Here is a 72,089-nt window from a genome sequence, read left to right as displayed (position 1 = left end):
TGCTCCATACTGTATAATGACCGCACATGATGCTCCATACTGTATAATGACCTCACATGATGCTCCATACTGTATAATGAACACACATGATGCTCCATACTGTATAACGGCCGCACATGATGCTCAATACTGTATAATGACCGCACATGATGCTCCATACTGTATAATGACCTCACATGATGCTCCATACTTTATAATGGCCCCACATGATGCTCCATATTGTATAATGGCCATGGCTCATATCCCCCCCTCCTCCTGTATGCATGGCTGATGGCTCATAATTCCCCCCCCCTGTATGCATGGCTGATGGCTCATAATTCCCCCCCTCCCTCCCTATGCATGGCTGATGGCTCATAATTCCCCCCTTCCCTCCCTCCCTATGCATGGCTGATGGCTCATAATTCCCCCCTTCCCTCCCTCCCTATGCATGGCTGATGGCTCATAATTCCCCCCTCCCTCCCTTTCTCCCTATGCATGGCTGATGGCTCATAATTCCCCCCCCATGCATGGCTGATGGCTCATAATTCCCCCCCCTCCCTCCCTATGCATGGCTGATGGCTCATGGCTCATAATTCCCCCTCCCTATCCCTCCCTCTGCATGGCTCATCTCTCCACCCCGCTCCTTCTCCCGGGCCATCTTGCATGGCGCGGGTGGCTTACCATCCTCCCCCCGCCCCCCGTCCCTCATACTCACCTGTCAGCTGCCTGTCCCACACGCCGCGCCGACATCCCTCCGGCTCCGGCTCTGTCCCGCCGCAGCGCCTTCTTCATGAGTGAGCGGTCATGTGGTATCGCTAATTAAGTTCATGAATATGCGCATATTCATGACCTTAATTAGCGGTACCACATGACCGCTTACTCAGGACGCGCTACAGACGCTGAGACCAGGCATTGCTGGAGCAGGTGAGTATCGTCTTCAAGGAGGGTGGGTGGGATTCAGAGGTGGGGGCATTCGTAGACTTGGAGGTGGGGGGACTCGGAGGTGGGGGGGACTCGGAGGCGGGGGGCGGGGCCGTCGGTCACGTTTTTGACCCAGGACTTATTAAAAAAAAAAAAAAACACCTTGCTCAGGTGCCGCCCCCCCGCAATGTCGCCGCCCTAGGCACGTGCCTTCGCGTGCCTAGTGGCAAATACGGCCCTGCATAGGGGCGGGGTTTTCGGGTGTTTGATTCACCCTTTCCTTACCCGCTGGCTGCAATATTGGATTGAAGTTCATTCTCTGTCCTCCGTAGTACGCCTTGCGCAGGCATGTACTATGGAGCACAGAGAATGAACTTCAATCCAATATTGCAGCCAGCATGCAGCCAGTGGGTAAGGAAAGGGTGAATCAAACACCCTAATACCCCGCCCCTATGGCTGAAGATTGTTCCCTCCAAATTCAGGTGACAGTGTCCCTTTAAAGCGAAATGCTCCTGAATACAGAAGCAGGATAAATGTGTACCTAATGACCTCTAATGGTGACAAATGGTACTACATTCTGAATTAACTTGCTGCACATTAATGGGCAGAGCATACAATGTACACAGAAACCTGCTAATCAGGGATGTGAGCAGGGTTATCTTTCTCAGCTCTGCTACATGTTACATCTAAAAACTCTGATTGTATCACAACTCCTGTACCCAGTAAGCTAAGTTATACATAATTGGAATCAGGGTATCTTTTTCTATAGTATGCTGCTCTCAAATGAGGTAGCAAAAACTTGCTGACAGATACCCTTTAAAGGGAATCTGTCAGCAGTCATTTTGCTATGTAATCCAAGGACAACATGAGGTAGGTATTAAAACAGAGAATTCAACGATGTGTCATATGTCAAACTGTGTGCTGTTGTTTATTTACACTGTAGGTTTTATCATTGGGTGATTATCACTGCTGTGACTTGTTGGCACAGGGGCAGTCCAACTCCCCTTCTGTGATAAGCCCCTCACTGTCAATAGACAATGTACAGGTCCTTCTCACAAAATTAGCATATAGTGTTAAATTTCATTATTTACCATAATGTAATGATTACAATTAAACTTTCATATATTATAGATTCATTATCCACCAACTGAAATTTGTCAGGTCTTTTATTGTTTTAATACTGATGATTTTGGCATACAACTCCTGATAACCCAAAAAACCTGTCTCAATAAATTAGCATATCAAGAAAAGGTTCTCTAAACGACCTATTACCCTAATCTTCTGAATCAACTAATTAACTCTAAACACATGCAAAAGATACCTGAGGCTTTTATAAACTCCCTGCCGGGTTCATTACTCAAAACCCCCATCATGGGTAAGACTAGCGACCTGACAGATGTCAAGAAGGCCATCATTGACAACCTCAAGCAAGAGGGTAAGACCCAGAAAGAAATTTCTCAACAAATAGGCTGTTCCCAGAGTGCTGTATCAAGGCACCTCAATGGTAAGTCTGTTGGAAGGAAACAATGTGGCAGAAAACGCTGTACAACGAGAAGAGGAGACCGGACCCTGAGGAAGATTGTGGAGAAGGACAGATTCCAGACCTTGGGGAACCTGAGGAAGCAGTGGACTGAGTCTGGTGTGGAAACATCCAGAGCCACCGTGCACAGGCGTGTGCAGGAAATGGGCTACAGGTGCCGCATTCCCCAGGTAAAGCCACTTTTGAACCATAAACAGCGGCAGAGGCGCCTGACCTGGGCTACAGAGAAGCAGCACTGGACTGTTGCTAAGTGGTCCCAAGTACTTTTTTCTGATGAAAGCAAATTTTGCATGTCATTCGGAAATCAAGGTGCCAGAGTCTGGAGGAAGACTGGGGAGAAGGAAATGCCAAAATGCCTGAAGTCCAGTGTCAAGTACCCACAGTCAGTGATGGTGTGGGGTGCCATGTCAGCTGCTGGTGTTGGTCCACTGTGTTTCATCAAGGGCAGGGTCAATGCAGCTAGCTATCAGGAGATTTTGGAGCACTTCATGCTTCCATCGGCTGAAATGCTTTATGGAGATGAAGATTTCATTTTTCAGCACGACCTGGCACCTGCTCACAGTGCCAAAACCACTGGTAAATGGTTTACTGACCATGGTATTACTGTGCTCAATTGGCCTGCCAACTCTCCTGACCTGAACCCCATAGAGAATCTGTGGGATATTGTGAAGAGAAAGTTGAGAGACGCAAGACCCAACACTCTGGATGAGCTTAAGGCCGCTATTGAAGCATCCTGGGCCTCCATAACATCTCAGCAGTGTCACAGGCTGATTGCCTCCATGCCACGCCGCATTGAAGCAGTCATTTCTGCCAAAGGATTCCCGACCAAGTATTGAGTGCATAACTGAACATTATTATTTGTTGGTTTTTTTGTTTGTTATTAAAAAACACTTTTATTTGATTGGATGGGTGAAATATGCTAATTTATTGAGACAGGTTTTTTGGGTTGTCAGGAGTTGTATGCCAAAATCATCAGTATTAAAACAATAAAAGTAAAAGACCTGACAAATTTCAGTTGGTGGATAATGAATCTATAATATATGAAAGTTTAATTGTAATCATTACATTATGGTAAATAATGAAATTTAACACTATATGCTAATTTTTTGAGAAGGACCTGTACATATAGAGCCTGATGGGGGTGGGTTTAACTTTCTCAGCTCTGCTGCATTCCACATCTAAAAACTCTAGTTGTATCAGAACTGCTGCACCCAGTAAACTAAGTGATACATTGTTGGATTCAGGGTCTCTGCTGACATCATTCTCATGAGGTAAAGAAAAACCTGTTAGCAGATTCCCGTTAAATCATGTGACAAAGGGAGACATCAAAATTGTAGTGCCCACACTGCCTTGGAATCTTCATCATTCAGGGACTATATATTTCTGGCAAAACAATCATATCTTTAGCAGGCTTTATATGCCATAGATATTCCACTGAGATTTGATTTTTCTGCTATTTCTTCGAATTTCATTATTCGTGTACAGACAAGAATGTCATTTTGTGTAATGAATAGTAACAGCTCGAGTGCACCTCTGCAAAATGTAGGTGTGTCACAATAACATTAAATGTTTTACTATAAAATGTATTATTGCAATTCAAATATTTAATTTTCAGTCAGGTGGACCAGAAGGTCCTGTAGTTGGCTTAGATGTTTGTGTTAATGGGTCGTAACCGAAAATATAGCCATGATATCTAGCACTTTAACCCATTTCCCTCATCGGGCGTAATAGTACACCGATGTCGGACTCCCTCCTTGATGTGATCTCCGGCGGTGAGCCCACATCTTTCCCAGCACATGTCAGCTGATCTATCAATAAAAAATGGATTAACCTGATCGCTAAATGGTGTAGCAAGAAAAAAATCAAAACGCCAGAATTATGTTTTTTGTTCGCTGTGACATTACATTAAAATGCAATAACGGGCGATCAAAAGATCATATTTGCACCAAAATGGTATCATTAAAAACGTCAGCTTGGCGTGCAAAAAATAAGCCCTCACCCAACCCGAGATCACAAAAAAAAATTTTTTTTAACAAAGTTTGGAAATTTTTTCACCACTTAGAGAGAAAAGGACCAAAACATCTTTGGTGTCTATGAATTCGTAATGACCTGGAGAATCATAACGGCAGGTCAGTTTTGGCATTTAGTGAACCTAGCAAAAAAGCAAAACAAAAAGCCACTGTGGGATTGTCCCTTTTTTTGAAATTTCACCGCACTTGGAATTTTTTGTCCCATTTTCCAGTACATGATATGCTAAAACCAATGGTGTTGTTCAAAAGTACAACTTGTCCCGCAAAAACCAAGCCGTCACATGGCCATATTGACGAAAAATTAAAAAGTTATGGCTGTGCTAAATTTTTTAAAGAAAAATTGAATCACAACAAATCACAAGTACTTCAAAGTACTTGTCCTCAAAAGACGTGTATTAATGTTAGGTCTCCTTGTCCTGTCAAGCTCTTTATCTCAAACACAGCCATGATAATGTCAAAATGACCTCCAGCTATATGGCTATGGGTAAATGGATGGTAGCTGTTTTTCATTGCTGCTCTGTGACACTTACTATCTATATATAATTGTCTAAGATGCATTTTCGTCTGTCTGTTTGTCTGTAACGGAAATCCCGCATCGCTGATTGGTTGTGCCCGGCCTGCCGCAACCAATCAGCAACAGGCTTTACTATTGATGCTGCCTATGCAGCATCAATTGTAAAAAGATATGTTAAAAAAAAAAAATCGTGCTATTCTCACCTTCCAGCGGCCCCCGAAGCGTTCCCCATCCTCGCGATACTCTCAGCAGCTCAGTTCCCAGTAATGCTTTGCGAAATGACCCCAGATGACGTAGGATCACACGAGACCGCTATGTCATCATGGGTTATTGCCGCAAAGCATCACTGGGAATGGACCTGGCGAGAGCATCACTAACTCCTGGGCCGAAAGGTGAGTATATTACTATTTTTTATTTTAATTATTTTTTTACACTGCTATATACTACATGGGCTGTGCTATATACTATGTGGGCTGTGTAATATACTCTGTGGCTGTGCTATATACTACGTGGCTGCTATATACTACGTGGCTGTGCTATACACTACGTGGGCTGAGCCTCTGCTATATACTACGTGCACTGTGCTATATACTATGTGGATTGTGCGATATACTACGTGGACTGTGCTATATTCTACGTGGGCTGTGTTATATACTATGTGGCTGCTATATAGGACGTGGCTGTGCTATACACTACATGGGCTGTGCCTGTGCTATATACTACGTGGCTGTGCTATGTACTATGTGGACTGTACTATATACTACGTGGATTGTGATATATACTACATGCACTGTGCTATATACTATGTGGGCCGTGTTATATACTACGTGGACTGTACTATATACTATGTGGGCTGTGTTATATACTACGTGAACTGTACTATATACTACGTGGCTGTGTTATATACTACATGGACTGTACTATATACTACACCATCTGTACTATATACTACGTGGATTGTGCTACATACTGCGTGTACTGTACTATATACTACGTGGGCTGTGTTCTATGCTACGTGGGCTGTGTTATATACTACATGGCTGTGCTATATGCAATGTGGCTGTGCTATATGCTACGTGGGCTGTGTTATATGCTACGTGGCTGTGCTATATACTATGTAGGCTGTTATATATTACGTGGCTGTGCTATATGCTACATGGCTGTGCTATATACTACGTGACTGTGCTTTATACTACATGGCTGTGTTATATACTATGTGGCTGTGCTATATACTACATGGGTTGTTATATGCTATGTGGCTGTGCTATATGCTATGTGTGTTACCTCGGCTCCTGTTCCTGGCGCTCCTCCTGCTGCCGCTGAGTCCAGGTCAGCTGATGTCCTTGCTGCGTCCTCCTCACTCCGGGGCTCGGTGCTTGCATCCCGGCGCGCGTCCTCCCTGCACTCAGCTGCACGCTCCTGTGGGTTGCGCAGGCGCAGTAGGCTCTGACCGCGCGCGCTCCTTCTGCTCTTCTATCCCTCCATGACCTGACCTGGAAGTACTTCCTGCCAATCAAAGTCTGGCCTCAGGTATTTCTGGCCCTCCTCCCTTTGTGGAGGCGCCTGATTATTGTGTTTTCCTGGAGCCGATCCCTGGTCCTGGCCTCCGTGGTACTAGTTTTCCCTGTGCTTGCCTTCTAACAGTCCCTGTATAGGGGTTGGTTCCACTCTGGAGTGCTCGCTCAGGGGAGGTTCGGTGCCACGGTCCAGTGGGTCCACTCTTTGTTCTCGTCGCCTTCGGCGTAACAGACTGCACTCGGACGACATCTGAGTGCAGCCTGATTCTAACAGTCCACTCTTTGTTCCCGTCGCCTTAGGCGTTACAGACTGTACTCGGACGACATCTGAGTGCAGCCTGATTCTAACAGTATAATCAGGCCATGGACCCCTCTGGGACCTCTGCCCAAAAGGAGTTGGTTTTCTTGCGTGAAAACCAGACTCGCATCATGTCTTTTATGAAGACAATGGATTCCCGCTTGTCTGCTTTACAAGCCGCGGATCCTGGGAATGCTACTCAGTTGGCAAGCCTCCAGCAAGAGCTGGTACAGCAGCGTGATACCCAGGCGCACATCCTGTCTTATATGGCGTCCGTGGATGATCGCTTACATTCCTTGCAATCGGCTTCTTCGCAAAGTTCTTCCCGACCTCCTGATACTGCCACAGCGCCTACTCCTCGTTTGGGTAAACCACCTCGCTACAGCGGCGATCCCAAACTGTGTCGGGGTTTCCTCAACCAGTGTCGTTTACACTTCGAGTTGTTGCCCCAACAGTACCCTACCGACCGGGCTAAGGTCGCCTTTATCGTGTCTCATTTGGAGGGTGAGGCCCTTTCCTGGGTGAATCTCCTCTGGGAACGAGACGACCCTATTATGACCAGTATAGTCACCTTTTTGGACACTTTCAGAAGGGTTTTTGATGAGCCCGGAAGGCTCGCTTCCACGACTGAGGCTCTTTTTAATCTTCATCAGGGTACCCTCTCTGTGGGGCAGTATGCCATACGCTTTCGTACCCTATCTTCTGAACTAGGGTGGAACAACAAGGCGTTGGTAGGTACCTTTTGGCGTGGTTTGTCGGGAAGGATTACAGATGAGCTTGCAGGACGGGATACTCCTACTTCCTTGGAGGAGCTCATTTCACTTGCTACACGCATTGATTTGCGCTTCCAAGAGCGCTCTAGAGAGGCTGCTAAGGAGAGGAGGCCTATGCGCCCTTCCTCTTTATCTGTTCAGTGTCCTCTCACTCTTCGGCCTTCGGTTTCTTCCGGTAGTGCTGCTCCTGAACCCATGCAGGTTGATCGGGTCAAGATGGCGGACCAACGCAGAAGAGAGAGGCTGGCACAAGGTCTTTGCTTGTACTGTGGTGGAGCATCTCATTTCCTGCGTTCATGTCCTGAGAGGCCGGGAAACGCCTCCACTTAGGACAGGTAAGAGAGGCCTCCCTAAGTGTGTTTGAACCCTCTCCACCTCTTACTCTTTCTGTTCTTATAATTCAGGGTCAGAGACGTGGCTTGGAACTAGCATATTTGGATTCGGGTGCGGCAGATAACTTTATCCGGCTTAAGGAGGTGAAGAAATACCAGATTCCGGTGGTCGCCCTGAGATGTCCACGAATGATTGCTTCCGTTGATGGCAAGCCTCTGCAGGAGACCATCTCTATGGTTACCGAGGAGGTAACTCTGCAAGTGGGAGCTCTGCACCAAGAAAAGATTGCTCTCTATGTTTTGCCCAATTTGTCTCATCCTCTTTTGCTCGGTCTTCCTTGGCTTCGGACTCACGAACCCGTCCTGGATTGGCGTTCTGGTGAGATTCTTCGGTGGGGACATCCGTGTCAAGAGAGGTGCTTGGCTTCTGTCCGACCAGTTACGGTCTCTCAATCCTCGTCTGGCCCCGTGGGCTTGCCTCCTGCCTATTGGTCCTTTTCTGACATTTTCGACAAGAAAGAAGCCGAGACTCTTCCGCCTAATCGGCCCTATGATTGTCCTGTCGAGTTACGTCCCGGAACCACACCGCCCAGAGGTCAGATCTATCCTTTATCCCCTGCTGAGACATCTGCCATGTCTGAGTACATCCAAGAAAATCTCGCTAAGGGTTTTATAAGGAAATCCTCCTCGCCTGCTGGTGCCGGCTTTTTCTTTGTGAAAAAGAAGGACGGCTCATTACGTCCCTGCATTGACTATCGAGGTTTGAATGACATCACAGTAAAAAATAAATACCCTTTGCCGTTAATTCCAGAGCTCTTTGATCGGTTGAGAGGGGCACGGATCTTCTCAAAGTTGGACCTACGTGGAGCCTACAATCTCGTTCGTATTCGCCCAGGGGATGAGTGGAAGACTGCCTTCAACACCCGGGATGGACATTACGAGTATCTTGTCATGCCCTTTGGTTTGTGTAACGCTCCCGCAGTCTTTCAAGAATTTGTAAATGACATCTTTCGGGATCTGCTTTACTCCTGCGTTGTGGTCTACCTTGATGATATCCTCATCTTCTCACCGGATCTGTCTTCCCACAGAAGAAGCGTTCGTCTGGTCCTGCAGCGGCTCCGGGAGAATCGCCTTTATGCTAAGATGGAAAAGTGTCTCTTCGAACGATCTTCTTTGCCCTTTTTGGGGTATATTGTCTCTGAGAATGGATTGGAGATGGATCCAGAGAAGTTGTCTGCTATCCTACAGTGGCCTCGTCCAGTTGGGGTGAAAGCTATCCAACGCTTCCTCGGTTTTGCTAACTACTACCGACAATTTATTCCGCATTTCTCGTCCATCATCAAGCCTATCTCCAACCTCACTCGGAAGGGATCCAGTTCTATTGTTTGGTCTTCAGAGGCCGAAGAGGCTTTCTCTAGTCTTAAACAGGCTTTCTCTACCGCACCAGTATTGCATCGGCCTGAGGCTAATAAGCCGTTCATCCTGGAAGTGGACGCCTCTTCCACTGGAGCTGGCGCAGTGTTATCCCAAAAGTCTTCTTCCGGTCGATTGGTTTCCTGCGGATTCTTTTCTAAAGCCTTCTCTCCTGCGGAGTGCAACTATTCTATTGGGGATAGAGAGTTGCTGGCCATCAAGATGGCCCTTGAAGAGTGGCGCCATTTGCTGGAGGGAGCTGTTCATCCGTTTATCATCTTCACTGACCACAAGAATCTGGCCTACATCCAGTCTGCCCGGAGGCTCAATCCCCGACAGGCCAGGTGGTCCTTGTTCTTCGCTCGCTTTGATTTCGAATTGCATTTTCGTCCTGGTCTCAAGAATGTCAAAGCAGATGCCTTATCCCGGTCTTTTCAACCTCAAGATGTGGAGGAGGATCTCTCTCACATCATTGATCCTCTCAAGGTCATCTCTGTGGCTCCCGTGAGGTTGATTACTCCACCGCCTGGCAAGACCTTTGTTCCTGAGACCAAGAGAACTCAAGTGTTGCGATGGGGCCACTCCTCCAAAATCTCTGGTCATGTCGGGGTTAAAAAGACTTTGGAGCTCATCTCTCGGTTTTACTGGTGGCCCTCTCTCTGCCAAGATGTGATTGACTTCTCTGCTTCTTGCTCCTCTTGCGCCAAGGTTAAAGTTCCCAGAAGATTACCTTCTGGATTTTTGCTTCTGTTACCTGTTCCTTCTACTCCTTGGCAACACATTGCCTTGAATTTCATCACGGATCTACCCTGCTCTTCCGGTTTCACTACCATCCTGGTAGTAGTAGACCGCTTCTCCAAGATGGCACACTTTGTTCCGTTACAGCAACTACCTTCAGCTCATGAACTGGCAAAAGTTTTTGTCCAGCATGTTTTCCGACTTCATGGTTTCCCGTCACACATGGTGTCAGATCGAGGTGTGCAGTTTACTTCTCGATTTTGGAGGGCTCTCTGCGGTCTCCTGGAGGTCATATTGGATTTCTCTTCCGCGTATCACCCTCAAACCAACGGGCAAGTGGAACGTGTCAATCAGGTGTTGGCGACCTATCTTCGCCATTTCTCTAATGCACATCACGATAATTGGTCAAGTCTTCTTCCATGGGCTGAGTTTGCCTACAATAACCACCCTGGCGAGTCTTCAGGCAAGTCTCCTTTCTTTGTGGTCTATGGCATGCATCCCAGGGTTCCATTGCCCATCTCTGCCTCCGCCGGGGTTCCAGCAGCTGACTCCGTGACTGTGGATTTCTCCAAGATCTGGCTGGAGGCTAAGGAAGCCCTGAAGAGGTCAGGTGAACGCATGAAGAGACATGCTGACATGCGTCTGGAGGCCCCATCTTTTCTTCCTGGTGAAAAGGTTTGGCTGTCTTCAAAATATATTAGATTGAAGATTCCTTCTTACAAGCTTGGACCTCGTTATATCGGTCCTTTTGAAATCCTCCGGCGCATTAACAATGTTGCTTACAAGCTCAGGTTACCTGTCTCACTCCGTATTCCTAATGTCTTCCACGTCTCTCTCCTAAAACCGGTCATTCTTAATCGTTTTCATTCCGTTCCGAGTCCTTCTCCTCCTCCAATCTCTGCAGATAACGTTTTTGAGGAGGAGGATATCTTAGCATCCAAAAGAGTCAGGGGCAAGACATTCTTTTTGGTTGATTGGAAGGGTTTTGGTCCTGAGGAGAGGTCTTGGGAACCCAGGGAGAACATTAATGCTCCTCGCATTCTTAAGAAGTTTTTGTCAAAGAGTAGTAGGAGGGGGTGTAAGAGAGGGGGTACTGTTACCTCGGCTCCTGTTCCTGGCGCTCCTCCTGCTGCCGCCGAGTCCAGGTCAGCTGATGTCCTTGCTGCGTCCTCCTCACTCCGGGGCTCGGTGCTTGCATCCCGGTGCGCGTCCTCCCTGCACTCAGCTGCGCGTTCCTGTGGGTTGCGCAGGCGCAGTAGGCTCTGACCGCGCGCGCTCCTTCTGCTCTTCTATCCCTCCATGACCTGACCTGGAAGTACTTCCTGCCAATCAAAGTCTGGCCTCAGGTATTTCTGGCCCTCCTCCCTTTGTGGAGGCGCCTGATTATTGTGTTTTCCTGCTTTAGTTAGGCCGCATAGTTTTCTGTGCTTTACCAGTCCTGTGCATTCCCAGTCTTGTGCCTTTCCAGCCCTGTGTTGTTTAACCTCTTGTTCTCCTGTTTTCTCTTTCAGTTCCTGCTCCTGTGTTCCGCAGTTCATGTGTTTTCCCTTTCCTCAGTCCGTTCCTCAGCTCCTTTACTTCTCACCCAGGTTTTCCTCTGTCACCTTCTTCCCTTTCTGTTTTTCCCCGTTTTTCTCCCTGTTTCCTTTTCCTCGAGCCGATCCCTGGTCCTGGCCTCCGTGGTACTAGTTTTCCCTGTGCTTGCCTTCTAACAGTCCCTGTATAGGGGTTGGTTCCACTCTGGAGTGCTCGCTCAGGGGAGGTTCGGTGCCACGGTCCAGTGGGTCCACTCTTTGTTCTCGTCGCCTTCGGCGTAACAGACTGCACTCGGACGACATCTGAGTGCAGCCTGATTCTAACAGTCCACTCTTTGTTCCCGTCGCCTTCGGCGTTACAGACTGCACTCGGACGACATCTGAGTGCAGCCTGATTCTAACAATGTGGTTGTGTTATATGCTACATGACTGTGCTATATACTACGTGGCTGTGTTATATACTATGTGGCTGTGCTATATGCCATGTGGGCGGTGTTATATGCTACGTGGCTGTGCTATATACTATGTGGCTGTATTATATATTGCATGGCTGTGCGATATAGTACGTGGGCTGTTATATGCTACGTGGCTGTGCTACATGCTATGTGGCTGTTATATACTACGTGGCTGTGCTATATGCTACGTGGGCTGTTTTATATGCTATGTGGCTGTGCTATATGCTACGTGGGCTGTTATATGCTACGTTTACATTTACTGAACAAGTTCTGTCATACATATTCTAGAATACCCAATGTGTTAGAATCGGGCCACCATCTAGTCTGTAATATTTATTGAGTGTTTAACCCCTTCCTGACAGGGATATTTTCCAATTTTTTGTTTTTGTTTTTTTCCTCCCCTTTTTCCAGAAGCTATAACTTTTTTATTTTTCCGTCCACATAGCCGTGTGAGGGCTTGTTTTGTAGGGCAAGTTGTACTTTTGAAGGACACCATTCATTTTATCAAGTGATGAACTAAAATTAGGAAAGTTATTCTGACATTTCAAATTTGTTTCTCATGACGACGTTTACTGACAGGATTTATTTATTTTATATATTGATAGATCAGAATTTTAAGAACCCATACATATCAAATATGTGTATTTTTATGCTTTCTCATTAATGGGGCAAAAGCGGAGTGATTTGAACTATTGTGGGGTTTTTTCAGATTTAAAAAAAAATCTCTTTTTTTTTAATGTATTTATAAGTCCCCTTAGGGGACTTGAAGCTGCAATGGTCTGATAGCTTATACCATACACAGCTGTACATTAGCACTGCTCTGTATAGTGAAAATCAGGAACTCATATGAACGTCAGCTGAAGTCTGGCTTTCACAAGAGTAATGACAGGCATGTGGGTCTTGAGCAGACCGCTGGATGCCATAGCAACCCATTAACGCCCCACGATCATGTCATGAGATTGATGATTGGCAAGTGAAATGATGCGCCCCCCTGACAGCATATGTTAAATTCTACTGTCAGAGATTGATAGCGAAATTTAACGGGATAACAGTTTCAGGTGGAGCAGAGCTCCACCTGCAGCTGTTAAGGGCACATGATGGCTCATTAAATCAGCCATCATCTGCTGGGAAAGAAGTGGATAGGGACATGACATATAACCAGGCATTCCCTACCTGTTTAGCTGTACTACAGTTAGGTCCATATATATTTGGACAGAGACAACATTTTTCTAATTTTGGTTATAGATATTACCACAATGAATTTTAGACAAAATAATTCAGATACAGTTGAAGTTCAGTCTTTCAGCTTTCATTTGAGGGTATCCACATTAAAATTGGATGAAGGGTTTAGGTGTTTCAGCTCCTTAACATGTGCCACCATGTTTTTAAAGGGACCAAAAGTAATTGGACAGATTCAATAATTTTAACTAAAATGTTCATTTTTAGTACTTGGTTGAAAACCCTTTGTTGGGAATGACTGCCTGAAGTCTTGAACTCATGGACATCACCAGACGCTGTGTTTCCTCCTTTTTGATGCTCTGCCAGGCCTTCACTACTGTGGTTTTCAGTTGTTGTTTGTTTGTGGGCCTTTCTGTCTGAAGTTTAGTCTTTAACAAGTGAAATGCATGTTCAATTGGGTTGAGATCAGGTGACTGACTTGGCCATTCAAGAATATTCCACTTCTTTGCTTTAACAAACTCCTGGGTTGCTTTGGCTTTATGTTTTGGGTCATTGTCCATCTGTAGTATGAAACGACGACCAATCCGTTTTGCTGCATTTGGCTGGATCTGAGCACGCAGTATGGCTCTGAATACTTCAGAATTCATTCAGCTGCTTCTGTCCTGTGTCACATCATCAATAAACACAAGTGACCCAGTGCCACTGGCAGCCATGCATGCCCAAGCCATCACACTGCCGCAGCCATGTTTTACAGATGAAGTGGTATGCTTTGGATCATGAGCTGTACCACGCCTTCGCCATACTTTTCTCTTTCCACCATTCTGGTAGAGGTTGATCTTGGTTTCATCTGTCCAAAGAATGTTCTTCCAGAACTGTGCTGGCTTTTTTAGATGTTTTTTTTAGCTAAGTCCAGTCTAGCCTTTTTATTCTTGATGCTTATGAGTGGCTTGCCCGTGCAGGGAACCCTCTGTATTTACTTTCATGCAGTCTTCTCTTTATGGTAGATTTGGATATATTGATACACCTACCTCCTGGAGAGTGTTGGTCACTTGGTTGGCTGTTGTGAAGGGGTTTCTCTTCACTATGGAGATCATTCTGCGATCATCCACCACTGTTGTCTTCCGTGGGCGCCCAGGTCTTTTTGCATTAATGAGTTCACCAGTGCTTTCTTTCTTTCTCAGGATGTACCAAACTGTAGATTTTGCCACTCATAATATTGTAGCAATTTCTTGGATGTTTTTTTTTCTGTTTTCGCAGCTTAAGGATGGCTTGTTTCACCTGCATGGAGAGCTCCTTTGACCGCATGTTTACTTCACAGCAAAACCTTCCAAATGCAAGCACCACACCTCAAATCAACTCCAGGCCTTTTATCTGCTTAATTGAGAATGATATAATGAAGGGATTGCCCACACCTGTCCATGAAATAGCCTTGGAGTCAATTGTCCAATTACTTATGGTCCCTTTAAAAACAGGGTGGCACATGTTAAGGAGCTGAAAATCCTAAACCCTTCATCCAATTTTAATGTGGATACCCTCAAATGAAAGCCGAGAGTCTGAACTTCAACTGCATCTGAATTGTTTTGTTTAAAATTCATTGTGGTAATGTCTGTAACCGAAATTAGAAAAATGTTGTCTTTGTCCAAATATATATGGACCTAACTGTATATGCTTGACTCCCACCTTGACTCCCACCTTCCAAAAGCTGATCATGCCGCAGACCTCAGCTTCGATACCCTCATCTGAATCCAAGCAAATCAACCAGGGGAAACTGGCCAAGCATCATCAGAAGGTCCATTGTGCCGAGGGGAAGTGCTTCTATTGTGAAGTTCCGAACATATAATTTGTTCCTGTTCTGAAAATAAAGGAAACTTCCAAACCTAGGGTCTATAGGAGAGGCTACCCTGGACAAGGACTATTTCTCTCTGCCACTGACTCTGTTGGTGTCCATTTCCTGTGTTTCCTGTGACAACATCCATTTCATTGAATCGCCTATCTGGACTCTGATTCCTCAGGAAATTTCATGCGACAGACTATTGTGGAGCAGAAACAGATCACCATCGGGCATCTACAGAGTCCTTTTGTGGTATCATCCATGGATGGGAAACTTCTTTCCAACGCCTACCTTTTTGTTTCCGAGCCTGTAGACCTTCAGGTAGGAATGTTGTACTTGGAGAAGGTCTCTCTTTATGGCTACGTTCACATTAGCGTTACGCTAATGTGCGTCGCTGTTGCGTCGGCGACGCAGCGGCGACGCGCCCCTATGTTTAACATAGGGGACGCGTGCGTTTTTTTGTTTGCATTTCTCGACATGTGCGTCGTTTTCGACGCTAGCGTCGGACGCACGAAAATGCAACAAGTTGCATTTTTCGTGCGTCCTTTTTTCGTCAAAAAACGACGCACGCGTCGCAAAACGCAGCGTTTTTGCGCGCATTTTTGGTGCGTCGCGCGTTGCGCTAATGTGAACGTAGCCTATCTACTTTCAGGTCTATCCCATCCTCTGCTCCTGGGCCTGCCATGGCTGCATACACACAAGCCTGTCTTGGATTGGAGAACCAGAGAAATACTTTTTGAGGTCAGGCCTGTCATGAGAGATGTCTTGTCCCCATTTGCCTTGCTCGAGATCCGGCTATTCTATTAAACTTACCTGGCTTGCCTCCCCACTTATTGGAGCTGCGGAGACATTTTTGATAAAAACGAGGCAGAGACGCTGCCACAACACAGGCGGAATGAATTCCCTATAGACCTCCTCACTTGCTCTTCTCCTCCATGAGGCCATATGTACCCTCTGTCCCAGGCTGAGATCTGAGCCATGTTCGAATATATCAAAGAGAACCTAGCCAAGGGATTTATCTGGAAGTCATACACCTCAACTGGAGCAGGATTCTACTTTGCAAAGAAGAAGGATTGCTCACTTTGTCCCTGTATTGACTATAGGGGTCTCAAACATGTAACTATCAAGAATAAATAACCTCTGCCTCTCATATGAGATTTGTTTGATCTACTAAAAGGCTTCAGAGTCTTTACTAAACTTGACCTGCTTGAGGCATATATCCTGATCTGAATACAACAGAGGGAAGACTGCCTTTAACACCCGGGATGACTTTTTTGAGTATGCCATTAGGGATCTGTAATGCACCTGCAGTCTTCCAAGAACTGGTGTATGATATCTTCTGTGAACTTCTCTACTCTGGTGTGGTAGTTTACCTGGATGACATATTGATGTTCTCTCCTGATCTGCCCACACACATGTGGGATGTCCACCCGATTCTGGAGAGATTGAGGAAGGACCATTTGCACGCCAAGTTTGAGAAGTGCATCTTTGAGCAAACCTGTCTTCTATTCCTAGGGTACATAATCTCTGAGACTGGACTGAAAATGGATCCTAAGGAGGTATCCACCGTCCTGAAGTGGCCCTGTCCTGACAGTTTGAAAGCAATCCATCGGTTTCCCAGATTCGCTAATTACTATTGCATGTTCATTCTGCATTTCTCCTCTTGGATTGCCCCAACCTCTACCCTGACCCATGAGAGAGCAAACCCTAGGGTGTGGACTACGGAGGTGGAAAGCACTTTTGTTTCCTTAAAACAGGCCTTCTCCTCCACTCCAGTGCTGCACCGACCTGACAATAATAAGCAATTATTTTTAGAGGTCGATGCTTCTCCCTCTGGGGTCGGAGCAGTCCTCACCCAAAAGTCTCCATCCGGATGTATGGAGGCCTGTGGTTTCTTCTCTTAAGTCTTTGGCTGCAAAATGCAACTACTCGATTGGCTACCAATAAATGTTGGCAATTAAATTGGCTCTTGAGGAGTGCTGCTTTTGGCTTGAAGTAGCGATGCATCCAGTAATTATTTACACTAATCACAAGAACTTAGACTATCTGCAGTTCCCACAGTGGCAAAATTTGTGTCAAGCCAGATGGTCTCTGTTTTTTGCCTGTTTTGATTTATACTACATTTCAGGCTGGCAGGCAAGAACGTTTCCAGATCCTTTCTGTCTTCTGGCAAGGAGGAAGAGCCACAACGTATCATTGAGTCCTTAAAAATGGTCAATTTTGCTCCAGTTGATTTGTCCCAGATTCCATACGGAAAGACCTTTGTCACTGAGCCAGACAGGAAGTCTGTAGCTTCTCTAAGATGGCCCGTTTTACTCCGCTGTCCAGTCTCCCATCTGCTCCTGTGCTTGCTGAGAAGTTGATCTAACATATCTTCTGCCGCCATGGGTTACCTCTCCATATAGTCTCATTTCGGGTGAGCTACTAGGAAACCAGTAAATGTCACCTTGGACTTCTCTTTATCTTACCATCCACAAACCAATGGCCAGGTAGAGCAGGTCAATCAGATCCTAACCAGCCTCCTACGGCATTTCATCAATGCCCACCAAAGTGACAGGGTCAGTCTCCTGCCTTGGGCAGAATTCAACCATGTGAGTGAATCCTCAGCTAAATCTCTGTTTTTCATTGTATATGGGCAACATCCCAATATTCCGTTCCCTCTGTCTACTACCACCGACATTCCTGAGGCTGAAGCTCTCATCAAGGGCTTCTCTAGAATCTGGGAGGACACCAAGACCACATTAATGAAATCTTCTGAACGGATGAAGAGACATGAGGATAAGATACGTCTGGACCCTTCTCTGTGTCATCCTAGGGATAAAGTTTGGCTTTATTAGAAGTTTGTCCTTCTCAAGATACTTTCATATAAGTTGGGCCCTCGTTTTATAGGTCAGTTCGAGGTTCTCAAACAGATTAATGCTGTGGCGTACCGGCTCAAACTTCTGGCTTCTTTAAGGATCCCCAATTTGTTCCATGTGTATCTCCTTAAGCTTATCATCTTCAGCTCCTTCTTCAAGGACCCAGGTACCACTCATGCTCCAGTCAGCTCTGAAGATGTTTTTGAGGTAGAGAATATTCTGGAACACAAAAAGGGTAAGAGGAAAAAACTTTTTCCTTGTGAATTGGAAGGGGTTTGTCTCTGAGGAGAGGTCGAGAGAGCCCAAGGAGAACATTTATGCCCTCCTAATCCTGTAGAGATATCTTGTGGGATTAAAGAAGAGGGGGCATAAAAAGAGGGTACTTTAGAGTCGGCATCTCTGCATGCTTCCCATCTTTCCTAACCTTGGCAGTGACGCCTACTCACTTATCATCCCTGCTCTTGTCCTTCATGTACTCCTCCTCCTGCTGCTTCCTGAAGTCTACACATGCCTGACATATGCCCGGGCACTGCGCTGAGGGTATCTGCATTCCCGGTCTCTTAAAGAGACAGTGTGCACCTTCCAAAGCTGTCCCCAGGCATTGGCTAGGAGACACTTTGTTAGGACTGGCAGAACGCACCAAATAATAATTAGAGATGATACAAGGTGCGTTCGCAGTCCGTGGTCCACCGTGCAGCTAAGACACCTGCTGCTTGGTAATGACGGACTATATAGTGGTATAATGTGAGTACACACATGGGTTAGCTTCACACGGTATGAAGGAAGCGAACCCTGTTGCATCACAGGGCTGCGATACCGCACAGAGAGTGCAAGCAAGGCGTCACAGAACTCTGCCCCAAGACTCAGGGTAAGAGTCCCTCTAGATCTCTTGCGCTCGACTCTGCTACAGGGAATTAACTAAACTAAATATTTACTGCACCGGAGTGCATGCAGCGCCGCTCTGGCGGATGAAACTAACCACCCTAACTAGGGCCAGGATAGCGCACTATCTGCACACGGCGCTGCTCTGGCAGTCGCTGCTAACTAGATTCAGTATCTTGTGCTAATTTGCAGGATAGCACTGTCGGGCGCTAGGTAGCTCTACCATTCGCGAGCAGGCAACAACACTAGGGATGGGAATGATTCGGAGCTTTCATTCATCGACAGGCATTCATCCACACACACAAGTTAACAAGTTTACACCAGCATATGGCCAAGTGGCCATGCGAACCTTTTATAGTAGTAGCGCTCCGGGACCTTCCTGATGGTCCAATAGGAGCCGCAATAGGACCTGAGCATGTGACCCCCGGCCTCCAATGGGAGGTCATCCCGTGGGCATGCTCAGTGTGTACAGTGTGTACAGGACCTGTAGAAGCGCTGGTAGAGCGCGAAACAGCTGTTGTCTTCCCCTGCTCACTTCCACTATGTCCGCACTCCCCCGAGCCGTGAACACGTCATGATGGATTTTTTACCTTCAATAAAGGTTTGATCTACGCAATCTGGTGAGTGCTGCCGCAGTTCTTCTTTTTTCATATTTATACTTCTGTTCTCTGTCTTCACTAATCCCCATGGAATTTAATGTATGTGGCAATGGCAGGGGAGATCTGGTATTGTATTATCGTCACTAAAAATAGTGGCCTTCCATGTTACTTTACAGATTGGTTCTCTCTCTGTTTTGGCTCGTAGATTGGGGTAAATAAAAGCCCTTCATTTAAGGTAATATTACACTTGAACACTTGGATAAGTTGTTTTTTGGAGTCAACCCTATAAAGACCACTCTAAGTGATCAATTTTTAATGATGATAGACTAAGGAAAAGTTTAACTGACTGTTACAATAAACTTCGGAATTTTCAAATGAATTGATATCCTTGGCTGTACACTATGCATGTTAGAAACAAGGCAATGAAAAAAGAGAAACAACCAAAAGTAAATCTAACCCATTTGACAGAACTAGAGATCAAACTTGAAACAGAACCAGAACCAGAATCAGAGTTGAAGTACTATAGCTAATTAAATGTGCAGCACAAAGTATATCGAGCAAATAGATAAAGCTAAGGAAGTGAATAACTAAGCATGCAATAAATAGCGAAGGAAATAATTATTTGATCCCTTGCTGATTTTGTAAGTTTGCCCACTGACAAAGACATGAACAGTCTATAATTTTAAGGGTAGGTTAATTTTAACACTGAGAGACAGAATATCAAAAAATAAAATCCAGAAAATCACATTGTATAAATGATATTCATTTATTTGCATTTTGCAGTGAGAAATAAGTATTTGATCCCTCTGGCAAACAAGACTTACCATATTTTCCGGCGTATAAGATGACTTTTTAACCCCTGAAAATCTTCTGAAAAGTCGGGGGTCTTCTTATACGCTGGGTACGGTGTGTGCAGGGAGCGGTCTTGGATGGTTCCCAGGGTCTGGAGGAGAGGAGACTCTCCTTCAGGCCCTGGGATCCATATTCATGTAAAAAAAGTCACGCGACCGCGACATCATCTCCAGTCCTTCACGCAATGCATCCTTGGGAACGGAGGCCGCTGCTTGCACCGCTGAGAGTCGGGGGCCGTCGGAAGGTAAGTATAGCCATATTTTTTATTTTTATTCATTTTTTTATATGAATATGGATCCCAGTCTCCTCTCCTCCAGACCCTGGGAACCATGCGGACCGCACACACCGTATAAGACGACACCTGGCGTATAAGATGACCCCCGTCTTATACGGCGAGTATATCCCAAACTCCATATTTTATATGGAAAAGTTGGGGGTCGTCTTATATGTCCAGTCGTCTTATACACGGTAATACTTGGTGGTAAAACCCTTGTTGGCAAGCACAGCAGTCAGATGTTTTTGCAGTTGATGATGAGGTTTGTGCATGTCAGCAGGAATTTTTGTCCACTCCTCTTTGCAGATCATCTCTAAATCATTAAGATTTTGAGGCTGTCGCTTGGCAACCCAGAGCTTCAACTCCCTCCATAAGTTTTCTATGGGATTAAGGTGTGGAGACTGGCTAGGCCACGCCATGACCTTAATTGCCTTGTCTGTATGTTTTGGGTCATTGTCTTGGTGGAAGACCTAGCCACGACCCATTTTTAAAGTCCTGGTGGAGGAAAGGAGGTTGTCACTCAGAATTTTACAGTGTATGGCTCCATCCATTCTCTCATTGATGCAGTGAAGTAGTCCTGTGCACTTAGCAAAGAAACACCCTCAAAACATAATGTTTCCACCTCCATGCTTGACAGTGGGGATGGTGTTCCTTGGGTCATAAGCAGCATTTTTCTTCCTTCAAACACAACTAGTTGAGTTAATGCCAAAAACCTCATCTGTCCACAGCACCTTCTCCAAATCACTCACATAATTATCCAGGTTTTCATTGGCAAACTTCAGACGGGCCTGCACATGTGCCTTCTTGAGCAGGGGGACCTTGAGAACTGCAGGACTTTAAACCTTTACGGTGTAATGTGTTATCAGTGGTTTTCTTGGTCACTGTGTTCCAGCTGTCTTGAAATCATTAATTAACGGCGTGTACCACGGAGGACAGAGAATGAACTTCAATCCAATATTTCGGCCAGCATGCAGCCAGCGGGTAAGGAAAGGGTGAATCAAACACACGAAAACTCGACCCATATGACCCAAAACCGGTCCCGCCAAATTCAGGTGACAGGTTCCCTTTAATAATCTGGGAAAGGGGACATTATCCTTAAATGTTCCCAGGCTATTAATCATAGCTCACAGCTATTTGCTTAAACTTTACTGGTTAGTTTAGAGGGACCCCAGAAAAAATGACCCAGGGCACCCTATAAATTCTAACCAGCAAAGGATAAACAGACATCTGTGAGGAACTGATATTAATAGCCAAGGTAGGGGCCATGGATATTGGCCTCCCTCTCAGGCTAATAACATCAGCTCTCAGCAGCCTCAAAAATCGTGCATCAATAAGATTTGCCAAATCTGGCACTTAGCTTCACTTTTCCCACTTGCCCTGGTGCAGTGGCAAGTAGGGTAATAGGGTTGGGGTTGAGGTCAGCTGTTTTATGGCTGCTGACATCTTATAAATGCCTCTCCATTACTTACCACTGGGCTTGATGTCAGCTGTCAATACAAAGCTGAAATCAACCCCAATACTATTACCCGACTTGCCACCGCACCAGGGCAAGTGGGAAGAGCAAAGCAAAGCACAAGATTTGGCGCATTTTATGGATGTGCCATTTCTAGGGCAGCTGAGGACTGATGTTGGTAGCCTGGGAGGGGGGAGGCAATATCTGTGGCCCCTTTCCTATGCTATTAATATCAGCCCAAAGCTGTCTGCTTAGCATTTGCTTGTTAGATATTGTAGGAGGACTCTACGTCATTTTTTCTGGGATCCCTGTAAAATAACCAGTAAAGACTAAACAAACAACTGTGAGATGTTATTAATAGCTTGGGGACCTTTTACAATATTGTCCCTTTTCCAAAATTAATAACATCAGTCCCCAGATGAGGGGTTTCCCTCTTTTTTTTAATCAAAATTATGCGAGAGCTGACTCCAATTATTTTATTTAATTCTTAATTTTATACAAGATGTACACATCAGGTGATGAATGCAAGTTCCATAATTGTTGCCTGGTCACGTTGAGCTAAGGGAGACCAGGTGGCAATGATTTAGAATTGTCCTCAGTACCTAGTGTCTAGGAACAGTGCAGACTGTACCTATTTTTCCCAGGTGCCGATACTTGTCACACTGAGTGATGACACATGAATGGGGCAGAAACTGGTAAATTTGAATTTCAAAAGATTCAATCATTTCTACTTTCTATCCTTTATGTTCCTTCCAATATCATCATACTAGTGTTGACACCAATAAGCCTTTTAGGCCTGTTGAAGTGAAAGTGACCAAAATGCATAATGTTTCACTGTATCTGCAGTCTCGGTAAAGCTGAACTGTTTGAAATGTATTGGTCTGTTTTAAAGATGACTGAATCTTTTGAAATTTGAATTCATCAGGTTTAGCACATTTTTCCTAAAAATGTGCAATTAATTACAGGTACTCAACATTCAGCGACCCCCTTTTAATCTTTTTAATGCAAATATTGCCTTAGTAACAAGAGATTGGGGAACCTGAACAGTAAAGTTAAGGCTCTGTACTGAACACTTTACTGTTAGAGTTCAGCACCCCGAAGACTGGGTGTTTCTTGAGCTGTCATCTGCATGACAGAGCGAGAAACATCGGCGGCTCTGATCGGCAGTAAGATTAACAAAACCAGTCAAAGCACAGCAGTTCTCACAATGTCATCAGCTGATGGGACTGGCATCAGCTGATGGGACTACTACTCCCATCAGCCTACGTGTGCTGCCACTAATAACAGCAAGAGCAGTCAGCTGATGTGAGTATTCATCAGCCGGCGCCTGCTCTCTAAATAATTTTTAAAAAAGTGTGGTTTCCCCTATATTTTTCATAACCAGCCAGGCAAAACTGACAGCTGTGGGTTGTAACCCTCATATGTCTGCTTTAGCAAAGCTGGTTATCAAGAATAGAGGGGTCCCCAAACAGTTTTTTTTTTAAATCATTTATATAAATAATTTAGAAAAATACGGTATGGGGTCCCCCCCCAATTTTAGAAAACCAGCTGCAAGCTGGTATTCTCAGGATGGTAAGGGGCCACGGATATTGGGCCCTCCAGCCTAAAAATAGCATCCCGCAGCAGCCCAAGAAAAGGCGCATCTACTAGATGCACAAATTATGGTTCTTTGCCCAGCTCTTCCCACTTGCTCTGTGGTGGTGGCAAGTGTGTTTATATTTGTGGGGTTGATGTAGCTTTTGTATTGTCAGGTGACATCAAGTCCACGGCTCAGTAATGGAGAGGCGTCTATAAGACACCTCTCCATTACTAATCCTATAGTTATTATTATTATTTATTATAGCGCCATTTAGTCCATGGCGCTTTACATGTGAAAAGGGGTATACATAATGAAAAACAAGTACAGTAATCTCAAACAATACAAGTCATGACTGGTACAGGAGGAGAGAGGACCCTGCCCGTGAGGGCTCACAATCTACAAGGGATGGGTGAGGATGCAATAGGCAAGGGCAGAGCTGGTCATGCAGTGGTTTGGTGGATCGGTGGTTACTGAAGGTTGTAGGCTTGTCGGAAGAGTTGAGTCTTCAGGTTCCTTTTGAAGGTTTCCACAGTAGGCAAGAGTCTGATATGTTGAGGTTGAGAGTTCCAGAGTAGGGGGATTTGCGGTAGAGAGCTTGCAATTGTGGGAAGAGGAGATAAGAGGGGAGTAAAGAATGAGATCTTGTGGGGATCAGAGGTTGTATGGAGGTAAGTCCCGGAGACAAGGTCACAGATGTATGGAGGAGACAGGCTGTGGATGGCTTTGTATGCCATGGTTAGGGTTTTGAACTGGAGTCTCTGGGTAATAGGGAGCCAGTTAAGGGATTGACAGAGAGGAGAGGCTGGGGAATAGCGGGACAGGTGGATTAGTTGGGCAGCAGATTTGAGGATAGATTGGAGGGGTGAGAGGGTTAGAGGTGAGGCCACAAAGTAGGTTGCAGCAGTCAAGGCAGGAGATTATGAGAGCATGCACTAGAGTTTTTGCATTTCTAGGTTGAGGAATGTAAGGATCTGGGAAATATTTTTGAGCTGAAGTCAGCAGGAAGTGGAAAGGGCTTGGATATGTGGTTTGAAGGAGAGATCAGAATCACGGATTACCCTGAGGCAGCAAGCTTGTGGGACTGGGGAGAATGAGCAGCCATTTAGTTTAATGGATAGTTCTGTTGGGGGAGTCGAGTAAGATGGGGAAAGATAATGAATTCTGTTTTGTCCATGTTAAATTTTAGAAATCTAGTGGAGAAGAAGGATGAAATAGCGGACAGACATTCTGGAATTTTGGTTAGTAGGGAGGTGATATCTGGTCCAGAGGGGTAGATCTGTGTGTCATCAGCATTGAGGTGATTCTGCAAGCTGTGAGATTCTAAGAGTTGTTCCAGGCCAAAGGTGTAAATCAAGTAGAGTAGGGGCCCAAGGACTGAACCTTGTGGGACTCTGACAGATAGGGGGCAAGGTGAGGTGGTCGTGAGTGAGTGGGAGACACTGAATGTCTGGTTTGTTAGGTATGATGAGATCCAAGATAGGGCCAAGTCAGTGATGCCAAGAGATGAGAGGGTCTGTAGTAATAGGTAGTGGTCCACTGTATCAAAGGCAGAGGACAGGTCCAAGAGAAGGAGGGCAGAATAGTGTCACTTGGCTTTGGCAGTCAGTAGGTCATTGGTGACTTTTGTTAGGGCAGTTTCAGTGGAGTGACGTGGTCAGAAGCCAGATTGTAAGCAGTCAAAGAAGGAGCAGAACGAGAGGTGGGAGGACAGTTCGAAATGGACATGTTGTTCCAGTAGTTTTGAGGCATGGGGAAGAAGTGATATGGGGCGATAGCTAGATATAGAGGATGGGTCAATCGAGTGATTTTTAAGGATGGGTGTGATTGAGGCATGTTTGAAGCATGAGGGGAAAACACCAGTTTTTAGTGATAGGTTGAAGAGATGGGTTAGGGTTTGGATGAAGACTGTGGTGAGGTTTGGGATGAAGTGGGATGGGATCGGGTCAAGTGCACAGGTGGTGAGATGTGATCTCGAGAGTAGGGCAGAAAGTTCGTCTTCTGTAATGGTGGAGAAGCTAGTTTTGGAGGAGGAGGGCTGAGTAGTTAGGAGGAGAAACTTTGGGGTTGGTAGGCCAAAGCTTTCTCTGGCGTTATCACTGTTCTGTTTGAAAAATGAGGCACAGTCTTCAGCTGAGATAAGTGGAGAGGGAGGTGGTGCTGGGGGATGGAGGAAAGAATTGAAGGTGTTAAATAGCTGTTTAGGGTTGTGAGTCAGGGATGATATGAGAGATGCGAAGTAGGTTTGATTTGCTGTGATGAGTGTGGCCTTGAAAGTAGTGAGAGACTATTTGAATGCGATGAAGTCCTCATTCCAGTGTGATCTTTCCCATCTCTGCTCAGCAACCCTGGAAGCCTGCCTCAGTTCTTTGGTCAGTCTAGTGTGCCAGAGTTGTCTGTTGATTTTGTGAGCTTTTGTATGTGCGATAGGGGCGACCAATTCAAGAGCTACATCTATTGTGGTGTTATATAAAGCAGCAGCGGCATCCACATTGTGTAGGAAACTTATGTCTGTAAGAGGGAGAAAATTTTCAGAGAGTGAGTGTAGATCGAGGTGTTTGCGATTTCTGGAAGGATGGGGATTGTGGACCTGGAGAGGAAAGGGAAGAGAATGTGAGTAGGTTGTGGTCAGAAAGTGGTTGAGATGAGTTAGAGAGGTTAGATAGGGAGCAGAGGCAGGTGAAAATGAGGTCCAGTGTGTGACCATCTTTGTGAGTGGCTGCAAAAGACCATTGAGCAAGTCCAAAGGTGGAAGTGAGAGATATAAGTTTAGTGACAACTGTGTGGAATGTGTTAATAGGTATGTTGAAGTTACCCATGATGATAGTGGGAATGTCAGCAGAGAGGAAATTAAGTGGTCGAAGAAGATGGTGGCTGACTCTGGGGGGGCGGTAAATGACAGCCAGTTGGAGGCTGGTGGGGGAGTAAATGCGCACAGAGTGCACCTCAAAGGAAGGGAGGGTAACAGAGGGTGGAAGTGGGATGTGGGTGAAGGAGCAGTTATCTGACAGGAGAAAACCAAGAACTTTCCCATGATTGCTGCTGGGGCGGGGTGTGTGGGAATGGTGGAATCCACCATACAAAAGTGCAGCTGGAGAGGCTGTGTCAGAGGGGGTAAGACAGTTTTCTGTGATAGCAAGGAAGGAAAGTTTGTTAGTAATAAAAAGATCATGGATGTAGGAAAGTTTGTTGCAGACAGAGCGAGCGTTTCATAGAGCTCCTGGGACTGGGGAAGCGGTGACTGGGCGAATGGGTATAAGGTTAGAAAGGTTATGGAAATTTGTGATATTTTGCTGATGGGAGGTAGAAATGACTGTGGGGATGTGGTGAGGAGGACCAGGATTTGGAGAAATATCACCGGCAGTGAGGAGGACCAGAGAAAGTGATAGCAGGTGGGAGCAGGAGAGGGCATGAGAGGACTGTCTGTATTTGGAGACAGAGGATTGTATGTTGAGGAAAAGTTCTGAGGAGGTGTTGAGATGGATGGAGAGGATAGAGTAAGAGAAAATCAGTTCTTTACTAGAGGGGTTAGCAGAAAGTGAAGAATTATAGGGATAAAAGTGAAAACAAACAGAAAAATTATTTACAGTGATTTTTCAGTTACCTCCAGTTCCCTTCTGGTTCAATTCTGGATTAATTCTTTCATTGCTCCACACACTTGTATGATACACTTATATGATGCACTGGGCAGACTGACGTCTTGGCAGACTAATGCTATTCAATATATGTGCTAGAAAGTGTATTCAGGTGTGAAGCAGAGAGGAGTGGTCTGTGCTGATCTTGGTCACGTAATTAAGAGAGCCAGATGCATAAGATCAAGGCAGGGTAAACAAGGTCATAAATAATATTAGGGGTATTGCAGGGGTTAGTTGAAAACCAAGTGGTTTCAAGGAGCAGAGGAATGGGAAAGTCAGGTGAAAAAGCTGGGTCACATACCAAGTGGTTGCAAGGAGAAGAGGTATGGGAAAGTCAGTGTGGAAAAGCTGGGTCATGTACCTGTAGAAAAATAGATACATGGACATGTTGATTAAAGTGCGATGGTGGCAGATGGCAGGGTATAGCCTGTATACATCATATTAAATTCTGGATTCATTCTTTCATTGCTCCACACACTTGTATGATACACTTATATGATGCACTGGGCAGACTGTCAGTAGTTGCATTATAAATAAACACAAAGCCAGAAAAAAAGTCCTTTATTTGAAATAAAAAAAATACACTTGTACTTTATTTAAAAACTAGCTGAAGAGCCCGGCGTTGCCTGGGCATAGTAAATATCTGTGGTTAGTTATAGCACCTCACTTCTCTTATTTTCCCATCACGCCTCTCATTTTCCCCCTCACTCCTCTCATTCCCACCCTAACACTTGTCATTTCGACCTCACATCTGTCATTTTCCGATCACTCTACTATTTTCCCTCACTCCTTTCATTTTGCACTCACACCTTTTCATTTTCACCGCACACCCCTCATTTTCACCTCACACCTCTCATTTTCCCCTCAGTATATACATGTTTTTCATCTCCCTTATATATAGTATACACCTGTATGTCATCTCCTGTATATAGTATATACCTGTATGTCATCTCCCCTGTAAATAGTATATACCTGCTGTATGTCATCTCCTCCTGTATATTGTATATACCTATGTGTCATCTCCTCCTGTATATAGTATATACCTGTATGTCATCTCTTCTGTATATACTATATACCTGTATGTCATCTCCTCCTGTATATAGTATATACCTGTATGTCATCTCCCCTGTATATAGTATATACCTGCTCTATGTCATCTCCTCCTCTATATACCTATGTGTCATCTCCTCTTTTATATAGTATATACCTGTATGTCATCTCCTCCTGTATATAGTATATACGTGTGTCATCTCCTCCTGTATATAGCATATACCTGTAAGTCGTCTCCTCCTGTATATAGTATATACCTGTGTGTCATCTGCTCCTGTATATAGTATATACCTGTGTGTCATCTCCTCCTGTATATAGTATATACCTGTGTGTGTCATCTCCCCTGTATATAGTATATACCTGTGTGTCATCTGCTCCTGTATATAGTATATATGTGTGTCATCTCCTCCTGTATATAGTATATACCTGTATGTCATCTCCTCCTGTATATAGTATATACCTGTGTCATCTCCCCTGTATATAGTATATATGTGTGTGTCATCTCCCCTGTATATAGTATATACTTGTGTGTCATCTCCTCCTGTATATAGTATATATCTTTGTGTCATCTCCTCCTGTATTAGACCTCGTTCACACGTTATTTGCTCAGTATTTTTACCTCAGTATTTGTAAGCTAAATTAGCAGCCTGATAAATCCCCAGCCAACAGGAAGCCCTCCCCCCTGGCAGTATATATTAGCTCACACATACACATAATAGACAGGTCATGTGACTTCCTATATCGTACAGTTGTTGCTCTTGTAGTTTGTCTGCTTATTAATCAGATTTTTATTTTTGAAGGATAATACCAGACTTGTGTGTATTTTAGGGCGAGTTTCATGTGTCAAGTTGTGTGTGTTGAGTTGCGTGTGGCGACATGCATGTAGTGACTTTTGTGAGATGAGTTTTGGGTGGCGACATGCGTGTAGCAACTTTTTGTGTCGAGTTGCATGTGACAGGTTAGTGTAGCAAGTTGTGTGCTGCAAGTTGTGACCGTCCAGGTTGAAAAGCACTGAAGAATAAGCTGCTGCAAGCTCAGTCTCAGTGACTAGCGGTGACGTCATCGAGGTTACCACAGGTCACTGAGGCTGCGTTCCCAGACGGGCCTCTTAACTGTGGTGACCTCAATGAGATCACCACTCACACAGTGAGAAAAACTTTTTACCTCCGGTCACAGCTGCCGGCTAACGCTGTCATTTGACTGACAGGAAGCTGCGACTCTCTGACCGGCAGTAATAATGTTATTGCCTATCAAAGGCAGTGTTTGCTGTGCTGTCATGCAGATGACAACATGACAAACACTGGATGTTCAGGCCCCCAATTCAAGTGAATGAGGTCCGGGTCCTGGTTCAGGTATTGTTTTGGTACCCGAACCAAACTTTTTTTTAACTGTTCGGCATAACCCGCCAGACCTGAACATCCCGGGGTTCACCCATCACTATCAGTAATGTCAAAGTGATCTCACCAAAGAAATGGATGGTAGTGCGGTAGTAACCAAAAGCCCATTTAATGACACAGTGCACTGACTGACTTTTATTGTTTTATAAATTGAGAAAATGATCCAAAAATTATCAGTCTTAAACTGGAGTCACACATAATGATATCGTTAACGATATCGTTGCAACGTCACGCTTTTGGTGACGTAGCAACGATCCCGCTAACGATCTCGTTATGTGTGACAGCGACCAACGATCAGGCCCCTGCTGGGAGATCGTTGGTCATTGGGGAATGATCAGGACCATTTTTTGGTCGCTGATCACCCGCTGTCATCGCTGGATTGGCGTGTGTGACGCCGATCTAGCGATGTGTTCACTTGTAACCAGGGTAAATATCAGGCTACTAAGCGCAGGGCCGCGCTTAGTAACCCGATATTTACCCTGGTTACCATTGTTAAAGTTAAAAAAAACAGTACATACTCACATTCTGATGTCTGTCACGTCCCCCGGCGTCCACAGGGTTAAAACTGCTTTCGGCAGGAGCGCTGCTAATGTGTCAGTGCCGGCCGTAAAGCAGAGCACAGCGGCGACGTCACCGCTGTTACTGCCGGCGCTGACACAGTCAGTGCAGGGAAGCTCTCGGCAGCAGCGCATGCATTAGCGGCGCTCTTGCGGAAAGCAGTTTTAACCCTGTGGACGCCAGCGGGGGGCGTGACAGACATCAGAATGTAAGTATGTAGTGTTTTTTTTTTTTTTACTTTTACAATGGTAACCAGGGTAAATATCAGGTTACTAAGCGCGGCCCTGCACTTAGTAACCCGATGTTTACCCTGGTTACCCGGGTGCTGCAAGGGGACTTCGGCATTGTTGAAGACAGTTTCAACGATGCCGAAGTCTTTCCCCTGATCGTTGGTCGCTGGAGAGAGCTGTCTGTGTGACAGCTCTCCAGCGACCACACAACGACTTACCAACGATCACGGCCAGGTCGTATTGCTGGTCGTGATCGTTGGTAAGTCGTTTAGTGTGACTAAAGCTTTAGTCATTAGTGATCATTCTTTGTAGAATACTGACTCAGTTGGATAGTGTCACTGTCAAACGTTACATCATCATTCTGTGACTGAGACAAGTGATGTGCCATATAGTTCATATTGCCCTCTGCTTCCTCACAACTAATATGCTTGCTGGAAGGAAAGGATGCCCAAAAGGGTGGTGCCAGTGGTGGCAGTGCTTCTGCAGATGCTAGCGGTGCCCTCATTCTTTCCACTTTTTCTTTTATTATGAATTTTGCACATTATAATTAAGTTTTGATAACCTTTTTAACCACAATTATTCAACCTTTCTCAAAAGGATGTAGTGAGAAATGCAAGGTAGGTGTATGGCCTACAAGCCACTACCTGCAATAGCGTAAGATAATAGTGTGGGGCAGGCAGGGATTTAAACATTGAATAATCTCTTTTGACAAAAAAAAACACTATCTGACAATGATTTCAGATTTCTTTTTACCATTGAGCTGACTTAATTCTGCTTTTTAGAACATTAAGAAAAAAAAAGGTGTAATTGTAATACAAATACAGCAGGACAGAGGCCAGCTACTCCATATTGCTGACCAATCACACTGAATGTGTCACTGTTGCTGCTAGCAGCTCATCCACCACTACACTCTTCTTGATTGCTGTAGTTGTACAAAATAATACTGTCTGCAGTATTTGATATTTTCTCTTTCTATCTCTATTGATGATCTGTGAACACTGACATTTTCTCATTATTATAAATCACCCTAAAATTGCTATTGCATTAACTGTCTAGGCTTTTATACAGGCTATGATAGCCCCTATTCAATAGCTGCACTACACTACAGTCATGGCCAAAAGTATTAACACCCCTGCAATTCTGTCAGATAATACTCAGTTTCTTCCTGAAAATGATTGCAAACACAAATTATTTGGTATTATTATCTTCATTTAATTTGTCTTAAATGAAAAAAACACAAAAAGAATTGTCCTAAAGCCAAATTGGATATAATTCCACACCAAACATAAAAAAGGGGGTGGACAAAAGTATTGGCACCGTTCGAAAAATCATGTGATGCTTCCCTAATTTGTGTAATTAACAGCACCTGTAACTTACCTGTGGCACCTAACAGGTGTTGGCAATAACTAAATCACACTTGCAGGCAGTTGACATGGATTAAAGTTGACTCAACCTTTGTCCTGTGTCCTTGTGTGTACCACATTGAGCATGGAGAAAAGAAAGAAGACCAAAGAACTGTCTGAGAACTTGAGAAACCAAATTGTGAGGAAGCATGAGCAATCTCAAGGCTACAAGTCCATCTCCAAAGACCTGAATGTTCCTGTGTCTACCGTGCGCAGTGTCATCAAGAAGTTTAAAGCCCATGGCACTGTGGCTAACCTCCCTAGATGTGGATGGAAAAGAAAAATTGACAAGAGATTTCAATGCAAGATTGTGCGGATGTTGGATAAAGAACCTCGACTAACATCCAAACAAGTTCAAGCTGCCCTGCAGTCTGAGGGTACAACAGTGTCAACCCGTACTATCCATCAGCATCTGAATGAAAAGGGACTGTATGGTAGGAGACCCAGGAAGACCCCACTTCTTACCCCGAGACATAAAAAAGCCTGGCTGGAGTTTTCCAAAACTAACCTGAAAAAGCCTTAAACGTTTTGGAAGAATGTTCTCTGGTCAGATGAGACAAAAGTAGAGCTTTTTGGGCAAAGGCATCAACATAGAGTTTACAGGAGAAAAAAAAAGGCATTCAAAGAAAAGAACACGGTCCCTACAGTCAAACATGGCAGAGGTTCCTTGATGTTTTGGGGTTGCTTTGCTGCCTCTGGCACTGGACTGCTTGACCGTGTGCATGGCATTATGAAGTCTGAAGACTACCAACAAATTTTGCAGCATAATGTAGGGCCCAGTGTGAGAAAGCTGGGTCTCTCTCAGAGGTCATGGGTCTTCCAGCAGGACAATGACCCAAAATACACTTCAAAAAGCACTAGACAATGGTTTGAGAGAAAGCAGACTTCTAAGGTAGCCAGCAATGAGTTCAGACCTGAATCCCATAAAACACCTGTGGAGAGATCTAAAAATGGCAGTTTGGAGAAGGCACCCTTCAAATATCATGGACCTGGAGCAGTTTGCCAAAGAAGAATGGTCTAAAATTCCAGCAGAGCATTGTAAGAAACTCATTGATGGTTACTGGAAGCGGTTGGTTGCAGTTATTTTGGCTAAAGGTTGTGCAACCAAGTATTAGGCTGAGGGTGCCAATACTTTTGTCTGGCCGATTTTTTGAGTTTTGTGTGAAATGATCAATGTTTTGCTTTTTGCTTCATTCTCTTTTGTGTTTTTTCATTTAAGACAAATTAAATGAAGATAATAATACCAAAGAATGTGTGATTGCAATCATTTTCAGGAAGAAACTGAGTATTATCTGACAGAATTGCAGGGGTGTCAATACTTTTGGCCATGACTGTATATGATGTAATAGCTACAAGTGGTTATGGTCGCTCCTCAGATCATATCAGCCTTCTGTAACTGATGAAATCATGAAATGTTTTACAATGTTTAAAAAGTGGGCATATTTTGGTGATTTGCATGAATCAAATCACAAATTGTTTGAATCTGCCTGAACCAGAGAATTTCATAGAATTCATCTTGAATTCGAGTCACATCGATTCGATCATCTCTTATCTGTTATTATCTTCGCTCTAGGAAGTCACCTGAGAACTCCATGTTACAAAAATAGTTATTAAAAAAAACCTTATACTGTAGTGCAACGAGCCGCTGTGAATTGTCAGTTCTAGTTAGTTTTAATTTATTTATAAAGAATGCAAAGTGTGAATGATTCAAAACACAGATTTAATACTGAATGCTCTTTTCTTCTCTCCAATACTTAATATCTAGGTTCCTTGAAGTACTTCTCATAATCTACTATATAATTGTCTAAGGGTCACTTCCGTCTGTCTTTCTGTCTGTCTTTCTGTCTGTCTTTCTGTCTGTCATGAATATTCATTGGTCGCGGCCTCTGTCTGTCATGGAAATCCAAGTCGCTGATTGGTCACGGCAAAACAGCCACGACTAATCAGCGACGAGCACAGTCCGGAAGAAAATGGCCGCTCCTTACTCCCCGCAGTCAGCGCCCGGCGCCCGCATACTCCCCTCCAGTCACCGCTCACACAGGGTTAATGCCGGCGGCAACGGACCGCGTTATGCCGTGGGTAACACACTCTGTAACCGCTGCTATTAACCCTGTGTGTCCCCAACTTTTTACTATTGATGCTGCCTATGCGGCATCAATAGTAAAAAGATCTAATGGTAAAAATAATAAAAAAACAAAAAGACTGCTATTCTCACCTGCCTTTCCCTTTCCTCGCGACGCCCCGGTGACCGCTCCATGCATTGCGATCTTGCGAGACCGCTACATCATCATCTCGCGAGAGTGAGACAAGGAAAAACAAGAGGCCGGCGGGAAGGTGTCGCGAATCCCCACGGGAGCCAATGCTGTGAGCCTGGTAAGTGGGAAGGTAACGTGGGAGGAGGAGGAGCAGAGCGGCCAAGGTGAGGCACCTCAGTCCCCACGGCGAGCATGGTGCCCAGTGCTGCCGGCGCTGTACGGCCTGACTGCTGCTGCTGACAGGTGCCGGTCTGTGCGAGACCCCAGCCCAGGAGTTGGCGGGACATGTACCTGTACGAGGGGATGGCGGCACCATGGTGGAAGAACTGTTCTGTAAAGTTGTCTCTATTATTACACTACGTGGCCTGTGTTATACACTACCTGGCCTGTGTTATACACTACTTGGCCTGTGTTATACACTACATGGCCTGTGTTATATACTGCATGCGTGGGCTGTTATATACTACGTGGCTGTGTTATATGCTATGTGGGCTGTTATGCACTCCGTTGGCTGTGCTATATACTACGTGGCTGTGCTATATACTCCGTGGGCTGTGTTATATACTCAGTGGGCTGTGCTATACACTCCATGGGCTGTGCTATATACTCCATGGGCTGTGCTATATACTACGTGGCTGTGTTATATACTGCATGGGCTGTGCTATATACTATGTGGCTGTGCTATATACTTCATGGGCTGTGCTATATACTCCGTGGGCTGTGCTATATACTACGTGGCTGTGCTATATACTACGTGGCTGTGCAGTATACTACGTGGCTGTGCTATTTACTACGTGACTGTGCTATTTACTATGTGGGCTGTTTTATACTACGTGGCTGTGCTATATACTACGTGGCCGGCCGCGAACAATCAGCGACAGGCACAGTCCGGCGCGGGATTTGAACAACGCTTCGCTAATTGGTCGCGGCCGGCCGAATCCTGTGTATTCAATGTATTATTCTAGAATCTTCATAAATAAACTACATACATATTCTAGAATACCCGATGCGTTAGAATCGGGCTATGATCTAGTAAAAAAATGATCATGATTAGATGAATAGGGTGTCTTTTTTCTCCGTCCATCTTGGTGTGTACTCCATCCCTCCACCCTTAGGCTGTTTTAGGAATAGTAAACAGTGTATGATGGATAGGTGTTAGGGTAGGTACAATAGACAAAACAAACTAATAGTTATGCACCTGTGCCACTTCAAGCTTGACCTTTCAGGCATAGAATTGATAGATGAACGGATAACATATGCATTTAGTGAGCTAGCCAGACAAAAATTGTACTGGTAAAATATACCATTTAACTACTTTCTTAAAGAGTAACTAAACTTTTAAGATATTTTTATATGTATTAGACCAGGGGTCCCCAACTCCAGTCCTCAAGGCCCACCAACAGGTCATGTTTTCAGGATTTCCTTTGCATTGCACAGGTGATGCAATTATTACCTGGGCAAGACTAAGGAAATCCTGAAAACATGATATGTTGGTGGGCCTTGAGGACTGGAGTTGGGGACCAATGTATTAGACCTTTTAATTCTGAGCAGACTGGTAGTGTCTGGGTCTTGAGATTCCCGAATCCCAACAATTGCTCAAAATACTTAAAAGAAGTGCTCAGTTTGATAGATAGAAGTGTATTGTAATGGCAAATTAATTGGTATTTACTTCACCTGTCGTTTCAATAATAGCAGTGGTGTTCCCCTCCGTACACTGTTGCATCTTGCCATTTCCAGAGCTGGTAACTGCTAAGTGTAGGGGTGTCAATTCTTAGACCTTTTCAGATATGATATTGATGGCTTATCTCAAGGATAAATCATCAATATCATAGTAGTGGACAAAGCTTTTAAGGCTGCTCGGTGAACACAGTATATGTAGTAAGTCTTAGGGTGGTTTCACATTTGCGTCTCTGTACGCAGTGTATCATTCACACAGATCCGCATGCGTCATGGCTACCTATCTTTAACATGGCGTATGCAGGGACATGCGTTTGTATGTGCAGCGCCCCAGGGTCCTGGTCATTGCAGTAATATAATTCTCCTCTAGGGGGGAGTGATGTAGCGTTTGGAGGCAAAGAAGGACAACCAAATCCAGGTAACACAAACATACAACACATTTCGCACTCCAGGCCACCAGGGGGAGCTATGCTATTGATTAAGGCACTCTTCACACTTAGGTAAAACTGGTTGCCTGGAGAGGAAATTAGGCAGTTGCTTGCTGAGCTTGGCTCAGTTAGTTGGTCCCTGACAGGGGTGGGATCCTGTCAGAGGCTGAGACAGAAAGACATGGAACTGCGCCTGTCCTGAGTGTGGCAGCTTCCCAGAAAGAGACACGGAAAGAGAACTGTATTGTAGAGAGGGTGAAGAAGTCGTAGCAAAGGAGTGGATATCAGAGGAATTCTGCCCTGCACAGACTGCCTCCTTCTGAGGCGCAAGATCCTGGTAGCCAGAACACCGAGGGAGCAACAGTTCTTTATGCCTTGCTCCAGAGACCAGCTAATTTCACGTTACCTGTCTGCCCCTACACCCAGGAGGCAAGGTGGCACCGCTTAGAGGCCGGGGCATGATAGAGTCCCTGTAAAAAGCCTCAAGCCACCGGACATATGGGTTTGTCCTATTCTATCTGGGGGACAGAGAGAGAGACATAACATCTGTAACATCTTCAATGGTTGTGAGGACCTTATGAGAAGCTTAGCAGTAAGGTACAACAACACGCGGCGCTAGAGGAAGGCTACTGATTTCTACCTGGATAAGGGGACTCTGGACTTGCCTCCAAACCGGCCGGACTCTGCCTGCCCCATGGTCTGTGCTCTGGACTGTGGATGCTGAAGCCTTCCATAAAAGGTAAAGAGACTGCAACCTTGTGTCCTTGTTTTTCACTGCGCCTCTCACCATCCACCATCTACACACTGGGAAGCCCTGGGGACATACTTCACCTGTGGGAAGGTAGGTATACCATCTAGCTGCCATAACATTACCCCAGCGGACACATTAAAGCAGCGTCGGTCACCCTGACCGAATACCACAGGTGGCATCACAAACATATCCCTTAAAAGACCTTTCCCTTTTTACAATGGACATCCCAAGGGCCACGGACCGGGTCAGCCACCGTGACATCCCCCCGAGAACCGAAGGACCCGGTACCATGTACCCCCTAGCCCTTGGAGGTGCTCCATATGCGCTCGCATGCATCTGAGTATGCATGCGTCATTTATCGGGGTGCGGCAGGTTCCGTCGAATGCAATATGTTGCATTTTTTAAGGCATCAATTATGCCCAGTCATCCGCATGCAGATGACTGTGGGTGGAGTGCATCAAAGCAATGCATTACTGTCTATGGGAACGCAAGCGTACGCAAGGACATGCGTTCGATACGCATTCGCACTTCTTAATGAAAAGGTCCAGGAAGTCATGTCGAGGGGTTCAAGAGAGGCCTGGATGTCTTCCTGGAGCAGAACAATATTGTATCATACAATTATTAGGGTCTGTAGAAGGACGTAGATCTGGGGATTTATTATGATGGAATATAGGCTGAACTGGATGGACAAATGTCTTTTTTCGGCCTTACTAACTATGTTACTATGTTACTATGTTACTATGTCACCACCTGCAAAATCCCTGTTTTTTTAATGGGGGTCTGGAGTCAGGTAGTGCATTACTCTCAAGACTCTTGATGAAAGCAGAAAGCAGAAGACTCTTCACTTAAGCCCAAGACTCATCACTAGGGTTGAGCGACTTTTACTTTTATAGGATCGGGTCAGGTTTCACGAAACCCGACTTTTTCAAAAGTCGGGTCGAGTGAAATCGGCCGATCCTATAAAAAAGTCGGGGTTGGGGTCGGCCGAAACACGAAACCCAATGCAGTGCATTGGGTTTCCAATGGTTCCCAGGGTCTGAAGGAGCGGAAACTCTCCTTCAGGCCCTGGGATCCATATTTAAGTGTAAAATAAAGAATTAAAATAAAAAATATTGCTATACTCACCCTCTGACGCGCCCTGGTACTAACCGGCAGCCTTGCTTCCTTAGAATCAGCGCGTGAATGACCTTAGATGATGTCGCGGCTTGTGATTGGTCGCGTGAGCGGTCACATGGGCGGTCGCGCGACCATTCACAAGCAGCGACGTCATGTAAGGTCATTCACGCGCTGATTCTAAGGAAGCAAGGCTGCCGGTTAGTACCAGGGCGCGTCAGAGGGTGAGTATAGCAATATTTTTTATTTTAATTCTTTATTTTACACTTAAATATGGATTCCGATACCGATTTCCGATATTGCAAACATATCGGAACTCGGTATCGGAATTCCGATACCAGATTCAGAAGATCGCCGACCTCATGGCCGACCCCACACAGGGGTCGGGTCGGGTTTCATGAAACCCGACTTTGCCAAAAGTCAGCGACTTCTGAAAATGGCCGACCCGTTTCGCTCAACCCTACTCATCACTGAAGTCCAAGACTCAGCACTGAAGCCTAAGACTCATCACTGAAGCCCAAGACTCATCACTGAAGCCCAAGACTCCGCATGACTCTCTGCACAAGACTGGTTGTCTCCTGGTTCTGCCATTTATCTTGGTGCTGGCATCTCTCCTGGTCCTGCTGGCCTGGAGAGGACAATGGCTATGTAAGTATAGAACCTTTGAAAATGTCTGTGTTTCTTAATTTTTCTTTCTGTTCCTTTAAACTGGTTGTGCTTCCACCTGTTATTGGACTGTCATCTCTACTGGTGCTGCCATCGATCTCTGGTACTGGCATCTCTCCTGGTGCTGCTGGCCTGGTGAGGTCAACACTGGCTATGTGAGTATAGAACCTTTGAAAATGTCTGTCTCTCTCACTGGTTTTTCTGTTCCTTGTAGACTGGTCGACTCTGCTGGTGCCTCGGTTGTCTCCTGATGCTGTGGTTGTCTCCTGGTGCTGCCATCTGTCTCTGGCCTGTGCTGACTGCTGTGCTGTTGGACTACTGACTGTAATGTAAGTATTGGTGTCAATTTTTTTTTTTGCCAACATATTGTTTGGCTCTTAACAACTTGAATTTTTCTTCTCTGTTCTTTTCTCTAGTGCTTCACTTCACTGCTGCCAGCTATTGCAAGATGTCCTCTACTGAAGCTTCCGAAGGTGGACATGACGCTGACTATAATCACATTTGATTACTGATTAGTATATATTGACTGGTAATACCATACATGTGGTAAATCATGTATTTTCTTTACAGGTACCTTCCAGTGGGGATGGGCAGGAGGAGTCAAGTGAAAATGAAGCTTCCCAGGGTCATCGAGCACATGTGTCTCAGGAGGAAAGACGGGGTGTAAGTATTCTTTTCAGCAGAGTTGTAATAGAATTTGTTTTCAATGTTAGAGCTGAGTGACTTTTACTTTTTTAGGATCGAGTCCGGTTTCACGAAACCCGACTTTATCAAAAGTCGGGTCAGGTAAAATCAGCCGATTATTGCGAAAAGTCGGGGGCCGACTGAAACACGAAACCCAATGGAAGTCAATGGGGAATCAAAGTCAGCAGTGAGTGGAGGACAGGAAAACACCTACAGTGCCCATTTTAATGCCAAAAACATAAATTCGTATTACTGAAGCAAGCAGGGGGGGCCCACTAGTTGGCACTGGCACAGGGCCCCTCATAGTACGGCGGTGTGTTTGATGGCGGGTGGCGCCTCCCACTGCCAGAGACACTTTTGCGTACTGTGAGGGGCCCTGTGCCAGTGCCAACGTGTGTGCCCCCCACCTGATGAAGGATACTGCACTTTCATCTGCACCTTCCTCTTTGTCCCTGTGTAAGGTGGTATAGTATGCGGGAAGGGGAATCTGACTTTCAGCAGGGTCAGATTCTGGCTGTGTAGAGTGCAAGGGGAATGTAGTGGTCTGGGTCAATGTACCAGCAGACTCATCTAGCAGTGGCTGGGCAATGGGCAGAATTAGGAGGAAACACAGATATAGGCCCAAATAATAAAGTAGGCTAAATGCAGTTCAAAATTGGTAACAGGACTAAACAGGCGGCATAGCTTTGTTCAGTGGAGGACAACTGCAATGAGTGGCGCAGACACAGTTTGTAGGCCCACAATAAAAAAGTAGGCTAAATGCAGTTCAAAATTGGTAACAGGACTAAACAGGCGGCCTAGCTTTGTTCAGTGGAGGACAACTGTAATGAGTGGCGCAGACACAGTTTGTAGGCCCAAATACAAAAGTAGGCTAAAAGCAGTTCAAAATTGGTAACAGGACTAAACAGGCTGCATAGCTTTGTTCAGTGGAGGATAACTGTAATAAGTGGCGCAGACACAGTTTGTAGGCCCCCAATAAAAAAGTAGGCTAAATGCAGTTCAAAATTGGTGACAGGACTAAACAGGCGGCATAGCCTTGTTCAGTGGAGGACAACTGTAATGAGTGGCGCAGACACAGTTTGTAGGCCCACAATAAAAAACTAGGCTAAATGCATTTCAAAATTGGTAACAGGACTAAACAGGCGGCATTGCTTTGTTCAGTGGAGGACAACTGTAATGAGTGGCGCAGACACAGTTTGTCGGCCCACAATAAAAAAGTAGGCTAAATGCAGTTCAAAATTGGTAACAGGACTAAACAGGCGGCATTGCTTTGTTCAGTGGAGGACAACTGTAATGAGTGGCGCAGACACAGTTTGTAGGCCCACAATAAAAAAGTAGGCTAAATGCAGTTCAAAATTGGTAACAGGACTAAACAGGCGGCATAGCTTTGTTCGGTGGATGACAACTGTAATGAGTGGCACAGACACGGTTAGTAGGCCCAAATACAAAAGTAGGCTAAAAGCAGTTCAAAATTCGTAACAGGACTAAACAGGCGGCATAGCTTTGTTCAGTGGAGGACAACTGTAATGAGTGGTACAGACACAGTTTGTAGGCCCACAATAAAAAAGTAGGCTAAATGCAGTTCAAAATTGGTAACAGGACTAAACAGGCGGCATAGCTTTTTTAAGTGGAGGACAATTGTAATGAGTGGTGCAGACACAGTAAGTAGGCCCAAAATGAAAAAGTAGCCTAAATGCAGTTCAAAATTGGTAACAGGACTTAACAGGCGGCATAGCTTTGTTAAGTGGAGGACAATTGTAATGAGTGGCGCAGACACAGGTTGTAGGCCCAAAATAAAAAACTAGGCTAAATGCAGTTCAAAATTGGTAACAGGACTAAACAGGTGGCATTGCTTTGTACAGTGGAGGACAATTGTAACAAGTGGTGCAGACACAGTTAGTAGGCCCAAAATAAAAAAGTAGGCGAAAAGCAGTTCAAAATTGGTAACAGGACTAAACAGGCGGCATAGCTTGGTACTGGGGTGGGCTCCAGTATATTTTAACTATCATCTATCATTTCATCAAATTTGTATTGGCAGTGCCATTGAAGGATTTAACAGAACAGACTACACAGTAGTGGAGCAGGGAGAGGTAAGTATTGCAAGTGGTAGAGCACTGTTCAAGCTGGGGGGGACACTCTCTCGTGGGCGGCGGTACTGGCACAGGGCCCCTCATGTTATGACAGTGTGTCTGACGTTGGTTGTGCACCACCACCATCAGAGACACTTCATTGTACTATGAGGGACCTTGTGCCAGTGCCGTCGCCCAAGAGTGGGCACACCAACCTGTCCAGGCAAACGGCACTCGCATGGGTGATTGCACCAGGTGGTGACCACGGCCCTGTGGGGGGAGTCAGCCCATTTAGGGAGGTATAACAATGGCCTATGGTGGACATTCAGCAGCTGCAAATGCAGGAATTGAAGAAGTCAGTAAGAGGAGGCCAAAAGCAAGACATTTTTCAGGCAAGCTACGTGTCAGCAGGAGAAGGTGGGGCAAAATAATTTGAAATCCATGATTGGTTCATTTTAATGAAGGTTAGACCATCAACATTCTTGGTAGCCAGACGTGTCCTTTTTTCGGTCAGTATTGAACCAGCAGCACTGAAGACTCTTTCTGATAGCACACTAGAAGCAGGGCAAGCGAGCTCCTGTAATGCATATTCCATATTCTGCCAATTCAGGCCAGGTGTCTATTTTAGATGCCCAGTAATCAAAGGGGAATGACCTGTGAAGGAGAACATCGATAAGGGAGGAAAAGTAGTTCTTAACCATACTGGACAAATGCTATCTCCTGTCACTTTGAATCGATGCAGCACTACCTGTCGTGTCAGCGGTCATTGCGAAATCACTCCACAACCTGGTCATAAAACCCCTCTGTCCAACTCCACTTCAGATTTGTGCACCAGAGAGGTTTGGTGATGGTATTCTCGATGATGGCCTACATAGAGTGTTTCCTACCAATAACCTTATGATTCCCTAACTGCTTTAGCCTTGTTTACTGCTGGTGGTGTCCTAACCAGTGGGCTTACAGTGAGGGAAGCAATGTAGCGTTGCTTACCACCTTCATTCTGAGCAGGTGCACCAACGGTACGGGACATTTGGTAGTTAGTCCAGGCTTGCAAGTCCATGCTGATTAAATGTCTAAGCATGCACGTTGTATTTAAATTTTGAAGATTCTTCCCTCTGCTAAAGGTCTTTGAGCATTTCTTTCAGATAACTTTTGACTGATCATTCGGATCTTGGTTAAAAAATTGCCACACTGCACTCTTCCTACTATGGAATACATTTTCAGGCATTGCACGCTGTCCTAAAGCTGTTTTTGTTTTTGACAAACGTTTTTGACCTGATACGGGCCTGCCAGATGACAGCTGTTGCGATGTAGTGGCTGCTGCGGATCATCCTCCTCTGCTTCAGAGCTACTGGCAGTGGCACCCTCTTCCCCAATGGCTGCCAATCTGGGTCAACAACTGGGTCATCTATCACCTCCTCTTCAATGTCATGTGCACCTTCCTCTGTGTCACCGTGTAAGGTGCTATAGCGTTCGGGACGGGGCACCATAGTCTCATCAGGGTCAAATTCTGGCTCCGTACACTGCGAGGGCAATGTAGTGATCTGAGTCAATGGAACAGCATTATAATCTAGTTGTGGCTGTGCATCAGTGCACTCCATGTCCGATTCATCTTGTAATGGGCAGTTAACAATTTCCCGTTCTAACCCAGGCACTGTATGTGTAAAGAGCTCCATGGAGTTTCCTGTAGTGAAGCCTGACGCATCCTTCACTTTTGGTTTGGGTAAAGGACACAAGGAAACGTCTTGTACCTAACCGGGAGCATCCACTGACGACTCGCTGCTTTTATATTTGGAACTTTCTGAAGAGGAGGCGAAAGAGCTTGAGGCTGAGTCAGCAATGAAAGCCAAAACTTTTTCCTGCTGCCCCGGCTTTAAAAGCCGTTTTCCTACTCCCAGAAAAGGGAGCCTTCGAGGCCTTGTGTAGCCAGACGATGACGCTGGCTCAACACCTCCAGCCTTTGGTGCTATTGTGCTTTTGCCACTACCACCAGATGCACCACCACCACCACCACCATCAGTACCAGCTGGCAACCACCGCCCACGGCCTCTTCCACGAGACTTCCTAATTTTTTGGAAAATCTAACCAAAATAACAACCGTTATATGGTACTGTAAAACAAGGTAGAAGGTGTATATAAACTTGTTGAGAATTTGAATCTCCCTTTTTTTGGGGGGGAGACTGACCCAAAATTCAGGCCCAGTGTATAAAACAACGCAATGTAAGTGCCAGAAAGTGGCTGGCTGACATACACCAAACTAACAGGACTGCAGTAGATCCACTTTGTGAGAATTTGAAACTCCCTTTTTTTGGGGGAGACTGTCCCAAAACTCAGGCCCAGTGTATAAAACAACGCAATCTAAGTGGCAGAAAATGGCTGGCTGACATACACCAAACTAACAGGACAGCAGTAGATCCACTTTGTGAGAATTTGAAACTCCTTTTTTTGGGGGAGACTGACCCAAAACTCAGGCCCAGTGTATAAAACAATGCAATCTAAGTGGCAGAAAGTGGCTGGCTGACATATACCAAACTAACAGGACTGCAGTAGATCCACTTTGTGAGAATTTGAAACTCCCTTTTTTGGAGAGACTGACCCAAAAATCAGGCCCATTGTATAAAACAATGCAATCTAAGTGACAGAAAGTGGCTGGAAGATATATGAAAAAATACAAGGACTGTAGTACAATTTCAATCTCCCTACAATGATCTCAGGACAAGTATGGCAGCAATAAAAAGGACTGCTGCACACAAAAGTGTGGACAAATAAACAATATAACTGTGCAGAAAGGAGCAACAGGATTTTTGCTTTTAAAAAAGCATTTGGTTTGCACAGTAGCGTGCAAACAGCAATGCAGCTATCGGGGAGCCTTATAAGGCAGCCTAATAAGCTACAGAGCTGATGCACAAAAATATAGCCTCCACTGTCCCTGCAAACAAATGGTGGTGTTGGACAGTGGAAATCGCTACAGCACAAGCAGTTTCGGGGGTTAATTTTCCCTCCCTAACTATATCCCTTCTTCTGATGAAGCTGCGGCAACCTCTCCCTATGCTATGATCGGCAGAAGTAAGATGGCGGTCGGCGTGCACGCCCCTTTATAGCCCCTGTGATGCTGCAGAAAGCAAGCCAATCACTGTCATGCCCTTGGTGGGGACCGAGAACTATGTCATCACGCTGCCCACACTCTTTGTCCTCCTTCATTGGCTGAAAAATGGCGCTGAAAGCGTCATATGAAATGCGACTTTTGCGTGAAGATCGCCGACCTCATGGCCGATCCCACACTAGGATCGGGTCGGTTTTCATGAAACCTGACTTTGCTAAAAGTCAGCGATTTTTGAATTTGTCCGATCCGTTTCGCTCAACCCTTCTTGTAACCAGTTATTCATGGTTTTTGCCACTTTCAGTCTATGCTCAAAAGGTTTATCTACAACTCGGAATTTTTATCAACTGTATGTTGGTCTGTGGAAACCAGAGACCAAATGTCGATGTACTCATTAGGGAAAATGTTGTTGACCATTTCATAATCTAAATGGGTTCCCAGATGGGTGATACCGCAGAAGACTGCATTTTTGTGTATACTGGCATGAGGCGGGTGGACTTTTTGAACTTGAGGATTCTGATCTAATAAATGAGGGATCACAAAAATTGTATTATTAGTAGCTGTACTGGGGAGCTGGCCCACAATTGATTTAGGAGCTGCTATTACCCCTGCACCATTCCCCCAAGCCCCCGAATACTGATACGCAATACTACCTTGTTGAAGCAGAGGGATAAGAGGAACCGTCACCGTCTGAGAAGGACCGACTATGTTGTCAGAATTAGAATAAACTGGAGACACTCCGGTTGAACAACAACAATGTCTGGACCTGTGGGGTGAATGTCCATGGAGACCCAATGAGGCATCTGATGTGAATGACGGAGAACACCAACAATAGTTCCTCCCTTGAGACAGAGAAGGCAAGGAGTAGCCACAGAATTAACTGTTGTCGGGTGGGTGTGGCCGATAAAGTAGCGCACACAGCACTCCTCCGCTTCACCCTGTGATGACACATTGCTAGGAATCAAGCGGTTTGGCGGGTGGATTTGCTGTGCTGACCTCCGGGGGGTGATCCTGAGCCTCAGGAGTGAGCACGTCCAGCTCACTATGGATGCAGGTGACCCAGGAGTTACCTTTCCTCTGGATCCTGCCCCATATACCTGCCACTAAATCATCAGACATTCTGATTCTGGTTCTCTTACCAGCAAACAAAGCCTCTGGGCCCCATGCAGTAGGAAGTGACTGGAAGAGGCAGGGATCAGCTTTATATAGGGAGATAAGATGGGAGGAGAGCAGAAACTACTGTATTGGAGAGAAGGAAAGGAGACATTCACATGGGAAACATGAACGTTAACCCCTTATATCGGGGAACATCAGTTAGAGGCATCCAACTAGAATGCTGTACATTCATGGAAATGTAGCCGAAGGCTAATTTCTTCTTCTGGTCAGTACAGTGTCTTCACAGCAGATCACTCGTGAGAATTTTTCATGATGATCTCCTGTGAAAACACTGAGCTTGAACTGCGGTGACCTCATCACTGGCATTTTCCCAAGGTCCAGAGGTCACCGCAGTTCAGCACGGCTGGGAGCGCAGCCTCGGTGACGTCATTGAAGCTGTGCTCCCAGCAGCTCATTCACCAGTGGTTTTCAGCCAGGACAGTCGCATCTTGGCAAGGTCCTGGTTGAAAACTAATTATTCCCCAGACATAGATTACGGCGTGGGACAGAACGACCGACAGGTATGGTATATTGCTGCTTTTTTATTTTACTTTTATTACAGGAGATTGAGGGCTTCGGTGGAATTAGGTGATGTTGTAAGTATAGTTTAATTAATAATATTAATTATATTATTTCATTCAATTAAATGACTTTTTTTCTGAGTGTCTGTTTTCTTACAATGTGACTATGGGGTTAGTAATAGGGGTGTCTTATTGACACCTCTCCATTACTAACCTTGGGGCTCGATGTCACCTGACGGTGACATCAAACCCCTCAACTATTACCGCTCTTGCCACCGCTACAGAGAAAGTGGGAAGAGCGAGGCTAAGTGCCAGAATTGGAATCTGCCCCCCGTCATTGGCTTTCTCTCTGCTGGTTACAAAAATTACGATGGGAGCCCATGCCATTTTTTTCCTAAAAATAATCTTTTATTAATTAAATACATGTCCAATAATTTTCACTCACATTGTACTAATTGTATTTGTCACAGACATCAATATATATATGCCTATCCTATATGTATTTACTATATGTAATCCATTTCTTCTATCCTGTCGGCTCCTGCTCTGATTTTACACTACCGCTGGTGCTGAATTACCGGCTTCTATCTATGTATCTATCTATGTAATATAAATACATACATATATGTGTGTGTCACTGACATCTATATATACAGTATATATGTATTATATATATGTATTCTACTGTATGTGTATATCTATTCTATCTATTTTATTTTAACCTGTCAGTGTGATTTTACTGTACCCACATATAAATTGCTGGCTTTTACAAGAAAATCAGTGTGTAAAAATCGGTCAGCACTAGCATGGTTCGAACACTGTGTGATTTTTTTCTCGCACCCATTGATTTCTATTGTGGGGTGCGATCAGAATTGCGATTACAATACAACGCAGATGAAGACACAATTATAGGTCCGAATTCAATCCGATTTTTAATAGAATGGATTGAATTAGTCAGATTTCATCGCAAGTGGGAATGAGCCCTAACAGGCCCTTAGGTACTGCTATAAGCAAAGTGTAACAGGCCACTGTACCCTGAGGTCATCAGATGACATTGGGGTGCAATAGCAACTATTGGCACAAGCAATGACAATCACGAGGGTCAATAGTGTAAAAGGGGAGTAATCTCCATCTTTTAACTACTTAGATGCTGCTGTCGCAATTGACATTAACATTTAAGGGGTTAATTGGCCCTAATTGGTCTCAGAACCAGTCGAAGCCGATACCACAGGGAGTTAGCTGTCACATTCAGCTGGATTTTTCCCTGCTAGAGGGTGCTACACACTTATTCCTCAGCATTGTGAAAACGATGGGGAAGAATAAGGCCCCTTAACCGCTGCCATGAAAAGGCTTGATTATCAGTGATTAAGGGGTTAATACCAAGACACAGGTGTGTCTCTAAGTGGGCCTTAGGCTACTTTCACACTAGCGTCGGCCCGTCGCACTGCATCGGGCCGACGTACCGACGCATCCTGTGACAACGCAGCACAACGGGGGCAGCGGATGCATTATTACAACGCATTCGCTGCCCCATTCTGAGCTGCGGGGAGGAGGAGGGGGCGGAGTTCTGGCCGTGCATGTGCGGTCGGAAATGGCGGACACAACGCACCAAAAAACGTTACAAGCAACGTTTTTTGGTGCCGACGGTCCGCCACAACACAACGCAACCGTCGCACGATGGTTGCGACGTGTGGCAATGTGTCGCTAATACAAGCCTATGGAGGAAAAAACGCATCCTGCAAACAACTTTGCAGGATGCGTTTTTTCTGCAAAACGACGCATTGCGACGTCCGTCATATGACGCTAGTGTGAAAGTAGCCTAAGGAAATGTAAAACCTGTAGTTAATGGCGGCCATAAAGAAGCTGCACATAGGCCATCGCAGCCAGGATAGATGCATAACAATATCCCCCCCTTTAAACCCTTCATGACTGAAGGTATTTTCTTTTTTGCTTTTTTGTTTTTTGCTCTTCTTCTTCCCAGAGCCATAACTTTTTTATTTTTTCGTCAATATGGCCATGTGAGGGCTTGTTTTTTGTGGGATGAGTTATAATTTTGAACTACACCATTGGTTTAACATTTCATGTGCTGGAAAATGGTAAAAAAATTCAAAGTGCGGTGAAATTTCAAAAAAAGTGTAATTCCACAATTGTTTTTAGTTCTGCTTTTATACTAGGTTCACTAAATGCTAAAACTGACCTGCCATTATGATTCTCCAGGTCATTACGAGTTCATAGACACCAAACATATCTACGTTCTTTTTTATCTAAGTGGTGAAAAAAAAATCCAAAGTAAAAAAAAAAATTGCGCCATATTTCGATACCTGTAGCGTCTCAATTTTTCGTGATCTCGGGTTAGGTGAGGGTTTATTTTTTGCACGCTGAGCTGATATTTTTAAAGATACCATTTTGGTGTAGATACAATCTTTTGATCGACCGTTACTGCAGTTTAATGCAATGTTGCGGCGACCAAAAACAATAAAAAATTTGACTTTATTGCTCGTTACACAGTTTAGCGATTGGGTTCATTTTTTTTTATATTGATCGGGCGATTCTGAAAGCGGAGATAAGAAATATGTGTAGGTTTGATTTTTTATTTATTGTTTTATTTTGAATAGATGCAAAAGGGGGGTGATTTGAACTTTTATATTTTTTTATATTTTTAAAAACTTTTAAAAACTTCAAACCACTGTAATTTTTCACAAGGCACATTAAACTGTATGGATGAGTGTGGAGACTCAGCATTGTATCTCAATTAACCAGACGACTATTTTGTGGTTCAAGAAAGTATTGCCACACTGTTTTACCCTCATCCCATGTTGTCTGAGTAGCTTTACACCCAAGTTAAAGGGAGCGTGTGCTATTCAGCGGAACGATCCTTGATCCTTGTGTTTCAGTCTATCGGACCGGGGTGCCTGCCTACCCACGTGTTTCCACAATGAGTATAGTCAACGTTTGGAACAAAAAGTGTCATGAACTGTATCAGGCAAAGCGGTTTTTACAAATTTTAAACCACCATCATTTAACACAGAGCAAGGTAACCTGTATGGATGACAATAGTCAATTTTTGGAACAAAAAATGTGAACTGTAGCAAGACAACCGTTTTTTTTAAATTTAAAACCACCGTCATTTTAAATAAAGCACCTTAAAATACATCTTAGGGTCATCCCACTCCCATAGTGTTGCAGTCCATGCCAAAACATCTCTGAATATTAGAGAGAATACGTATGTGGAGTTGTTCTTCAAACAAAATGTCCCAGGTGAATAAGTGTCAGGTATTGAGTAGCTGCTGGTCGAAACTGCTTGATTGTGAAACAGTGTTTCCATAAGGGATGAGAGATTTTGCATAGCCTGGACAAGGTCATGTTGGCGCATAGCAAGTTGTGGTTTTGGCATTTTATTAGGCTCACCTGGTGAAGTAAATTCTCAAAGGATCTAGTCAGGGTGGACACACGGACCCTGGGCATTGGTGCAGAAGGCAGGAGGGCAAAGACTTGAATACTAGGGAACCATAGAAAAGGAGTAGAGATTAATAGTTAAACAGAAAGTCCGGGGCTGCAGATGGAGCAAGGCAGAGGGACCATTGTCATATTTGTAAGGATGAGCACAGCAAAGGGTGGAGGTAATAGAGGAAGGGCGCAGAGACTGTCAAAGTCATAACAGGTGTGTAGCAGTAAGCTTAAAGTATTCTACAACAATAATTTATGATTTAATAAGTTAACCCTTTATTACTTTTTTGACTGCGGGATGAAATGCATATAATCAAAAGAAGATAATTTTTCAGAGCTACAGCAGCCAAACAATTAAACCAGTTGGATAATAGTTCATATGTCCATATCAGAGGTGGACACAGCATCAATGCAGCTGGTGCAACTGCATTGGGGGCCCATGCCAGTTGTGCTGTGTGTATTAAAAAAAGGCCAATATGGCCTTCTACCAGGGGGGCCCATGGACATATCATCTTTGCTATAGTCATTTTCATTTCCACTAGCGCTGTACATCGTGGGTAGGGAGCATTCCTATAGCTGCATTGATGGCAATAGAACAAGAAGCAGCTGTGAAGGATGTCACTCTCAGATTACTGCTCTATGCCTTCTCTTTGACTCAGTTGACATGATGATGACATCACGCCAGCTGAGTCATATACCATGTGGCCGCCAGCCAATAAAGAAACAGCGTCGCAGTGAATCGTTTGGAGATGTGAATGTTTTGCATTTTTTAGAATTGAGTGTGGGTTTGTGGGGGCTATCATACCAACTGGTGGACTGTAGAGGCCAATATACTTTGTGAGGAGCTGTTGGGAGCATCATACTGGGTAAGGGGCTGTGGGAGCCATCATGCTGAGTGACCAATAAACAATGCCAGAAGCATCTTACCTATACCAAGAAGAAAAAGGTGTTGCTTTGAGGCGAAAGTCAATTTTGCATTTCATTTGGAAATCAAGGTCCAAGAGTCTGGAGGAAAAGTGGAGAGGCACACAATCCAAGCTGCTTGAGGTCTAGTGTGAAGTTTCCACAATCAGTGATGGTTTGGGAAGCCATGTCATGTGCTGGTGTAGGTCCACTGTGTTTTATCAAGACCAAAGTCAGCGCAGCCATCTACCAGGAAATTTTAGAGCACTTCATGCTTGCCTCTGCTGACAAGCTTTTTGGAGATGGAAATTTCATTCTCCTGCAGGACTTGGCACCTGTCTGCACTGCCAAAATTACCAATACCTGATTTAATAACAACAGTATCACTGTGCTTGATTGGCCAGTAAACTAACTTGACCTTAACCCCATAGAGAATTTGTGGGGTATTGTCAAGAGGAAGATGAGATACACCAGCTCCAACAATGCAGACGAGCTGAAGGCTGCTATCAAAGCAACCTGGGCTTCCATAACATCTCAGCAGTGCCACAAGTTGATCGCCTCCATTCCATACCACATTGATGCAGTAATTGATGCAAAAGGAGCCCCGACCAAGCATTGAGTGCATTTGCTGAACATACATTTCAGTAGGCCAACATCTCAGATTTAAAAAATCATTTTCAAGCTGGTGTTATAACGTATTCCAATTTACTGAGATAATGACTTTTGGGTTTTCATTGGCTGTAAGCTATAATCAAAAACATTAACAGAAATAAACAATTGAAATAGACTACTGTTTGTAATGCCGCTATGTAATATGAGTTTCTCTTTTTGTATTGAAGAACAGAAATAAATTAACTTTTTGATAATATCCAAACTTTGTGATTGTGAAAAGCCCCTATATATATATATATATATATATATATATATATATATATACATACATATATATATATACATATACATATACATACATACATGTAAAAGTTTGGGCATTCCTGGTCAACATTATTGTTATTGTGAACAGTTGAGCAAGTTGAAGTCTCTCTTGATAGAACTCCCTATCACAACTTTAGGGGATTGTGAGGGCCATTGTAAAACTTTTCACTTTTATGGTGAGGATACAGAAGAGGTTTCTTCTGATGACTCTTCCATGAAGGCCATATTTGTTCAGGAGTCTCTGAACAGTAGAAACAATGTACCACAACTCCAGTGTCTCATTGACCTTTCCAAAAGTCTTTTACAGCCAAGCAGGCGTTCAGATTTGCCTCTCTAGCACTCCTACGAGAAGCTCTCACTGAAATTTTGCTTGGTCTTCTAGACCTTATCTTGCCCTACACTGTTCCTGTATCCTGTTAACTGCCATTTCTTAATTACATTTCAAACTGAGGAAAGGGCAACTTGAAAATGCTTTGCTATCTACTTATAGCCTTCTCCTGCTTTGTGAGCCACCACCATTTTCAGTTTCAGAGTGCTAGGCAGCTGCTTAGAAGAACCCATGGCTGCTGTTTTTTGGCATAAGATTAGAGGAAACTTTTTATTTATAAAGCTGGGAAATTTGCATCATCTGGCCTTTCCTAATGATGGTAATGAACAAGCAATAACCCTAACAGGCTAATTAAGGTCTGAAACCTAGGTCAAAGTTATTTGAGCATACTAATCTCCAAACTTTTGCATTGGCCGTTATCCTTTTTGTAATTTTAAAATAGTAAAAAATGACAATATATAAATAATTATTGCCTAATATATAAAGTAAATATGTTATCTTTAAAGAAAAGAAAAAACTTTGTTCCAGCTCCAAAATTTTAAAATATCGATCCTTTATTAATCCATGGTAAAAACATAGGCTGAGTAACTCTCCATAGCACACCAGGAAACAAGCAACGCGTTTCGATCTTTACAGATCTTTGTCAGAGCTACAGATGAATAGACAAATAACATTATATAGCCACCACCAACCAATGAACATCAACCCCCATATCACATGATAAGGAAAGGTCCTATTGGCAAAATGCGATACATACAAAAGAAAGAATTATCACATATACACACTAATAAATAGAGATTAAATATAAACATATTAAAAAGAACATTAATATCAAAAAAAGGAAAACGAGTGTTCAAATAATAAATCCAAAATGCTTCATGCATCAAGAGACAATGCCTGGAATTGCCCCCTCGCAAAGGTTTATTAACGCGTTCAATGCCATAAGCACGAAAGCAATCAGTGTTGCTGGCGTGTTGAGTAATGAAATGCAAATGTGGCACCCCTAGGGGTATTTGCCACTAAAATAGTTACTGACAGTAAATGCAAATACTAAAATAGCAAGACTGCACTACCACCTCCGGCCAGAAGGGGGAGCTCCAGAGACTCCCCTTGATCCATTCTGGTCTGAGAGAAGAAATGGCAGTTGGGCTAAGGAGCTGATAGTGAGAGGTCATACAGTTGAATCTCTAACAGCCCTGTGACTGTTACCAGGCCTAAATCACCGGCCTGAGGAGAAGAGGGATAGAGAAAAAGGACATTGTGAGAACCGGGTAGCATTAATCACTACCCAGAACAGGCGCAAAGCCGGATACCGGATCCGTGGCTGTATTCATTACATATAATACAGCAACCGGAAAAACGTGAGGTGATATCAGCTTCACTAGGGTCGGACGCAGCAACAGACACAGAGTTCAGCGGTACTCCTGGAGGGGGTAAGCCGATAAAAGGACTCGGGTTGCCCGTCGAACCAGGACCCGGAGGGGACAGATTGGGCCGGCAGCCAGTTCACATACAGCAGCAGGGCCACACAGATATTGCGTACAATAAGAGGCAAAGACCCCGGCAGGGTCAAAGTAACTCAGAGTTCCCATACAGACTCCGGTGACAGGACCGGTTGTAAATCCTTTTTTGTTAAAGTAAACTGGTTAAACGTTTCAGTGCCTCAGCCTTTCATTTGGACAATAGCCATCTATCCAGGATTGGGATCATCACCGCTGGGAGAACTTGCTGCTGATCAAGTAAGTGCCTGTTCCCTCACGATACCCTTTACACTGTGCATTGCCTGAGGCCACAGCACCGGGTCAAGCCACCCGTGACACCCCCCTCAAGAGACAGACCCCATTGGTCCAGTGCTGGGTACCCCGGTCTCTTGGGCGTCACACATAGATGCTGCCGACACTGAACGAAAGGAATCACCTGACTTCTCTATATCATGTAAATGCTCATTAATTCGTATTTTCAACTTACGAGAAGTGCAGCCGACATAAGACAAATTACAAGCTGTGCAATCAATCTTATAGACCACAAAAGTAGTATTACAATTGATAAACTGCTTTATATAAAAATGCTTTGAAATACTAGAATCATTAAATGTCTTAGTAACCAATACGTGAGCACAAGTTTTACATCTATACTGCCACATCTATAGAAACCGGTACAATCCAACCAGGTTCTACTTTTATTTGTATGGGAATGAAACATACTTGGTGAAATTCGATTACCAATAGTCAAAGCTCTTCTGGGTACTACATTAACTCCTGTGCTTAAAATTTTAGCCAAACTAGCATCCTCATAGAGAATAGGCAGAAATTTGTTGACAATGCTTTTGATTTTATTGAACTGTGAACTAAATTGAAAACAAATATAGGGTCTATTGTTCTTGTCAGCAGAGGTAGATGCAGGGGACATCAATGTTTTAGGTGTGATTAAATTATCACTTTTTTTAGATCAACAATTCTTTGCGCTCTGTTCAACATCCAAGATGGATAATTGCGACGTTTCAATTTTCCAGAGACTAGATTTATTTCATTTTTCAAGATGCTCTCATTACTGCAATTACGTTTAATTCTAGTAAATTCCCCAACAGGAATGGATTGAATAGTGTGTGTAGGATGGCCGCTGTCAGCATGCAATATAGTATTACCGCTGAGAGATTTGTGGTAAGTTCTTGTTTCAACCACCTGGTCAGCAATGCCATTTAAACTTAAATCCAAAAAATTTATTTGTTTTTGATCATATCTATACGTAACACGCAAATTGCACTCATTTGAATTCAGTTAACCAATGAAGTCAGTTATGGCAGAAACATCGGCGGTCCAAATAATGAGTAAATCATCGATGTATCTGCCATACCAACCAATCTGAGAAAGAAAAGGGTTAGAAACAGAAAATACATGATTATATTCCCAGAAAGCCATGACAAGGTTAGCCAAAGAGGGTGAAAATTTAGCACCCATGGCCACACCAGACCGCTGTAAATAATATCGGGAATCAAATGAAAAAAAATTGTGTGTCATAAGAAAAAAAGTGACCTGTAAAATATACTGTTTTAAATCTGTGGAATAATTGCTAAAATTGTCAAGATGAAATTGAAGAGCCTGCATGGCTAAACTGTGAGGGATACATGTATATAACGAGACCACATCACAACAAAGCCATGTGAATTCTGCTGACCATTTCTTTTCCGCAAGTACTCCCAAAACCTCTCTTGAATCTTTAATGTAGCCTGGAATTCTACCCACAAGAAGCTGCAAAAGAGAGTCAACCCATTCACAGAGATGTTCATTGGCTGAACCTATCCCGGAGACAATTGGTCTCAACGGGGGAATAGCTTCATTCTTGTGCACTTTTGGTAATCCGTGCAGGATAGGACAAACAGGATCTTTTACAACCAAATAATCAAATAGTTTTTTTGTCAAAATGCCAAGTCTATAACCTTCCTCCATTATTTTGTCCGCCTTTTTTTTTAAATCATTAGATGGATTGACTTTAAGTTCAGTATATGTTGACAAATCCGACAAAAGTTCCATGATTTTGGAATGATAATCTGACATGTCAAGTACCACAACCATTCCTCCCTTATCGGACATTTTTATTGTTATATACTTATTATTTTGTAATTGTTGTAATGCATCCCACTGTTTGCGCGAGAAATTGTTATTAGACTTGATACTGCCAGATCTTATATCATTATCAAGAATTTTCAATTCTCGCTCCAACAGCTCCTGAAATCTATCCATACAGTCTGATCTGGATTGAATAGGATAGAAATGTGGGTTCTTAGTGGTGAAGTTATGGGATTGATCTACTGTTGCTCTATCAGAAAAGATCTTCATTACTTAAAGACTGTAAAGTAACAAGTGAAACTTGGTCCATAAAGACCATACCTCGGAACTCATTGGTATGTACAATATCCCCATACTCCTGATTATGATTATCCAAATCTTCCACATTATTCAAAAAATGTTTTTTTTATAGTTAAATTACGGATAAATTTATTTATATCAAGAAGAGTAGGGAATATATCAAACTTTTTCAAAACATTATCATTTATATTTATTTGAACAGATTTCTCAGATTGGTTGGTATGACAGATACATCGACGATTTACTCATTATTTGGACCGCCGATGTTTCTGCCATACCTGACTTCATTGGTTATCTGAATTCAAATGAGTGCAATTTGCGTTTTACGTATAGATTGTTATGAACAGGTGATTCAGAACCACAATGGACCTAGTGGTTAAGAGCACACAAAGTGACCTGATAGTTACTAACATAGGACGAGCTCTGAGACGTGGGAACTCTGCTGACCGCAATCCCTAATCCTATCATACCACACTAGAGGTAGCCGTGGATTGCGCCTAACGCTCCCTATGCAACTCGGCACAGCCTGAGAAACTAGCTAGCCCTGAAGATAGAAAAATAAGCCTACCTTGCCTCAGAGAAATTTCCCAAAGGAAAAGGCAGCCCCCCACATATAATGACTGTGAGTTAAGATGAAAATACAAACACAGAGATGAAATAGATTTTAGCAAAGTGAGGCCAGACTTACTGAATAGATCGAGGATAGGAAAGACAGCTTTGCGGTCAGCACAAAAACCTACAAACAACCACGCAGAGGGGGCAAAAAGACCCTCCGCACCGACTAACGGTACGGAGGTACTCCCTCTGCGTCTCAGAGCTTCCAGCAAGCAAGAAAAACCAATATAGCAAGCTGGACAGAAAATATAGCAAACAAAAGTAACACAAGCAAAACTTAGCTTATGCAGGGCAGACAGGCCACAAGAACGATCCAGGAGAGAGCAAGACCAATACTGGAACATTGACTGGAGGCCAGGAACAAAGAACTAGGTGGAGTTAAATAGAGCAGCACCTAACGACTTAACCTCGTCACCTGAGGAAGGAAACTCAGAAGCCGCAGCCCCACTCACATCCACCAGAGGAAGCTCATAGACAGAACCAGCCGAAGTACCACTCATGACCACAGGAGGGAGCTTGACCACAGAATTCACAACAATAGATATGATCAAAAACAAATACATTTTTTGGATTTAAATTTAAATGGCATTGCTGACCATGTGGTTGAAACAAGAACTTACTACAAATCTCTCAGCGGTAATACTACATTGCATGCTGACAGCGGCCATCCTACACACACTATTCAATCCATTCCTGTTGGGGAATTTACTAGAATTAAACGTAATTGCAGTAATGAGAGCATCTTGAAAAATGAAATAAATGTATTCTCTGGAAAATTGAAACGTTGCAATTATCCATCTTGGATGTTGAACAGAGCGCAAAGAATTGTTGATCTAAATAAAGTCATAATTTAATCACACCTAAAACATCGATGTCCCCTGCATCTACCTCTGCTGACAAGAACAATAAACCCTATATTTGTTTTCAATTTAGTTCACAGTTCAATAAAATCAAAAGCATTGTCAACAAATTTCTGCCTATTCTCTATGAGGATGCTAGTTTGGCTAAAATTTTAAGCACAGGAGTTAATGTAGTACCCAGAAGAGCTTTGACTATAGGCAATCAAATTTCACCAAGTATGTTTCATTCCCATACAAATAAAAGTAGAACCTGGTTGGATTGTACCGGTTTCTATAGATGTGGCAGTAATAGATGTAAAACTTGTGCTCACGTATTGGTTACTAAGACATTTAATGATTCTAGTATTTCAAAGCATTTTTATATAAAGCAGTTTATCAATTGTAATACTACTTTTGTGGTCTATAAGATTGATTGCACAGCTTGTAATTTGTCTTATGTCGGCTGCACTTCTCGTAAGTTGAAAATACGAATTAATGAGCATTTACATGATATAGAGAAGTCAGGTGATTCCTTTCGTTCAGTGTCGGCAGCATCTAGGCATCTCATTACTCAACACACCAGCAACACTGATTGCTTTCGTGCTTATGGCATTGAACGCGTTAATAAACCTTTGTGAGGGGGCAATTCCAGGCATTGTCTCTTGACGCGTGAAGCATTTTGGATTTATTATTTGAACACTCGTTTTCCTGCTGGTCTTAACAAGTGCAATAAATTAATGTACCATTATTAACGTTTCAGTCATGAGCATTTTTTTATATTAATATTCTTTTTAATATGTTTATATTTAATCTCTATTTATTAGTGTGTACATGTAAAAATTCTTTCTTTTGTATGTATCGCATTTTGCCAATATGACCTTTCCTTATTATGTGATATGGGGGTTGATGTTCACTGGTTGGTGGCTATATAATGTAATTTGTCTATTCTTCTGTAGCTCTGACAAAGATCTGTAAAGATCGAAACGCGTTGCTCGTTTCCTGGTGTGCTATGGAGAGTTACTCAGCCTATGTTTTTACCATGGATTAATAAAGGATCGATATTTTAAAATTTTGGAGTTGGAACAAAGTTTTTTTCTTTTCTCTACTTACCACCACGAGGATCAATGTGGAGTTCCGTGCACCTGCTGTGGCTGCCTGGTGAGCTGGCTTTTGTTTGTTTCTATGTTTCTACAGTTTTGATTGCCGTTGCTCGGAGGAATTACTCCCATTTGAACATTTGCACATTTTTGTGTTTGCTTTTAAAAGCACACATACGGAAAAAAACTTTTAATAATCTTACTTGACAATTTTAACATGGCTACCGTCTTATGTCGAGATAGATCTCAGAAGGCAGCACACGTGTTTTCTCATGACACAATTGATTCTAACACTATGCCGGATCTGCAGGATGGTGTGAATAATTTAGAAAAATTGCTTTCACAAGAGACTGGAGTTTGGTGGCACCAAACTACTTTAAATAATTATTTGGCCAAGGATATGGTGCCCCGTGGTTTGCGTATCAAGAAATTACCTACCACCATTTATTCATCCGATTTTATGGAGGAGTGGAATAATATCTTGAGCAATTGCTCATTGAATTTGATGAAGCTTATTGTCAAATATGAAGATACCAGACTCAATGAAATACAAAAACAAATGGATGATGTGAATTTGTCTCTGATACAATTTAAAACGCTGTCACACTTTGATTCTCTTATTAATAAAATGCATGAAAATGTTTCTGCATTAGAAGAGGATATCATGGAAAGGAAGAAGAGAAAGTTCACTAGAGATTTGAACGACTATGCCACCAATAAAGTGTACGAATGGGGGCAATGGGAAAATTTAAATAGAACTCCCAAGTCTATTCTAAAACGCAATCAAACTCACCGAAGGCAGACAGCAGTGAAGTCGCATGTGAATTTTACTTCTTCTGATCCGCATTCTTCGGACAATAACCGCAGCATGTCAGACGTATCTTTAAATGATACAGCAATCACGGGAAGAAAAAAGTTTTTTCGCCATTCAAAAAACGCCAGAGACGTGGTCGCAGGAAACATCGTGGAAAATCAAGGAATTGTCACCCACAACAGGAAGCGTCTGTTCAAATAAATATAAATGATAATGTTTTGAACTTATCGTCCCAGACTTTAACTGATGATCAACTTGCAGTTTTGTCCTTAGGATTGAATTTTGTTCCGAGTCAAAAGTTCAATTTATTCACTACTCTTCTTGATATAAATAAATTTATCCGTAGTTTAACTATAAATTTTTTTTTTGAATAATGTGGAAGATTTGGATAATGATAATCAAGAGTATGGGGATATTGTACATACCAATGAGTTTCGAGGTATGGACTTTATGGACCATGTTTCACTTGTTACTTTACAATCTTTAAGTAATGAAGATCTGTCTGATAGAGCAACAGTAGATCAATCCCATAACGTCACCACTAAGAACCCACATTTCTATCCTATTCAATCCAGATCAGACTGTATGGCTAGATTTCAGGAGCTGTTGGAGCGAGAATTGAAAATTCTTGATAATGATATAAGATCTGGCAGTATCAAGTCTAATAACAATTTCTCGCGCAAACAATGGGATGCATTACAACAATTACAAAATAATAAGGACATAACAATAAAAATGTCCGATAAGGGAGGAATGGTTGTGGTACTTGACATGGCAGATTATCATTCCAAAATCATGGAACTTTTGTCGGATTTGTCAACATATACTGAACTTAAAGTCAATCCATCTAATGATTTAAAAAAAAAGGCGGACAAAATAATAGAGGAAGGTAATATAGACTTGGTGTTAGGTCTCGAGTTCTCGCTTCTGCACAGGGGGAATCTCGAGCCATCTCCGCTGCGGACTCCCATTCTTATCCAGCCGCAGTGGAGTCTGCTCAGCAGGGACGTCGGTCCCAGCGTCTTGCTCAGTCTCACTCTGTACAGAGAGTTACTACTGCTTCTTCAGCTTCTGCCATTAAAGCCAGTGCTGGTCAGCAGCGAGCGGACTTCTCTGGGACTAAGTCCTTGTCTGCACACACTGAGCATGCCCAGGGCAAGATCTCCCATTGGAGATCGAGGGTCATGTGCTCAGGCTCTGCAGCACATTCCATTGGTCCTCTTGGCAGGTCTTGGAAGGGCAAAGTTTCTGTGGCCACTTCCTGTGCTGCAACTATATAAACTGCGCATGACCGCACGGCCATGCGCTAGTGTACAATTGTTAATGTGTGTATGTTGTGAGTGCAAGTCGTCCTTGGATACCCCTACCCTATTGAATGTCTGTTCGCGGAAGGTGTATGGTTGCTATCTAGCGCCCGACTTATCCTACAGCACGAATCACACATTACAGCGTCCAGTTGCTGTGACCACCAGTACGGCGCCGTGCACTTCCTCTGTGCTTTCCTTACCCAAGCCTGGGTGGTTAGTGGCGTTCGTCAGTGCGGCACCGCATGCACTCTTGTGCCGTAATATTGTTATTTAGTTTCCTTACACACCCAGTTGTGGTGTTGTGCCAGCAAGGGTCTAATCGGACTTCAATCCTAGTTGGGGTTGAGTTCGCTGACTACTTGCTCGCGCTCTATGTGTGGTACCGCGGTCCTGTGACGCAACAGGATCGCTTCCTTCACGCTGGGTGAAGTTTAACCCACGTGTGTATACTTATGAGTACCGCCATATAGTCCGTCATTACTTGGCAGCAGGTTCCATCTCTGCACGGTGGACCCCGGACTGCGAACGCACCATACTCTATCTGTCTTATTATTTGGTGCGTTCCGCTAGCCCTAACACTTGGCATTTTGACAAAAAAAAAATTGATCATTTGGTTGTACAAGATCCTGTTTGTCCTATCATGCACGGACTACCAAAAGTGCACAAGAATGAAGCTATTGCCCCGTTGAGGCCAACTGACTCCGGGATAAGTTCAGCCAATGAACATCTCTGTGAATGGGTTGACTCTCCTTTGCAGCCTCTTGTGGGTAGAATTCCAGGCTACATTAAAGATTCAAAAAAAGGGTTTGGGAGTACTTGCGGAAAAGAAATGGTCAGCAGAATTTACATGGCTTTGTTGTGATGTGGTCTCGTTATATACATGTATCCCTCACAGTTTAGCCATGCAGGCTCTTCAATTTCATCTTGACAATATTAGCAATTATTCCACAGATTTAAAACAGTATTTTTTACAGGTCACTTTTTTTCTTATGACACACAATTTTTTTTCATTTGATTCCCGATATTATTTACAGCGGTCTGGTGTGGCCATGGGTGCTAAATTTTCACCCTCTTTGGCTAACCTTGTCATGGCTTTCTGGGAATATAATCATGTATTTTCTGTTTCTAACCCTTTTCTTTCTCAGATTGGTTGGTATGGCAGATACATCGACGATTTACTCATTATTTGGACCGCAGATGTTTCTGCCATACCTGACTTCATTGGCTATCTTAATTCAAATGAGTGCAATTTGCGTGTTACGTATAGATATGATCAAAAACAAATAAATTTTTTGGATTTAAGTTTAAATGGCATTGCTGACCAGGTGGTTGAAACAAGAACTTACTACAAATCTCTCAGCGGTAATACTATATTGCATGCTGACAGCGGCCATCCTACACACACTATTCAATCCATTCCTGTTGGGGAATTTACTAGAATTAAACGTAATTGCGGTAATGAGAGCATCTTGAAAAATGAAATAAATGTAGTCTCTGGAAAATTGAAACGTCGCAATTATACATCTTGGATGTTGAACAGAGCGCAAAGAATTGTTGATCTAAATAAAGTGATAATTTAATCACACCTAAAACATCGATGTCCCCTGCATCTACCTCTGCTGACAAGAAGAATAAACCCTATATTTGTTTTCAATTTAGTTCACAGTTCAATAAAATCAAAAGCATTGTCAACAAATTTCTGCCTATTCTCTATGAGGATGCTAGTTTGGCTAAAATTTTAAGCACAGGAGTAAATGTAGTACCCAGAAGAGCTTTGACTATTGGTAATCGAATTTCACCAAGTATGTTTCATTCCCATACAAATAAAAGTAGAACCTGGTTGGATTGTACCGGTTTCTATAGATGTGGCAGTAATAGATGTAAAACTTGTGCTCACACATTGGTTACTAAGACATTTAATGATTCTAGTATTTCGAAGCATTTTTATATAAAGCAGTTTATCAATTGTAATACTACTTTTGTGGTCTATAAGATTGATTGCACAGCTTGTAATTTGTCTTATGTCGGCTGCACTTCTCGTAAGTTGAAAATACGAAATAATGAGCATTTACATGATATAGAGAAGTCATGTGATTCCTTTCGTTCAGTGTCGGCAGCATCTAGGCATTTCATTACTCAACACGCCAGCAACACTGATTGCTTTCGTGCTTATGGCATTGAACGTGTTAATAAACCTTTGCAAGGGGGCAATTCCAGGCGTTGTCTCTTGATGCGTGAAGCATTTTGGATTTATTATTTGAACACTCGTTTTCCTGCTGGTCTTAACAAGCGCAATGAATTAATGTACCATTATTAACGTTTCAGTCATGAGCATTTTTTGATATTAATGTTTATGTTCATATTTAATCTCTATTTATTAGTGTGTATATGTAATAATTCTTTTTTTAGTATGTATCGCATTTTGCCAATAGGACCTTTCCTTATCATGTGAACTGGGGGTTGATGTTCATTGGTTGGTGGTGGCTATATAATGTTATTTGTCTATTCATCTGTAGCTCTGACAAAGATCTGTAAAGATCGAAACGCGTTGCTCGTTTCCTGGTGTGCTATGGAGAGTTACTCAGTCTATGTTTTTACCATGGATTAATAAAGGATCGATATTTTAAAATTTTGGAGCTGGAACAAAGTTTTTTCTTCTCTCTACTTACCACCACGCGGATCAACGTGGAGTTCCGTGCACCTGCTGTGGCTGCCTGGTGAGCTGGCTTTTGTTTGTTTCTGTTATCTTTAACCCTTTTAAATATAATTTCTTCTTCAACTTGCATAACTTTTCACAATAACAGTAATTTTGATCAGGGCTGCCCAAACTTTTACATGCCAATATATACTGTATATATATATATATATATATATATATATATACATACAGTTAGGGCCAGAAATATTTGGACAGTGACACAATTTTCGCGAGTTGGGCTCTGCATGCCACCACATTGGATTTGAAATGAAACCTCTACAACAGAATTCAAGTGCAGATTGTAACGTTTAATTTGAAGGGTTGAACAAAAATATCTGATAGAAAATGTAGGAATTGTACACATTTCTTTACAAACACTCCACATTTTAGGAGGTCAAAAGTAATTGGACAAATAAACATAACCCAAACAAAATATTTTTATTTTCAATATTTTGTTGCAAATTCTTTGGAGGCAATCACTGCCTTAAGTCTGGAACCCATGGACATCACCAAACGCTGGGTTTCCTCCTTCTTAATGCTTTGCCAGGCCTTTACAGCCGCAGCCTTCAGGTCTTGCTTGTTTGTGGGTCTTTCCATCTTAAGTCTGGATTTGAGCAAGTGAAACGCATGCTCAATTGGGTTTAGATCTGGAGATTGACTTGGCCATTGCAGAATGTTCCACTTTTTGGCACTCATGAACTCCTGGGTAGCTTTGGCTGTATGCTTGGGGTCATTGTCCATCTGTACTATGAAGCGCCGTCCAATCAACTTTGCAGCATTTGGCTGAATCTGGGCTGAAAGTATATCCCGGTACACTTCAGAATTCATCCGGCTACTCTTGTCTGCTCTTATGTAATCAATAAACACAAGTGACCCAGTGCCATTGAAAGCCATGCATGCCCATGCCATCACGTTGCCTCCACCATGTTTTACAGAGGATGTGGTGTGCTTTGGATCATGTGCCGTTCCCTTTCTTCTCCAAACTTTTTTCTTCCCATCATTCTGGTACAGGTTGATCTTTGTCTCATCTGTCCATAGAATACTTTTCCAGAACTGAGCTGGCTTCTTGAGGTGTTTTTCTGCAAATTTAACTCTGGCCTGTCTATTTTTGGTATTGATGAATGGTTTGCATCTAGATGTGAACCCTTTGTATTTACTGTCATGGAGTCTTCTCTTTACTGTTGACTTAGAGACAGATACACCTACTTCACTGAGAGTGTTCTGGACTTCAGTTGATGTTGTGAATGGGTTCTTCTTCACCAAATTAAGAATGCGGCGATCATCCACCACTGTTGTCATCCGTGGACGCCCAGGCCTTTTTGAGTTCCCAAGCTCACCAGTCAATTCCTTTTTTCTCAGAATGTACCCAACTGTTGATTTTGCTACTCCAAGCATGTCTGCTATCTCTCTGATGGATTTTTTCTTTTTTTTCAGCCTCAGGATGTTCTGCTTCACCTCAATTGAGAGTTCCTTTGACCGCATGTTGTCTGCTCACAGCAACAGCTTCCAAATGCAAAACCACACACCTGGAATCCACCCCTGACCTTTTAACTACTTCATTGATTACAGGTTAACGAGGGAGACGCCTTCAGAGTTAATTGCAGCCCTTAGAGTCCATTGTCCAATTACTTTTGGTCCCTTGAAAAAGAGGACGCTATGCATTACAGAGCTATGATTCCTAAAACCTTTCTCCGATTTGGATGTGGAAACTATCATATTGCAGCTGGGAGTGTGCACTTTCAGCCCATATTATATATATAATTGTATTTCTGAACATGTTTTTGTAAACAGCTAAAATAACAAAACTTGTGTCACTGTCCAAATATTTCTGTCCCTAACTGTATATATATATATATATGGAGGTGAGGTCCTCCTGGATGGCAAAAATGTGTCACTGAGATTGCTGGCCTCCGTGATGTACGTTCTGGAAGAAAGTGCACAAGTAACAACAGGTTAATAAGATGGTTTTATTTTGACTGGATTTTGGGTCTGTGATTTATGAGTCACCAAAAGACCCTGTGTGGGAAAAATCTCTCCCATACTCCAGTCTGGGTCTTACAGGCTTACTAACAGGCAGCTGGACATAGCTCAGTAATGGTGTTGCGCTGAGGCAGGAGCAAGACTGTTCATGGTGGACATATAAATGAAGTAGGTTTGCAAGCACTCCAATATTTGACAATTACAAAGGGCACGTAGACACAAACAAGATGCACCGTCAAAAAAGTTCCAAGTTGTCCACTTGAAAAAATAATCTATAAAAGAAAGAGACAGCATCTAATTCAGGTGAAAAAAAGCTCAGGGTTCCATTTGTTCTGGCGTAGATGCGACATTTCGACCAGCCATAGGTCTTTTTCAAGTGTTCATTATAGACAGTCTGAGAAGTGCCTGTGACAGCAACTTGATAAGATCATTTCATTTATTTTGCCTCACCCAAAAGAAAGGACTGTTTTTCTTATAAATTTGTGGTGAGGAAATCTGTTTTTTTTCCTTTTCAAGCTGAGAAGTCTGTGAAGGACAATAAACTTCACTTTGTTTTAATTAAAATCCTGTACCTGTGTATATCCAACTGACATACAAAACATGCAGGCAACTAAGACTGGATAAATGAATGGTCGGTAAGTATTACATTTACCCAGGAATCGACTTCAATGCCACCATGATCTGTATATCCCAATTTTAAATTCTCGTTGGTCTTTAGTGCCACAAGCCATGAAAGTCGCTGCCTCTAAATACTTTTCATTCTCTGTACACTGAGATAATTAGAAGGTATATGGTGGCAAGGACCAAATCTGATCATTTGCCATCTTTTGTGGTATGGTGATTCAGCCATGAAATATGGGTCATATTTATTATCCTTACATGATGTCATTGCAGTTGATGTCTTAGGAGTGATACAAAAGAAGAGGAAATAAGAACTAAAATTAGAATCAAGCATATTGTAAACTTTTAATTAGAACCTTCTCATATAAATTAGTGATTCACACAGGGAGCGTAAGAGGAAGGAGAGGATCAAAGCAAAATCAATATACTGTAGTACTAGATGTACTGTCTGCCTCATTGCTCTCAATTATTGAGAAATTAACTTACTGTTCTATAGGAAACATTGACATAAATTAAATGGCATTAGTATGAGCACATCAGATTTTAAAAACGGTCTTCGAATATATTTTAGAAATTTCAATTCATGCTTGTTTCCTTATTTAACATATTCCTAGTCAATGTTGAACAGACATAACATATTATAGCTATTACTATAACTCATTAATAATAATAATTGCAATATCAATAATCTTTACTTTTTATAGTGTTAATATTTTCAAAGTTTCTAATTTTCAGAACGAGTCATGCATAAAGAAAATAGAAGTGAAGGTTCTGTTCCCAAGACCTTATACGCTATGAGAAAGCCGTGACCCCAAATGTAAAAGTGCTTGTTTTGTACAATGATCCAGGTATGCTTTATTAAAAACAGGTTAGTAGTAGCAGCTAAAACTGCATGAACAAATCATGAACCAGTATCTGAACAGATATGAAATGTATCTTTATGCAAAGGGATAGTACTAAGTAAAGATATGAGGCTGTGAGGAATAATGTAGAAGGAAATGGAATTGAAAAATTAGGCAGATGTAAATTTGCTAAGATAAATGTGTCTGAACTTGGATGCAATCTGAAGTAAAAAAAAAGATGAAAGTTAATTTTTTTTTAGAAAGAACGCCATTTAGTGCAAGATTTGTATTAATTTATTATTTTTTCTTTAATGAAAGTGGTTGTCTACTACTGGGACTACCGCTTATTAAACTAAATGTTCGGCCCCGATAAAATAATAAAGCCTATACTCACCTCTGGTTCCTTCACCATTCCCGCAGTCTCGGCACTCGCTCTACCCATGGCTATGATGCAGTGTTGTTACACCCGACCCCAGTGCCCAATTAACGCTGATGCCATTTGTCTCTGCTTTAAATCAAACCAAACATCAAGTGAAGACTGGGATGAGCTGCAGCACTGACTTCCTCTTCATGTTCAGTTTTTCCGAAGGTGGAGAGAGTAACGCCAGCCCCGATTGGGTTTTGGGCGTCACGTGTCATTCCACCACATCACAGCCCCAGGGCAGTGAGTGCCATCACCGCTGGAATAGGGCCGAACATTTAGTTTAAGAAGTTGTTGTCCTAGTAGTGGACAACCCCCTAAAGGTGTTTGTACCAAGTATGGAAGTTATGCTTTGCATGTTTGGTCCCTTTTTTGGGATCTATGGGGGTCTCTGCAGTTAGAACCCAATGATCGGGAAGTTATGTCCTTACCCATGGATAAGGAATAACTTCCTAAAAACACTGCTGTATTGGCAGGAGCATAACGATCTTGGCATGTGATGGAAGGCGGCTTCTCGAGACAAGTGCTATTTTCAACTGGAGGTGTATCTTTGGACGAATGCTAATCTGAGAACTATTATGAAGCAGAAAACCACTTACTCTACAGCTGCAGTCCTATCAGAGGTACGCAACCGCAGATCACACAGGCTTCACGCCAAAGGTGGTGCCTTGGTATGCGGCGTGATGTCGGCATGCTCTGCAGCTGCGATCAGGGTCGCCAACAATCCAGAAGTTCCAGGAGAGTGCATAAAAAAGGCACTTTTTCCCCCGCCTGTAAGAAAAAGTCCATAATTTTTTTGAAGCTGAAGAAACTTATTCAGATTATTATATGACTGTAATTATCATTATTTTACATTATACAGTGAATGCAGCTAATATCTTGATATCAGAATTACGGGTTGTAGACATGCAGCGTCGGAATGGAGTAGTTTGGGCCCACAGGAAAGAGAAGGAGATCCAGCTCAACGAAATAGTGAAAAATCCATAATTTATTTCACTTAAAATATAGTGATAGGACAAAACATCAGCATACAGAAAAAATAATAAAAACAAGGTCAACGCGTTTCCGGTGACTAAGCACCCATAATCATGATCATGATTAAGGGTGCTTAGTCACCGGAAACGCGTTGACCTTGTTTTTATAATTTTTTCTGTATGCTGATGTTTTGTCCTTTCACTATATTTTAAGTGAAATAAATTATGGATTTTTCACTATTTCGTTGAGCTGGATCTCCTTCTCTTTCCTGTTCGTCCACGCCATGACACAGCGGTTCCGTGCTCCGAGCTCCTGGGAATGTCGGTATGGTGAGCTGGATTTTGTTTTTCCTAGTTTGGGCCCACCAGAGAAAATCATTCCTGGGGCCCACCATATTTTAGGGGTACTAGCTGCAGAGTCTTCTCTAAGCTTCCTTCTAGTCAGGGAATTTTTTCCTACTATATACATGTCCAAACAATCACCTGACAAACCAACAAAACCCTCATTTGTTGGGTGCAATGCTTTTTATGCTTGATTTAAAAACATCCTTATGGGCAGCATATAATTTTGTGTAAATAAGACAAGTGCAGTCGAGAACAATGACATTCTATAAGAACAGAAATATTGTATTAATTAAACATGTACCACACACACACACTAAACTTATGACACATACACACCAGTCACATGCTAGACACAGGATACATACACTCCAGTCGCAAGCTAGACAAAAGACTAGTGAAGAGCGAGTGTACTTGTTGCTGCTTGATTACATGTGGGGATTCCCTAGCAGCCAGGCAACCCCCACATGAACTCAGGCTGGCTAGTAGCTGGAAATCATTCAGCTGCCGAGATGAAAACTAAATCTCCAAGCAGTCATAAATACTCGAAGGTCACCCGAGCGTACACTCGCTCATCACTACAAATGACACATACAAACCAGTCACATGCTAGACGCAAGATACATATACACCAGTCATATTCTAGACAGAGAACACATACACACCAGTCACATGCTAGACACAGAATATATACACAATTGTCACAAGCTAGACATAGGATACATATACACCAGTCACATGCTAGACACAGGACACATACACACCAGTCACACGCTAGACACAGGATACATATACACCAGTCACATGACACATACAGTACCCACAAGTCACACACTAGACACAGGATACATAAACACCAGCCACACACTGGACACAGGATACATACACACCAGATACAGCATACACAGCAGTCACACAATAGACACATGACACACACACTAGTCACATATATATATATATCTACTATATAATTGTCTAAGGGTCACTTCTGTCTGTCCTTCTGTCTGTCTGTCTGTCACGGATATTCATTGGTCGCCGCTTCTGTCTGTCATGGAAATCCAAGTCGCTGATTGGTCGTGACAAAATGCCCACGACCATTGCCACGACCAATCAGCGACGGGCACAGTCCGGCGGCAAAATGGTCGCTCTTTCCTCCCCGCAGTCAGTTCCCGCTCCATACTCCCCTCCAGCCAGCCCTCACACAGGGTTAATGCCAGTGTTACCAGAGCGTGGTGTAACGCACTCCGGTAATGCAGCTATTAACCATGTGTGACCAACTTCTTACTATTGATGCTGTGTATTCAGCATCAATAATAAAAAGATCTAATGTTACAAATTATAATAATAATAAAAAAAGGTTATTCTCACCCTCCGACGTCGCGCTGTCCTCGGCAGTGCAAGTGGCAGGTTCCGGTGCCAAGGATGCTATGCGAGAAGGACCTTCCATGACGTCACGCTCATGTGACCACGACATCATCACAGGTCCTGCGCTCATACCAACCCTGGGACCAGAACCTACCACGTGCACCGCACACAGGCGCTAGGACTACACGGGGCCCTCGGAAGGTGAGTATATGTTTATTTTTTATTTTAAGTATTTTTTAACCACGCATATAGTGGCCACATTGCTATATACTATGTGGGCTGTGTTACATACTGCGTGGGCTGCGTTATATACTACATGGCTGCTATATACTATGTGGGCAGTGTTATATACTATGTGGGCAATGTTATATACTGCGTGGGCTGCGTTATATACTGCATGGCTGCTATATACTACGTGGCCAGTGTTATATACTATGTGGGCAATGTTATATACTGTGTGGGCTGCGTTATATACTGTTTGGGCTGTGTTATATACTGCGTGGCCTGTATTAATGCATCGGGTATTCAAGAATATGTTGTGGCCTGTGCTATATACTATGTGGCTGCTATATACATACATATTCTGGAATACCCGATGCGTTAGAATCGGGCCACTATATATATATATATATATATATATATATACAAAAGAGCAGGAGTGGATGATGGGAGTATTCATCAGCCTGTGCTCTAAATAAATAATAATAAAAAAAATGCGATGTTTTCTGGCATAGCACTCGCCCGTATTCTATGGTAGTGTGATGCCGGCATTCATCAGCCACTCCTGCACTGTAAATACAGTTATATGAAAAAGTTTGGGCACCCCTATTAATCTTAAGCTTAATGTTTTATAAAAATTGTTTTTTTGCAACAGCTATTTCAGTTTCATATATCTAATAACTGTTGGACACAGTAATGTTTCTGCCTTAAAATGAGGTTTATTGTACTAACAGAAAATGTGCAATCTGCATTCAAACAAAATTTGACAGGTGCATAAGTATGGGCACCCTTATCATTTTCTTGTTTTAAATACTCCTACCTGCTTTTTACTGACTTACTAAAGCACTTTCTTTGGTTTTCTAACCTCATTGAGCTTTGAACTTAATAGCCAGGTGTATGCAATCATGAGAAAAGCTACTTAAAGTGGCCACTTGCAAGTTGTTCTCCTGTTTGAATCTCCTCTGAAGAGTGGCATCATGGGCTCCTCAAAACAACTGTCTAATGATCTGAAAACAAAGATTATTCAACATAGTTGTTCAGGGGAAGGATACAAAAAGCTGTCTCAGAGATTTAACCTGTCAATTTCCACTGTGAGGAATATAGTAAGGAAATGGAAGAACACAGGTACAGTTCTTGTTAAGGCCAGAAGTGACAGGCCAAGAAAAACATCAGAAAGGCAGAGAAGAAGAATGGTGAGCAGTCAAGGACAATCCTCAGACCACCTCCAGAGAGCTGCAGCATCAACTTGCTGCAGATGGTGTCACTGTGCATTGGTCAACTATACAACACACTTTGCACAAGGAGAAGCTGTATGGGAGAGTGATGCGAAAGAAGCCGTTTCTGCAAGCACGCCACAAACAGAGTCGGCTGAGGTATGCAAAAGCACATTTGGAGAAGCCAATTTATTTTTGGAAGAAGGTCCTGTGGACTGATGAAACCAAGATTGAGTTGTTTGGTCATACAAAAAGGCGTTATGCATGGCGGCCAAAAAACACAGCATTCCAAGAAAAACACTTGCTACCCGCAGTAAAATTTGGTGGAGTTTCCATCATGCTTTGGGGCTGTGTGGCCACTGCCGGCATCGGGAATCTTGTTAAAGTTGAGGGACGCATGGATTCCTCTCAGTATCAGCAGATTCTTGACAATAATGTTCATGAATCAGTGACAAAGTTGAAGTTACGCAGGGGATGGATCTTTCAGCAAGACAATGATCCAAAAAAACGCTCCAAATCTACTCAGGCATTCATGCAGTGGAACAATTACACTGTTCCGGAATGGCCATCCCAGTCCCCAGACCTGAATATCATTGAACATCTGTGGGATCATTTGAAGAGGGCTGTCCATGCTCAGCGACCATCAAACTTAACTGAACTGGAATTGTTTTGTAAAGAGGAATGGTCAAAAATACCTTCATCCAGGATCCAGGAACTCATTAAAAGCTACAGGAAGCGACTTGAGGCTGTTATTTTTGCAAAAGGAGGATCTACTAAATATTAATGTCACTTTTCTGGTGGTGTGCCCATACTTATGCACCTGTCAAATTTTGTTTGAATGCAGATTGCACATTTTCTGTTAGTACAATAAACCTCATTTCAAGGCAGAAACATGACTGTGTCCAACAGTTATTAGATATATGAAACTGAAATAGCTGTTGCAAACATTTTTTTTTTTATAAACTATTAAGCTTAAGGTTAATAGGGGTGCCCAAACTTTTTCATATAACTGTAAATAATTAA

Source organism: Ranitomeya imitator, chromosome 3, assembly GCF_032444005.1.
Source record: "Ranitomeya imitator isolate aRanImi1 chromosome 3, aRanImi1.pri, whole genome shotgun sequence".
In the NCBI taxonomy this organism is placed as follows: Eukaryota; Metazoa; Chordata; class Amphibia; order Anura; family Dendrobatidae; genus Ranitomeya; species Ranitomeya imitator.
Note: the sequence above shows the minus strand (reverse complement) of the source record.